The sequence below is a fragment of the Panthera onca genome, chromosome X (genome assembly GCF_046562875.1).
Source record: "Panthera onca isolate mPanOnc1 chromosome X, mPanOnc1 haplotype 2, whole genome shotgun sequence".
Lineage (NCBI taxonomy): Eukaryota > Metazoa > Chordata > Mammalia > Carnivora > Felidae > Panthera > Panthera onca.
Genome location: NC_138357.1, coordinates 55,299,972 through 55,372,060, shown reverse-complemented (window position 1 = coordinate 55,372,060; position 72,089 = coordinate 55,299,972). Strand labels below are relative to the sequence as shown.

The following is a 72,089-nucleotide window of genomic DNA, read 5'->3' as shown; positions in this document are numbered from 1 at the left end:
TTCAGGGCTCTTTTCTCTTCCCAGACATTAGCCTCTCTCATTTTCATTTCTGCCTCCACCCTCTTGTTGTACAAAAGAGAACACCAGACTCATACTCTGCGACACTTCTCCACATGATTATTTTATCACCTTATTATAACTACTTCATTTTTTTAATTTTCAAAATAGATTTGTAACTTCATATGAATGGAAGGCCTTGGTGTTCAAATCATATAGCTTTTTGGAGACTCTAGAATATGTAAAGTGGCCTCTGAAACTTCAGTCATTTGGTACCTAAAAGCTTATATAAGATTATTATAATAACTAGTATTAATTTTAATTTAGTAAGCATACCTATTTAAAAGGATAAAAATATGTTCAAGGACCATGTGACAAGTTGATAGATACTAAGAAAATAAATGAAAACTGGCCTATAATAAAACTCCAAACTTTGAAGGATTTGAACTACTTTGAAGTAGTTTTTTAGAGACTACTCTGAATCATTAATTTGTCATTTTTTTAGATGCGTCAGGTTCTAAAAGCAGACTTGTGTTCATATCTTTTTCTCTGGAATTAAAAATACAATACAGAACAGAATCTGTACGGTATTACGAAGGAAAGAGAGTTAAAAAAAAAAAAAAAAAGATGAGCTATATCAACAAATTTCTGAAAGGCAAAATTCCAGAGAGGTTCCAGGACCTAAAGTAGGTATGACAGGTCTAGAATAAAAAGTGGTGTTGAAAACTTGGGAATTAATTGAAGCTTTACATATGGAACAGTTGAGGCAGTCAAAACCTTTTACACCTTACCCTCAGTTTACAGAGAGCTGTTAGCCTAGTTATACCAGGGTAAAAAACACATAATTTTTCTCTCAAGACGGTGAACCATCTGGAGAAAGTAAATGTTTCTATTATGGGTATTGAAAAACAAATGCAAATTACTCTGGTTTCTGGCTGGCATGAAGAATGTGGGGAGAATTAGAGAGGCCACCATCTAACATCCAGCTCTTCGCTTTGTCATGGTAAATAAAAATCTGATTATTTATATGCTATATTAATTACCCAAATGATCAGATTGATCATACTCATATGAGAAATCAAGCCTACACAGAAAAAATAATAAAAAAAAAACTTATACCAACTAAGTAGACCTTATTCCTAAGAGTATACCAACTAACTGGACCTTTTTACTAAATATGAACAGACAGTTACAGACAACTAGACAAAGGAAACAAACCTTCAGGATGAAAGATAAACAATATGAGCAAAAACTATCCCTAGCGGAAAAAGAAAATTTAAGGAAATTTTAAAGAAAAAAATATATATTCAGAGCATTTTGAGAAGATATCACATTCATGAGACAATAATGCAATGTTGTTTAAAAATATCAGAATTTAGACAAAGTTCTTGGAATTTGAATATATAATTTTCAAAATAAAATTTTATTAGAAAAACTGAAAAAGCAGGGGAATTCCTTTAAAACACAAATCACAAAGACAAAAATGTGAGAAAAAAAGAGACATAAATTACCATTGTACAAAGCCTAACATTTGAATAGTAAGAGCCACAAAAGATACAAGAAGTGGAGGCAATTTAAAGAAAAAAAAAAAAAACAGGAGATAATAAACCATGCAAAAAGATGGAAACTAGTCTTCAAACTGAAAGATGTAAGTACAAAGCTCTTCTTTCTTAATGCAGGTATTTATAGTCATAAATTTCCCTCTGATCACTGTTTTTCCCTACATTTTACAAGCATATTGGGGAAATCATATATATGTATGTATGTATACATATATATATGTGTGTGTATATATACATATGTATATACATATATATGTATATGTGTATATATATGTATATATGTGTGTGTATATGTGTGTGTATAATGGCATGAGCTAATATATATATATATATATATATATATATATATATATATATAAGAGTATCATATATATGAGAGAGTGACAGATAAGGAATTAGCTCATGCCATTATGGAAGCTGGCAAGTCCAAAATCTGCAGTCTGGTCAACAGGTTGGAAATACTTGAGGAGGTGACTTCATGATGTGTGGGAGGGTGCTCCAGATGTATTATGACAACTCTCTTAACAGGAAAAGCAGAATTAGGATGGGTAAAAAGACCTGCCCTTCATTGGCAAGCATACACATATGGCCAGGAAGAAAATTCTGATTGGGCATATAAACCTCATATGGCTTTTAATTGTAAAGCCCAGCCAACTAGGTTCTTTCTCCTTCCCCCATTTCACTAATTCTTACTCCATCCCATACCAACAATATGCAACCCAGCTGGTATATGACAAGATGTAACCATTTATTGAACCTACACCTGTTGTTAGAGTGGCCATTGTGCTGTCTCAGTATTTTCAAAAAGTTCCCCCCAGAAGTAAAGACGACTTGTATTGTGCTCATTGGTGGAAATGTAGGCTTAACCCCCTTGGGTGATGTAGGCTTAAAGGCCAGCTTCTTATCAATCTGGTTCTGTTTAATTTATGCAAAAGAGATGGGATTCAGTATCTCTAGATACTTGGAAATTTTGTTTCCTGCTTACTTTAACTTCTATCTTTCCCTCTTAAACAGCTTTCAAAATCCTAATGGAGAGTGTAGGTGTCAGTAATAGATTTTTTTTTTTACTAAGTAGCAAGAGAAAAACACCCATAGTTTATTGAGACACCTTATCAAAGCCTTTTGCAAACATGTAGCATTTCAGCTAAATTAGAAAACATAAACTTTGCCCAATCACAACCTGTAGGCTCCCATCCCTGATGTGCTAACTAGTAAGCAATGAGATAGAATCCCAATGAATCCATTACTCCATGTCCACTTCGAGCACTTCTGATGAAATCTTACTTTGAATCCACGGTAATGGTTCTGGTAAGTATGGATCATAAGTCCATTCGGGGAAAACTCATTTATAGAGGTTTATCAGTACTGTTTCCTGAGATTTTGGGTTCCCATCAAAACTGCACTTCATGTGGAAATGAGTACTTAAAGGCTCCTTGATGTTTCCTCTCTGGCCCTACTTCGTTCTCATTTCCACTGTTTTAAATCACAACCCAACTTCTCTGTTGAAGAGCATGTAGTGCACTTCTGCCATCGTAGTAAACATTTTGGAAGGATGGACACTCAAAAAAAAAAAAAAACAAAACTCTCTTGATGACCATTCTGTCCCAATCCACTGACAATATATAGCCTGTGGCAATGAGTCTGTGCATTCCATTGCTATTCTGTTTGAAAAGAAGCACAGATGCAGGATCCAATATGTGTCTTTTAAATCACAAGTAAAACCATTTACTTTTAAGTAAATTCTGACAATGGAGGACTTGCTTCTGCTATTATGATAATTTTCCTGTATGTTCCACATACTTTTTGTTCCTCAATTCTGATACAGCCTTATTTTGTGTTTGTTGATGTTTTTCTAGTATATCATTTTGATTCTTTTTCATTTCTTCTTCTGTATATTTTTAGTTATTTTCTCAGTGGCTACCATGGGGATTGAAATTAGCATTAATTTTTTTTAGCAATTCAGTGTTAATTGATACCAATGTAGTATCAATCATATTTAATATGAATTAAATTTATTTCAATTTATCTCTGCCCCCCTCATGTTGTTATTGTCACAAATTACATCTTTATACAATGTGTGTCTATTAACCAATTTTTTTTAATGTTTACTCATTTTTGAGAGAAAGAGAGACAGTGCATGAGTGGGGGAGGGGCAGAGAGAAAGGGAGACACAGAATATGAAGCAGGCTCCAGGCTCCGAGCCGTCAGCACAGAGCCTGATGCAGGGCTCAAACCCACAAACTGTGAGATCATGACCTGAGCTGAAGTCAAACGCTTAACCAACTGAGCCACCCAGGTGCCCTGAGCCAATTTTTATAATTAGACTTTTTATGCATTTTTCTTTCAAACTTATAGAAAACAAAAAGAGTAGTTGCATTCTAAAAAATACATCTAAGATAACTTTTCCATATATCTACATAGCTATATTTACATGTAATCATTATTTCATTAAATTATTTCACATTACTACCTAGTAGTCCCTTTTAGTTTCAGCCTAAAGGACTCCCTTAGCATTTATTGTAGTGCTGTTCTACTAGCAACCAACTCCCTTAGCTGTTGTTTTTCTGAGAATGTCTTAATTTTTCCCTCACTTAATTCAGATAGTTTTGCCTGATGTATAATTCTTGCTTGATGTTTTTTTCATCTCTGACTACACCACCCCACTGATTCTGGTATCCATGGTGTTTAATGAGAAATCTTATTGAGAACCACATATATGTTATGGGATGCTTCTTTCTTATTGTTTTCAAGATTTTTTTTGTCTTTGTTTTTCAATAGTTTGATGATATTGTGTCTCACTGTGGAACTCTGAGTTTATCCTACTTGGTATTCATTAAGGTGCTTGGATATGTAGATTAATGTATTCTGGCAAAATTGAGATCTTCAGCCATTATTTCATGAAGTATTTTATTCCCATTTTCTTTCTAGGATTCCAATGATGCATATGTCAGTATACTTGATGATGTAATGTAGGTCCCTTAGGCTTTTTTTTTTTTTAATTCTTTTTTTTTTTTTGTTTTTCCTACTCCTCAGGCAAGGAAATATCAGCTACTCTGTCTTTGAGTTCTCTGCTTGTTTTTTCTGTCTGCTCAAGTCTTTAGTGTTAAACCCCACTAGTGATTTTTTTTATAATTTCAGCTGTGATATTTTTAGCTCCAGAACTCCTATGTTGGTCCTTGTTTTTATAATTCCTATCTCTTAAAGTTATTATACATTTATTCAGACCATTTTTGCCCTAATAACCTACATTTATTTGTCAATGGTTTCCTTCAAATACCTGACATGTTTAATACCATGAATTTAATTAATATTTTTGCCTAGTAAACTCAATTTGTGTACTTCATCAGGGATGAGTTTAGTCAGTTTCCATTTTTCCTGTGAGCAGGCTATACTTTCCAGTTTCTTTGTATACTTGATTTTTTTGTTGAATATTGGACATTTTGAATTCTGGAAATCAGATTTTGTCCCCTCACCAAGGACTGTTATTTAACTTAATTAAAAGTATAGTCATCTTGGGGCACCCGGGTAGCTTAGTCGGTTAAGCATCTGACTTTTGTTCAGGTAATGATATTGTGGTTCATGATTTTGAGTCCTACATTGGGTTCTGTGCTGACAGCTCAGAAACTGGAGCCTACTTCAGATTCTGTGTCTCCATCTCACTCTGCCCTTCCCCTGCTCATATTCTGTCTCTCTGTCTCCCTTTCTGTCTCTTTCTCTCTGTCTGCCTCTCAAAAATAAACATTAAAAAAAGGATAGTCATTTATTAGCTAAATTCTATGTTGGTGGTCACTATATTCTAAGTTCTATTATTCCCATGTTTAGCCAAGTCACCCACAAAGGTTTCCTTAAATGCCTGGATGCAATAAGAAAAGAAAAAAAAAGTGTGTCTTTAAGTTCGTTCTGACCATCTCCACCAGGATAGCTGCTTCATCCTTTGGGTTTGAAACAGGTTGGCTCCTTTTTCAGCCATCAATGATCAAAATCAGGGATAAAAACCCCAACTATAATTGGGTAGTTCTATTTTGAACTTTTTCGAGAACCTCCATACTGTTTTCCAGACTGAAGGTACCAGTCTGCATTCCCAAGAACAGAAGACGGTCCCCCTTTCTCCACATCCTCACCAATACCTGTTGTTTTCTGTTTTGTTATTTTTAACTGTATGAATGGTGTGAGGCAAAATCTCATTGTAGTTATAATTTGTATTTCCCTGATGATGAGTGACGTTAACTTTCCATGTGTCTCTTAGCCATCTGGTTGTCTTCTTTGGAAAAATGTATATTCATATCTTTTGCCCATTTTTTTAACTGGATTATTTGGTTTTTGTGGTGGTGAGTTTGATAAATTCTTTATAGATTTTGGATACTAACCCTTTATCAGATGTGTCATTTGCAAATACCTTCTCCAATTCTGTAGGTTGTCTTTTAGTTTTGTTGATTGTTTGCTTCACTGTGAGGAAGCTTTTTATCATGGGGTGCCTGGGTGACTCTGTAGGTTAAGCTTCTGACTTTGGTTCAGGTGATAATCTTTGGTTCCTTAGTTTGAGTCCTGTGTCAGACTCTGTGCTGACAGTTCAGAGCCTGGAGTCTATTTCAGATTCTGTGTCTCCCTCTCTCTGTGCCTCCCCTACTCATTCTCTCTCTCTCTCTCTCTCTCTCTCTCTCTCTCTCTCTCTCTTTCTCTCTCTCTCAAAAATAAAAAAAAAAGAATTTTTTATCTTAAGTCCCAATACTTTATTTTTGTTTTTGTTTCCCTTGCCTCAGGAAACATATCTATAAAGAAGTTGTAATGGACGATGTCAATAAGGTTATTGCTTGTGTTCTTCTTTAGGATTTTGATGGTTTCCTGTCTTACATTTAGGTCTTTCATCCATCATCTTCAATGGGGACAAACTGAGAGCTTTTCCTCTATGGTCAGGAACAAGACAGGGATGTCCACTCTCACCACTATTATTTAACATAATACTGGAAGTCTTAGCCTCAGCAATCAGACAACAAACAGAAATAAAAGGCATCCAAATTGGCAAGGAAAAATCCAAACATTCACTATTTGTAGATGACATGATACTCTATGTAGAAAACTCAAAAGACTCCACCAAAATATTGCTAGAACTGATACACAAATTCAGTAAAATCTCAGGACAGAAAATCAACAGACCGAAATCCATTGCATTTCTATATACCAATAATGAAGAATAATAAAGAGAAATCAAGGAAACAACTACATTTATAATTGTAACAAAAACAATTGGAATACCTAGGAATAAACTTAACCACAGAGGTAAAAGACACATATGCTGAAAATTATAGAAAGCTTATGAGAGAAATTGAAGAAAACACAAAGATATGGAAAAAAAACATGCCATGCTCATGGATTAGAAGAACAAATATTGTTAAAATGTCTATACTACCGAAAACAATCTATAAATTTAATGCAATCCCTATCAAAATACCATCAGCATTTTTCACAGATCTAGAAAATTCCTAAAACTTGTATGGAACCACAAAAGACCCTGAATAAACAAAGAAATCTTGAAGAAGAAAAGCAAAGCTGGAGGCATCACAATTCTCGACTTCAAGATATTTTACAAAGTTATAGTCATCAAAACAGTATGGTAGTGGCACAAAAACAGACACATTGATCCATGAAACAGAATAGAAAACCCAGAAATGGTCACAGAGCTATATGGTCAACTAATCATTGACAAATCAGGAAATAATATCTAATGGAAAAAAGCCTCTTCAACAAATGGTATTGGGAATACTTGACAGCAACATGCAGAATCATGAAACTGAACCACTTTCTTATATCATACTCAAAAATAAATTCAAAATGAGAAAATATCTCTTTAAATGTAAAAAAAAAGATTAGCAAATTCCATATCAATATACAGTGAAAATCTCATATATCATATAAAGCAATAAACTGGGACTCAAGAGACCTGTATTTCATAATTCTACTTTGTTACTGAATTTCTGTATGAACCATGCTGTGTCTTCATTCAGGAACTATATAATAGGTAAAACATGATATGTCCTCTACTTTGAAGAAGATAATGCAGAATTTAAATATGAAGACTGTGTGTTTAAATTTCAAACTACTTACTTAGAAGAAGATACTATGTTAATTAAATATTACTCCATTTTTTTATATAATATGCAGAAGTGTTAGATAATTCTTGAAAAATGATCTTGTATGATGGAATTCTAGTGACCATTCTAAGAATATAGTAACAATATTAAATTAAATATGCATAAATTACTGTTTGTTATAAATTTGGGTTAGGAATAGTTAATAACATAATATAAAATATTAATATACTGTATTTCTATGTAATACATAATAAAAGCTTTTGTAGCACAAGGGACATTTTTGTTATTTATATAAAAAAAATTTAATGTTTAATTTTGAGAGAGAGACACACACACACACAGAACGCAAGCAGGGGAGGGGCAGACACAGAAGGAGACACAGAGTCTGAAGCAGGCTCCAGGCTCTGCACTGTCAACACAGAGCCCTACATGGGACTCAAACTCACAAACCATGAGATCATGACCTGAGCTGAAGTTGGGCGCTTAACCAACTGAGCCACCCAGACGCCCCAAATTTTTGTTTATTTTTATAATGAAATCAATCTCTTCAATTTTTTGAAATCAATCTTTTTTTCAGCAAATCACTTCAAAACCGTTCCAATGCCAAATTAAAGCATATTAAGGATATTGATGTTTATTTTCCTCTGACTACTTGCATTTATTTTCTTTTATAAATTGATAAAAAAAGTAATTTTTTGGTTAAAAATAAGTGTTTATTAAGAGGAACTCAAGCTTTGCAAAAATATAAGAGACAAAGAGAGCATCGCTCCAAATCTTATTCACCAGAAGTAACAATCATAAGCCTTCATAATTTAGTGACCATTTGATATTTATCTTTAACAATTATGTGCTAGCAGATACAATAATAATTTAACATGCTTCAAGCTCATCTTCAATCTCATGTTAGCTTAAACTCAGAAGATAGAAAAAAAACACTACAGTATTTCAGAAAGATAGCTGACTCTGTAAAGTATAACATAAATATGGGCTTACTTATTTTTAACAAAACCAGTTGAAATAAACTAATAAATCTTTACATTGGTTAAAGCAGAGGAGTCCAACCTGTTAATGCATTTTCAAATGCAGACTATTCTCATTCTTTTCACTATTAATATAACCATGATCTTATTTTTCTTTAAGTTTTTGCAAAGCTTCTGTGGCAAAGATATAAGAAAAGGTTTGACTTGAATATAGTTAGGACTAGAGCCAAATACCACTAGAAATCTGAATATTTAGTAAGTACTCCAAGTAACTAGTGAAGATGACAAGTGGAACAAACTCTACGTACACTATTCTAAGTTTATTTTTGCTAGTTTCTCTTATAAAGAAACTAGTAAGATCTTTTCTGTGTGAATATTTTTGCTTTGATCTAAAAGGCACACAAAATATATTTCAGACCTTAAGAATTTGTAGAATTTTCCTACACTTAGGTCATAATTACCTCATAACTAAAGCTCCATTTGGGGTTGTGACAGAGTTGAGAAATATTGTAATGTGGTCATTTAATTTGTAATTTTATGATTCAGTCATGCCCTTTATACAGTAAAATTAATTACTTTAAAATAAGAAATACAGTCATTCTTAAAAGTTGATTAAAAACTTATTATTATAAAGAAGTTTATAAAATACTACTTTTAGCCCAAAAGTACTATCATGTTTTAAATTATAAAACATGTGAATGCTGGGCAATCTCTCTTAACTTCTCATTACAACTGTCCAACTTATCTTTATTACTTAGCCCATTGAATTTACTTTTTGTATAATTCTACATTGACTCAATATTCATTTGGTAAATAAAACAAAACTAAAATATTAGTTAATCATCATTCCCACCCTTTTCAGGCCATTCACCTGCCTCCACTGGCTCAGGAATTTCTATTTAAAGTCCCCTTCATATTGTCTTACATCCTACCATTGGTCCCATTACAGTATACACTTCTAAGGGTTGAACGTGGGTTTGATGTTTATAACATGAGTGTCTTCTCATGAATCATAGCTTGTCCAAATATAGTGCTTTGTTCAGGGTAAAGAAAGCCAGGGAGTTGGGCCAGTTCTGAAAGCATCATATAAACACATAGGAAGTGAATCTTAGTAGTTCCAGGCTGTGGCCAACCTGGTCATTTGCATAGAATGTTTTATCATTGCTTTTGTTTTTGTTTTCTGTCTTTACACGTGCAGATCTATTTATTAGTTATCCATTTCTCTAAAGAATGTCAACATCAGAATTGGTACTCATTTCTAATTATTTCATTCACTCCTAAGGCCAAATCAATTCAAGTACTAGAATACTTGCTAATACTTTATCTTGCTTAGTGAAGCAAATTTATCAAGATTAAAATGAAAAAATAAATAAATGTCTGTTTTTCAGTGTAATTTTTTATCTATTTTAGTCATTCAAAAAAGAATTAATACTTTTAGGTTTATTTCTTTTACTATGCTTACCTTCTTTGACCATAGAAGATTTTATGACTGCCTTCACAGTGAGAACATAAAATTTCTCATTCTCAAATACAATTTTATCCTGTGTGTCATACAAGAAGTAATCTATCTGTAGCTCGTCAGGTGAACCAGCAAGTAGTTGGAAAAAACTACCCATACATCACAACTGTTATTTCCCCATTTTTTACCAAAGATTCAGCAATAGTTTTGAAGAAAAGTGTTATGCAATAAAGAAGATAGTTAATATATATCAGGACAAGGTCCTTTAGTTCCTGGAATCTCTAGTATGGAGCATACACAGTGAGAAAAGTGAGAAAGCAGCTGAATCTAGTAGAATTCCAATATATACAAAGTGAACAGAAGAGAAGACACTAATAAGTAGAAAAGAAATATTTTTTTAAAAAGTAAAAGAACCAGCAGAATGACATAGAAGTTAAGTGACCAAAATAAAGAAGAAGAAGAAGAAGAAGAAGAAGAAGAAGAAGAAGAAGAAGAAAAGAGAAAGCTTCAGAAAGAGGGACTGGTCAATGATGCCAAATGCTGCAGAAGTACTCAGTTAGCATAAGATCTAAAAACAAGATATTGCATTTGGCATTAATAGCACTTTAGTGACCTTAGTGAGAGACATTTCTCTTTGTATAGATGGATGAGATTTTTATATATTCCTGAGGATACTAACTCAGAACTTATAAAGGCTGTATAAAAATTCATTTAAATTGGTTATTCTTTTGGGAAAGCCATATGAATTAAAACATAAAATTCCATATTGCATATTAGTAACACATTGAATGTCCAGACAAAAATGAAATCCTCCTCTGATAGAACTTGACAAAAATTGTGAAAAATGTGTATTTTTTAGTTTATTGTTGTGTGTTAATCTTTGCATGCTACTAAAAAATATTTAGAAATATACAGTCTGGACAAATGCTAGGTATTTCGACAACTGAAGTAGAATTGAGCACTATATAGGAAAACCTATTTTCAAAACTTTAGTTTGAGTAAGTTTTCCCAATTTCAATGAAAAAAATGACTTGGTAAACCTAATAAAGAATGTTTAACAGGCTTGTAGAATAGGCAGAAGCTGAATGTATTTCCCCAAGTTATCTTCCAGTTTATCCTTTTATTCAGACACATAGGTCCTTTGTACTGCCTGTGTTAGCAAACTTGGCTACTTTTTTTTATATGTCTCCATGCCCTTGTGTTCAAACCTTAGTTTACCTAGAAATGTCTACTTCTAGTAGACATTATATGATTGCTTAACCTCTAATTGTGTGTGTATGTATGTATGTGTGTGTGTGTGATACAGAAAAAAAAGGAAGTTGGCATTTGTACAAAATATGATAATACTGCTGATCTGGTCTCTTTAGAAATGGTTCAGGACCTCCAGTATTCACATAATTCTTACTGTTTTATGCACTTACTTCAAAGTGGAATTTGGTATGGATAATGCTTTCTTCAATTATTACTAATAGTTTGAAACAATATAGACTCCCTTTCCATTTCTCCTACTTACCCACAAGTCATGTGAACTCTTAGAAATAGGACACTTTTTTAATTTTTATATCATATTTGAATGATTGTCATGCTGCTCAGTGAGACATGAGACTGAAAGGATTACTCAGAGTTCAAATGGCTTGGAACAATGAGAGGCCCAGAAGGACCACACCAAGAAAAACTCCCTTATGCAAGAGAAAGCTGGGTGCGGCTCTGACCTGGGAAGCTCTCTTGTATTTATTGGGGGAGTGAACAATAGTATGTGGAAATGAAAGCAGTAAAAATAAGTTAATAAATTATATAAGACATACCATGACTATAACTATGTGACCGCTTATGTATAGAAAATAACAAACTTGGGAAGAATGCATAGGGCAAATTAAGGGGCAAGGGTGGGATCAACATTCCTTAGTAACCTAAACATTTCATCTTGGAAGGAAAAACACTTCTGTTTTCAGTGTGTGCTGTTTTCAGCATTTCTTGTTTTTTCCTTGGTTGAGCAGCTACTGTGCTCAACGTGTGCTACATTTAACACGGACTGCCCTTGTCTTACTTTCTTCTTCTGTCTTATGTATCCCCAGAATTGTTCATTTTACTCTAATATGACAAGTATAAAAGCAATAATATTCAAAGAAAAATAGTCAATATTTCAAGAAGAAATTATAAGAATAATTCAAAAAATTAATTACAATATGAAATCTCATAAAAGTGACTTTCTCTGTGTTTGAAATTGCTCGTATTGGGGCGCCTGGGTGGCGCAGTCGGTTAAGCGTCCGACTTCAGCCAGGTCACGATCTCGCGGTCCGTGAGTTCGAGCCCCGCGTCAGGCTCTGGGTTGATGGCTCCGAGCCTGGAGCCTGTTTCCGATTCTGTGTCTCCCTCTCTCTCTGCCCCTCCCCCGTTCATGCTCTGTCTCTCTCTGTCCCAAAAATAAATAAAAAACGTTGAAAAAAAAAAAAAAAAAAAAAAAAAAGAAATTGCTCGTACTACAAAAATATATACTCTTTCCTTAAGATCAGTGTGTAATAATGGTGACACAGATTCAGTGTATGATTACTATAGCACAACCATCATTTTTTTGGCATAAAGATTTTGTAGCTCTAAATTACACAGCAAATTCCTTTTATAAGAGTAACTGGGTATTAAACAAGATGGCATGTTAGATAGAATGGGATATAAGTTGTTTAGCTTGCTTTCCAAGACCATTTGTTATCCCAAATGAATGATAACAAGAGTCTGAAAATCTGTTGATATGATAAACTAATAATCTCAAGAATAAGAAATGAAGGTCAAAATATTTATGTTTTTTTTAAAGGTATCAGAGGAGGCTGGGAAGATGGTGGGGTAAGAGGACCCTAAGTTCACCTCACCCCATGGATACAACTAGATAACACTCATATCTGCATAAATAATGCAGAAAATGGCACAAAACTGGCAGAATACACAGCACAACTAAAGGTAGAGAAGAGGCCACAACAGAGAAGATGGGAAAATCAGAGACGAGGTTTGGTAGCAAAACAGACCATGGAATTCTGCAGTCAGGAGGGAGCCAGTGGTTAAGAGAAGATCAAGAAACAAACTATCACACTAGGAAGACAGCATTGGGAAGATGAATGCCCGTAACATTTGACTTTGAACGCAACAGGGGCCAAATTTTGTGAATTCTTACAAACAGCAGGACTTAAAGTCTGGAATTTGAAAAATCATTATTTTTAGCTCTGGGAGAGTCCAGAAGGCCTTAAGAAGCTGAGTTCCTGCCCTTAAGGTGATAACATGACGAACACCCAGCAGACATATAGTGTAGAAGCAGCAGTTTGAAAAACACCTGGGGCATATGGGAGGAGGAATTATTTACTCATATCAGAACCTGACCTGGAGAAGCAGGGAGACCCTTCCAGGGACAAAGGAGCTGTCAGGCACCATTTTCCTCTTCAAACCCGCAAATAAACAAACGGCCACCTGTGGAACAAGCACAACACCAACACTCACTACATAACTGGCTTATACCATCCCTGCCCCATGTGTTTCAGTAGATTTACTTTTTCTAATTATGTTTGCCTCAGTCTTGGTGTTGTGACTACCCTCCCCAGAAGACCAGCATAAACCTTACCAACATCACATTTCCCATTCTGGGGCCTCAGTTCCAGAAGCAGTGAGGGCAGAAGGTCTCATTTTGCTAGCAGACCAGTGCACACCTTTTTAAACACACTCAATCCAGCTGGGGACAAAACACTGCCCACAAAAGTCAAAGAGAGCCTCTGCAGATGATTAGGTTGAAGTAATAAAAATGGCTAAGATAAAACAGGACACACAACACACATAGGAGACATTCCCTGAAGCTCCAGGCCTTGGGGAACAGGGGACACTGTAGTGCAGGACATTGTGGGACAGCTTCATCATAAGGCAATTACCTTGAAGAGCAGGAGATGTAGTTGACTTTCATAAAACACAGAAATAGAAAAGTAGACAAAGTGAGACGGGAATATGTCCCAAGTGAAATAATGGGACAAAACCACAGCAGAGATAAGCAAAATGGATATAAGTACTATACATGATAGGGAATTTAAAGAAATTATCATTGGGGCACATGGGTGGTTCAGTCAGTTAGGCATATGACTCTTGATTTTGTCTTAGGTCATGATCTCTTGGTTCCTGGAACAGAGACCCATGTCAGGCTCTGTGCTGGCAGCATAGAGTCTGGTTGCGATTCTCTGTCTCTCTCTCTCTGCTTCTCCCCTGCCCACCCATGTGCGCTCTCTCTTGCTCTCAAAATGAATAAATAAACCTTCTAAAAATAAATAAAATAATGATAATAAAAATTCGCTGGAATTAAGAAAACAGTGGAAAACATCAGTGAGACCTTCAATGAGGAAATTTTAAAAAAAGCAATAAGAGATGAAGAAAAAAATAAATGAAATTAAAAATACATTTTATGGAATAAATAGCAGGCTAGAGGAAACAGTCAAATGGATGACCTGGAAGAAAGAGTAATGGAAAGTAACCAAGCTGAAAAACTGAAAGAAAAAAATTGCAAAATGATAAAAGATGTAGGGAGCCCAGTGACTCTATCAAGCACAGTAATTTTTGCAATATAGGGATGCCAGAAGAAGAAGAGAGAGAAAAATGGAGAGAATCTTTTTTTTTTTTTGAAGAAACAATAGCTTAAAATTTCCAAAATCTGGGGAAAGAAATGCCCAGAATCAGGAGACACTGCCATCCCACAACAAAATCAACCAGAGGAGGTCCACACCAAGACATATAGTAATTAAAATAACAAGTAGTGATAAAAAAATAATAATAGGAGGAAAAAAGGATACAGTTACAAACAAGGAAAACCCCACAAAACTATCAAGGAATTCTCAAAAGAAACTTTGTAAGCCAAAGGGAGTGACACGATACATGCAACGTGCTGAATGGAAAAAATCTGAGGCAAAGACTACTCTATCCAGCAAAGCTATCATTCGAAACAGCAGGAAAGAGTTTTTCAGATAAACAAAACTGGAAATAGTTCATGACCACTAATCCAACCCTACAAGAATTATGGAAGGGGACTCTTTGAGTGGAAACAGAGACTATAGGTGAAAGAATGAAAAGCGGGAAACAAAAAGAAGTAAAAATAGGTGTTTGTGCAAAAATTAGTCAAGGGATTCACAAAAATAAAAGGATGTAAGTTATGACACCATATACGTAAAATTTAGGGTGGGTGGAGAAAAGAATGGATTCAAACTTAAGCAACCATCAACTTAATGTAGACTGCTATATGCAGAAAATATTATATACAAAACACATGGTAATCACAAATCAAAAATCAGTAATAGATAAGCAAAGAATAAAGAGAAAGGAATCCAAGTATATCACTAAAAAATGCCAACAAAGCATGAGAGAAAGCATGACAGGATCAAAGAAAATCTACAAAAACAAATATAAAACAAGTAGCAAAGTCACAATAAATAAAAATAAATACATACTTAATTACTATAATTATAAATGGACTAAACGCTCAAATCAAAAATTATAAGGTGACAGAGTGAAAAAAAATCAAGACCCTCCTATATTCTGCCTACAAGAGACTCATTTCAGACATAAGGACACCTGAAGACTGAAATTGATGGGATGCAGAAACATTTATCATGCAAACAGGTATTAAAATAAAGCCAGAGAAATATTTATCATGCAAACAGATGTTAAAAGACATCCAGAGTAGCAATATTTATATCACAAAAATAGACTTTAAAACAAAGACTGTAACAAGAGACAAATAAGGACACTATATAATAATAAAGGGGACAATCCAACAAAAAGATAAACAATTGTCAATATTTATGCACCCAATATGAATCACCCAAATATATAAAACAGTAAATAGCAAACATAAAGAAACTAATTTATATAATAATAGAAAAACAGTAGGGGACATTAACTCCCCACTTACATCAATGTACAGATCACCTAAACAGAAACTCAATGAGGAAAGATTGTCTTTGAATGACACACTAGATCAGATAAATTTAACAGATGTATTCATAACATTCCATTCTAAAACAGCAGAATACACATTTTTTCAAGGACACATGTACATTCTCTAGAATAAATCACATATTAAGCCAACAACCAAATCTCAACAAATTAAAAAAGGACCAAAGTCATACATGTATCTTTTTTGACCATTTATGAAACTGGAATCCAACTGCAAGAAAAAATCTGGAGATTAAGTAACATGTTACTACTATACAATGAATGGATAAAACAAGACATCAAAGAAAAAAGGAAAAATACACAGCAAAAAAATAAAAATACAACAATACAAACACTTTGGGATGCAGAAAAGTGGTTCTAAGAGGGAAGTTTATAGCAATACACTCCTATCTCAAGAAGCAAGAAAAAAAATCTCAAATAAATAACCTAACCTTAAACCTAAGTGAGCTCGAAAAAGAACAACAAGCAAGATCTAAAACCAACCAAAAGAAGGAAATAATAAATATTAGAGAAGAAATAAATGATATAGAAACTAAAGAAACAATAGAACAGATCTAAAACCAGGAGCTACCTCTTTGAAAAGAACTACAAAATTGATAAATCTCTAGGTAGACTCATCAAAAAAAAAAAAAAAAAAAAAAAAAAAAGGAGAGAAACAGAGTACTCAAAACAAATCACAAATGAAAGAGGAGAAATAACAACCAGCAACACAGAATTAAACAATTGTAAGGTAATATTATGAAAATTTATATGCCAACAAATGGGTCAATCTAGAAGAAATGGGTGAATTCCTAGAAATATATAACTTACCAAAACTGAAACAGAAAGAAATAGAACATTTGAACAGACTGATTACTAGCAATGATATTGAATTGGTAACCAAAAAACTCCCAACAAACAAAAGACCAGGACCACACGGCTTCACTGGTTAATTCTACCAAACATTTAGGGAAGAGTAAATACTTATTCTTCTCAAACTATTACAAAAAATAGAAAAATAAAGAAAACATCCAAATTCATTCTTTGAGGCCAGAATTACCTCAAAACCAAAATCAGATAAAGACAACACACAAAAAAAGAGAACCACACACCAATATCCCTGGTGAACATAGATGCATAAATACTCAACAAAATATGAGCAAAATGAATACAACAATGCATTTAAAAAAAAATTTACTATCATCAAGTGAGATTTATTCCTGGATGGCAGAGTGGTTCAAAATTTATAAATAAACCAACATGATACATTATATTAATAAAAGAAAGGATAAAAACCATATGACCATTCCAATCGTTGCAAAGAAAGCATTTGACAAAGCACAACATCTCTTCATGATTTAAACCCTCAACAAAGTAGGCATACAGGAAATACATCACAAAATAATGAAGTTCTTATATAAAAATCCGCAATAAACATTATACTCAATGGGAAATTTTGAGATCTTTTCCCCTATGGACAGGAACAAGACAAAGATATCCACTCTCAAAACTTTTATTCAACATAATATTGGAAGTCCTAGCCACAGCAATCAGGCAACAACAATAAAATAAGTAAATACATAATTTAAAGGCATCCAAATATGTAATGAAAAAGTAAAACTTACACTGTTCACAAATGACATGATACTATACATAAAAAAAAATCCACCACAAGAAAAATGCTAGAACTGATAAACAAATTCAGTAACTCATAGGATACAAAATCAATGTACAGAAATGTGTTGCATATCTGTACACCAATAATTAAGCAGCAGAAAGAGAAATTAAGAAAAGTTCATTTACAGTTGCACCAAAATAATAGAAGTACCTAGGAGTAAACTAACCAAAGAGGTGGAAGAACTATACTTTGAAAATTAAAAAAACATTGATGAAAGAAATTGAAGATGACACAAAGAAAAGAAAAGACATTCCATGCTCATGGATAGGAAGAACAAATATTTTGAAAATGTCTCTACTACCCAAAGCAATCTACATATTTAATGCAATCCTTATCAAAATACCAATAAAATTCTTCACAGAACCAGAAGGAACAATCCTAAAATTTGTATGAAACCACAAAAAACAGTGAACAGCTATGACAATCTTGAAAAAGAAAAACAAAAGGGGAGATATCACAATTCCAGTCTACAAGTTATATAACAAAGACGTAGGTGTCAAAACATGTGATATTGGCACAAAAATAGACACATAGATGAAAATAATAGAATAGAAAATAATAAATAATAGAACTGTGGAAATAAACCCACAGTTACATGGTGAATTAATCTTTGGCAAAGGAGGAAAGAATATACAATGGAAAAAAGACTCTTCAAAATGGATTAGAAATTAACGTGAGACCTGAAACCATGAAAATCCTAGAATAGAACACATGTGGTAATTACTCCGACACTGATCATAGCACATTTTTGTAGATATGTCTCCTGAGGCAAGGCAAAGAGAAGGAAAAACAAACAAACAAACAAACCAAAAACAAAAACTACTGGTCCCACATCAAAATAAAAAGCTTCTGCATGGTGAAGGAACCAATCAACAAAAGTAAAAGGCAGCCTATGGAATGGGAGAAGATATTTGCAAATGTCATATCCAATAAAGGGTTAGTATTCAAAATACATAAAGAACTGATACAACTCAACACCAATAATACAAATAATCTAACTAAAAAATGGGCAGAAGACATGAGCAGACATTCCTCTAAAGAAGACATACAGATAGCCAGCAGATACATGAAAAGGTGCTCAACATCACTCATCATTATGGAAATGCAAATTAAAACTACAATGTGATTTCACCTCACACCTGTCAGAATGGCTAAAATCAGTAACAGAAGAAAAAACAGTTGTTGGTAAGGATGTGGAGAAAAAGGAATCCTCTTTGCATGGTTGGTAGAAATGCAAACTAGTGAAGCCACTTTGGAAAACAGTATGTATGTTCCTCAAAAAGTTAAAAATAGAACCATTCTGTGATCCAGTTATTACACTAATGGATATTTACCTCGACCCCCAAAAATACAAAAATGCAAAGTCAAAAGGATACAATCACCCTTATGTTTATTGCAGTATTATTTACAAAAGCCAAATTATGGAAGCATCCCATGTGTCCATTGATAGATGAATGGATAAAGAAGATGTGTATATATATATATATATATATATATATATATATATATATGTGTGTGTGTGTGTGTGTGTGTGTATACACAATAGAATATTGCTGAGCCATAAAAAAAAATGAAATCCTGCCATTTGCAGTAAAATGGATGGAGCTAGAGTATATAGTTCTAAGTGAAATAAGTCAGTCAGAGAAACACAAATACCATATGATTTCATTCATATGTGGAATTTAAGAAACAAAAAAAAAAAAACAAACAAAAGAGAGAAAAAGAAACTGAAACAGAGAGACAGAGAGACAGAGAGAGAGACCAAAAAGATACTCCTAACTATAGAGAACAGAGTGATGGCTACCAGAGGGTAGGTGGGTGGGGGGATGGGTAAAATAGGTAACAGGGATTAAAGAGTACACTTATGATGAGCACTGAGTAATGTATAGACTTGTTTAATCACCATATTATATATCTGAAACTAATATAAAACTGAATGTTAACTATGGGAATTAAGATACAAAATCTTTAAAAAAAGAAAGCATCTATCTATATCTATATCTATATCTATATCTATATCTATATCTATATCTATATCTATCTATCTACCTATCTATAAAGTGGTAGCTCTGAACATAGTAGACAGGAAAAGGGAAAAAATAACTTTAATTATGTGTTCTAGAAATCCATCTTGATTGTATATCAATATGCACATTAGATTTTTGTATGATATTTAATGTTCTCTCCAACTTTTGTGGTATTATAACATGCTATTTCTAAAGGCTTGCCCAAGCTAATCTTTAAGACAATGAAAACAGAGATATTTTTCTAACTAACCTCTTGAATTCGTGCATTTTTCATTTTGCAACATGGATAAACCTGTATAAGGAGAATATTGGGATAAGAAAACTGGTAAGGACTTTTCTTCTACATCCCGCTGTATTTTTCTGTGTCTTGTCTTGATTGGTACCACTGACGTCAAATAATGTGCTGCTTGTTCATTTATTCTGCATCTGTCTCTTTGCATCCACTGTGCAGGAAGTGAGACTTTAAAGTAAAGATATCCAGCTTTCAGAAAGAAAAAAAATATATATAACAGCAACAACAACAAACTGTACACATAGTTTGAAAGAGATTTGAATCTGTCAGAAAGCTATACAAATCCTGTAAGTAATGCAAAAAACGTCAAGGAATCATTTATGACCAAGAGCAAGTCCTTCTAATTTAAGACATACAACTTTAAGAAAATAGTGCATTATAAGAAAAAGTGTGTGGAAAAGATTTACTGTTCTGACTGCATATCAACTATATATTCTCCCTAGTATAAAGGAATCTGAAATTATCATTAAGAATTTTAAAAAATAAATAAATACAATTAATAAAAATACCATATAGAACAAAAAATATTTTAAAAACACAAATGGAGTTTAACATCTAAATGAATCAATTAGTTCATTTCACAAGTAAAATCATTTACACCTAGAGCCAAAAATTACAGAATGTGGTCCAAATCCGGCCCAGTTCTTTTTTTTGTACAGGCTTTCAGTCAAGAATGTTTTTCACAGATCAACAGTGGCAGTTTGTTAATAATAGGGAACATTAATTTGAATTCAATTTAAGGTAACTATATCCACCCTCAGGAAAATTCTGTTACTCTTATTAGACATTCACTACAAAAAATGCACTTGGTTATTGTATTTTTAATTTTATCAATAAAAAATTTGTGGAAACTTATTTTCTCTCTTATTAGCATTGCTTCTTGATCCACAAAGTCTAAACCTATGCTAGCCTACATATATTACTCATAAAGTCAGGCTAGAATAATTATATATGACCAGTTTCTTATTATCATAGAGGCCAATATGGAATAAAATATAATGTTCTGATACTGTTTTAAAATTGTCAATAGTTTTAGGGACTGATGTTTACAAAAAGATATGCTTTTATTAAATGGAAGGGTTTTCCCAACACAACATACGCAATGTGTAAACAATGTATTCTTTTTTCTAATTTTGTTCACACAATAATACATTAGTTTCAGGTATACAACATAGTTATCACAAAAGTTTATACATTATGCTATGTTCACCACAAGTGTAGCCATCATCTGTCCCTATACATTACTATTGCAGTATCATTGATTACATCCCTTATGCTGTGCCTTTTATTCCTGTGACTTAATCATTCCATAACCACAAGACTGTATCTCCCACTGTCCTTCACCCATTTTGCCCAACTCCACACTTCCCTCTTCTCTGATAGCCTATGGAGTGTTAGAGGAGATTATGAGTTGACAGCTCTTACTGTATATCTCACCTATTCAAAGGTATTCATTTCCAAACATAAAAAAACAAAACCAAAACAAAGGCATTCATTTCCTTGGCTGTTATTTAAAACTGGCTGATACATTGCATTGCAATTGTTACTGAACCATTTAATGTACCCATTGTTGTTTCCATAATTACAATATAAAGTCCATGATGGTAAGCATAATACCTCTTATTATATTTTATGTCTCCTCTTCTTCCTACACCTCAGCTTACTTCTTGTACTCTACAAATGTAAGTATTTCATGTGTATTCAGTTAATGATATTCTCTAAATCATGTGTGCAAGAGCCCTCTTTAACCTTTTAAGAACAGAGTCTATGAACACCTCCCCTTCTGAAGAGATAGGCCAAATGTTTTTTTCTGCAGAAAATGCTGTGGTTTATACCATTACCGCCAAATAAAATCAACCCCACTATCTTAGTCATGACAAAGTTGACAAGAAATCAGTCTCTGAGGCAAAGATTATAAAAGTATACAATGAAGATAAAAATCTCCCTCAAGTGGTTGAAAGTATAATTCTGCCTAAATTGTCTGGATGGCAAATGAGTCCCATGAGATCTTTTGTTTTTTTGGGGAGACTTGAATAGGCAGAGTGTATCAATTCCTTTTCAGGCACATTGCCCACCAAATCATGGAACCCAGAATAATCATGTAGCTATAAGATGGTTTCCAGTGTTATTTTATTTTTTTAAATAAATTTGTATAATGAACCTATATCAATATCATTAATTTAAGAAATCTGAACATTCTTCTTCTTTGAAAATTTATAGTAGATTAATTTATATAAACTGCTAGTTTAGTGTACACTGATTATTTGTGTAGTAAACCAAAGACAAACTATGGCCATGGACAAGAAACTAAGGGGCGCCTTGGTGGCTCAGTCGTTAAGCGTCCACCTTCATCCTGATCTCACATTTTGTGAGTTCGAGCCCCGCATAGAGCCCTGTACTGACACCTCAGAGCCTGGAGTTGCTTGGGATTCTATGTCTCCCTCTCTCTGTCCCTCCTCTGCTCACACTCTGTCTGTCTCTCTCTCAAAGATAAATAAACATTAAAAAATCTTAAAGAAACTAACTGCTCTGTGTTTTAGTTTTCGCATCTCTAAAATTAGTTAATAATAGCACCTATCCCATCAGGCTGTTGTGAATATATATATATATATATATATATATATATATATATATAAAGTATATGTGAGTTTTTTTTAATAGCACTTAATAGCACTTACTATCTACCAAACATTATCCCCAGCACTTTTCCAAATGTTAACCCACTTAATGCACACAACAATACTGTGAGGTATGTATGCATTAGTATTCCCATTATGTAGATAAGAGAATTGAGGCCTAGGGAGAAAAAGTGGCTTGCCCTAGACACAGAGCTAGTTAGTGATAGTACCTGTCATATAGCAGGTGCTTAAAAATTATTAAATATTCTTATTCTTATTATTAATCTACTGTTTTTATATGAAATCTAATTATGCTATTTTTTAAACTTTATGTATTTATTTTGAGAGAGAGAGAGTGAGCAGGGGAGGGGCAGAGAAGGAGGGAAAAGGAGAGAATCCCAAGCGGGATCTGTACTGTCAGCACAGAACCTGACGTGGGGCTCAAACTCACAAATCATGAGATCATGACCTGAGACAAAAACAAGAGTCAGACGCTTAACCAACTGAGCCACCCAGGCACCCCTGAAATCTGGTCATGCTTTATATGCTTTTGTACAGTATTCAATTTGCATAAAAAGAATTAGTACTGATATGTTGGATTTAAACATATTTGATTTGTTTCAATCTATTTCAGTAGTTATCCTTATCAATCCTCAATTCTCACATATTTGGTCAGTGGGAACCTCTTCAAATTGGCTTAAGTTCCTTTGGTGCAACTCTAGCAATTCATGGATTTATGTTTATGTCTATACAAAAATCAACTCTAATTTGCCACTTTTGGATGATGCTAATAAGTTAATTATTTTGAAGACTTGTAAATACAGTAAATAATCATAAATTGCTTTTCCTTTATGTTATGAACTATACTCCTGGATAAATAAATACTTAATAAGTGGATATCTTTATATATAAAGATATTTAAAGGTGCTCACAATCAATGTTTAAGTGAAAAAAGTAAATTGTAAAACCATATGTATAATGTTATAACATTTAAAAGTGCTCTCTGTATATAAATAGAAAAATAAGTCTTGAAGGACATATACCAAACTTTTACTGATATTCCTTCTGAAGGGTTAGATGGGGAAGGATCATAACAGTTTTTTTTTTAATTTTTTATAGTGTACACCTAAATTATTTTAACGTTTTTTGTGATAAGCATTGGTTGCTCTTATAATTAAAAAGTAAAGAGGATAAATTCATATAACACTTTGGTTAAAATAAAGGAAAAATGGTAAATATATAATTCAGTGACCACAAGAAGGATTTTTTATATTTTAAGTTACCATGCTTTTTAGTAGACTTGTGTGCTTCCTACTTAGTAGATTCATCCATGTTGTTGAATTCAGGTACTAAATGCTAGGCCAGACATAGTTTAAATTATTTTCTCCACTCAAGATTTGGAAAGTGTGAAAAAAAAAGGTTGAAAATAAATGACTTAGAATGCTTGTATTTCTTCTATCACTGAGATAGCATTAATTTCTTAATAGAAATACTAGAAAAACTGAACACTTCTTTCTTTATTCATCAAATTTCTTAATTTTCTCAGGAAATATAAATTATATGTATAAGTATATAAATATATTTCTCACTTGATTATCAATTCATATTAAATGCAATGTTAACAATGATTATATAACAGAAGTAGAGTCATGTTATTATTTTACATAGTCATTTATTTGGAGAAATGTGTCATGTATATATGAAGATGCATTTGCCTAGATAAATGCAAAGGTGTATTTTTTTATTTTATTTTAGGGAGAGAGTGTGTGAGTCAGGGAGCGGGGCAGAGAGAGAGAATCTTAAGCAGGCACCACACTCAGCCCAGAGCCTGACACAGGGCTTGATATCACAACTCTGGAATCATGATCTGAGCCAAAATCAAGAGTTCAGGCAGTCAACTGACTGAGATACATAGTCACCCCTAAAGGTGGATTTCTAAATAGAGGATTATTATAGACATATTTGCTGATAAATAAAAATAAATAAAACAAAACATAGGTGACTGCCAAAATTATCATGGCACCTCACAAAACAATGCAAGAAAAATATCATCTATCTAATAAAGAATTGAGTCTAAGATGAATTTGGTTTAATTTAAATGTTGCCATTTACTGCTTTATTAAAATGCCACACACAATTTTTTTTAACTGCAGAAGCTTTTAATTATCTACATCTCCTTTTACCTTTTTTATTCTTCTATTTAAAAAAATTTAATTTATTTATTTAAATTCAAGTTAGTTAATATACAGTATAGTACTGGTTTCTGGAGCAGAATTCAGTGATTTATCACTTACACATAACACCCAGTGCTGATCCCAATAAGTTGAGCTCATTAGTACTCATCACCCATTTAGCCCATCCCACCACCCACCTCCCTTCCAGCAGCCCTTAGTTTGTTCTCTGTCTTTAAGAGTCTCTTATGGTTTGCCTCCCTCTGTTTTTACTGTATTTTTCCTTCACTTCCCCTTTGTTCATCTGTTATGTTTCTTAAACTTCAGATATGAGTGAAATCATATGATATTTGTGTTTCTCTGACGGACTTATTTGCTTAGGATAATACATTCTAGTTCCATCAAAGTTGTTGCAAATGACAAGAGGTTGTTTTTTTATGGTCAAGTAGCATTGCAGTGTGTGTGTGTGTGTGTGTGTGTGTGTGTGTGTACCACATCTTTTTAAAAATTTTTTATTTACATTTATTTATTTTTGAGACAGAGAGAGATGGCACAAGTAGGGGAGGGACAAAGAGAGAATGGGACACAGAATCCGAAGCAGACTCCAGGCTCTGAGCTGTTAACACAGAGCCAAACACGGGGCTCAAACTCACAAATCGTGAGATCATGACCAAAGCTGAAGTCGGACACTTAACCAACTGAGCCACCCAGGCGCCCCTACATACTACATCTTTATGCATTCATCAGTTGATGGCCATTTGGGCTCTTTCCATAATTTGGCTATTGTTGATAGCACTGCTCTAAACATTGAGGTGCATGTGTCTCTTCTAATCAGTATTTTTATATCCTTTGGATAAATACCTGGTAGTGCAATTGCTGGGCCATAGGGTAATTATATTTTTAATTGTTTGAGAAACCTCTATACTGTTTTCCAGAGTGGCTACACCCATTTGCATTCCCACAAAAGGACACAAGGTTTCCCCTTGCTCCTGATCCTTATCAGCCAGCATCTGTTGTTTCCTGAGTTGTTTTGTCATTCTGACAATGTGAGATGGTATCTCATTGTTGTTTTTATTTGTATTTCTCTGATAATGGGTGATGTTGAGCATCTTTTCATGTGTCTGTTAGATATCTGGATGTCTTCTTTGGAAAAGTGTCTATTCATGTCTTCTGCCCATTTCTGCACTGGATTATTTGTTTTAGGGGTGTTAATTTTAGTAAGTTCTTTATAGATTTTGGATACTAACCTTTTATCAGATATATCATTTTCAAATATCTTTTCCCATCCAATCAGGTTCTGTTCCATTGATCTATTTGTCTATTTTGGGGCCAGTATCATACCGTCTTGATGATTACAGCTTTGTAATACAGCTTGAAGTCCAGAATTGTGATGCCTCCAGCTTTGGTTTTCTTTTTCAATATTACTTTGGCTATTGAAGTTGTTTTCTGGTTCCATACACATTTTAGGATTGTTTGTTATAGCCTGTGAAGAATGCTGGTGTTGTTATCACCCACAATGGGGAAAAACTGAGAGCTTTCCCCCTAAGTCCAGAAACACAACAGGGATGTCCACCCTCACCACTGTTGTTCAACATGGTAGTGTAAAGTCCTAGACAACAAAAAGAAATAAAAGGCATACAAATTGGCAAAGAAGAAGTTAAACTTTCACTCTTCACAGATGACATAATACTCTATATGACAAATACAAAAGACATCACCAAAAACAGCTAAAACTGATACGTGAATTTATCAGAGTCACAGGATAAAAAATCTACACACATAAATCTTTTGCATTTATGTACACCAATAATGAAGCAGCAGAAAGAGAAATCAAGAAATCGACCCCATTCACCTTTGCACCAAAAACCATAAGATCCCTAAGAACAACCAATGAGGTAAGAGATCTGTATGCTGATAACTACAGAATGCTTATGAAAGAAATTGAAGAAGACACAAATAAATGGAAAATCATTCCATGCCCATGGATTTGAAGAACAAATATTGTTAAAATGTCTATTATATGTAAATATATAATGCAAATTATACATTTTTAGCTAAACAAAATTAGATATTGATTAGTTTACCTATTTTTTTGCTTCGTTGCTACTTTTGTAGATAATATTTATTCAACAGCATAAAATACACTAAAGCATACAAAATTTAAATTAAGAGATTGCACCTGTTGCCTGACTCAGTTTACATTCTAGCTCTGCCACTTACCAGCTGTGTGACTTCATACAAAAAATTCAAACTCTTAATGGTTCAATTATCTTATTTGTAGAAAAGGAATAATAGTAATAAAACCTATCTGATAGAGTAATTATGAGATTTGCATGAGTTAATATATGTAAATTATTATAACTGTCAGATATATGTTCTACATGTATTTGTTTTAATTTGGTCTTTAAAAAATCATTCATACATGGACTTTGGGTAACTAGCAGCAGCAGACAGATTAACTAAGTCCTAGTGCAAACAAAAAGACAAGAAGGCAAGAGACAAAGAAAAGTAGAATCTATTAAAAGTGATCAAACCTCTTCAGAATTCAGAAGACAGCAGTATCAATAAAGAAATGACCACATTGGGTTTTGGAACTCTCCTGTGAGAGGAGCAACAAAGTTGGGGAATTAAATGGCTAATACTACAGAGATGTTACCTAGAATATTTGTTCTGTAATTTAAGGAGCAATAACTATTAGTATTTTTAGGGAATTACTGATCTTGCACCAATGGTTTAACAAGGTTTAGAACTAAAGCGTCCAAGATTAGGTAAACAGGGTGAAAGCGCCCCCAGCATAGGACAAAAGCAGAAAGCTACTTTCATAGGACAGAAGTGTCCAGAATAGATAAACAGGGTTATAGACCACTACAGCAGGGTGAAATTGCCCTGAGAGGAGCTAATTAGCAAAAGACAGGTGCCTTCTAGACTCTGAGGTAGCATGCTCTACCTGTCTTATACCCTAGGCAAGTTAAGATAAACAGATGCAGTGCCTGATGCCTGTTGTAACAGCTATCTGCTCTGTGGAGGGATTGTGTTTTGTAAATCTCCTTTCTCTCACACAGATGAATTAATGTTCACTGTGTCATTGTCTCTTCCTGCACATCTATCACATCTGTAAGCCTTCTGATCCTAATAAAACCAGAGCAAGGGTCCTTATTCAGGGCTCTTGTAGTCTCCTGGACATTAGCCTCTCTTGAATTTAATTCTGCATCTGCTCTCTTGCTGGACAAGAGAGAGCTCCACATTCAAAGTCTGTGACAAGTATTCACTAATATCACATGAGCCTATCAGTTATTGAACATTAAAGTCCCTATGTCAGAGAAGGGAAAACTGAGAAATAAATATTTTTTTCTAAATGTAATTTTATAACCATATTGTAGCACTGGTTAAATAGTTGAAAGCTATTTATTTATTTATTTATTTATTTATTTATGTTTATTTACTTTGTTTTTTTTTTTTTTTTTTTTTTTTAATGTTTATTTATTTTTGAGACAGAGAGAGACAGAGCATGAGCAGGGGAGGGGCAGAGAGAGAGAGGGAGACACAGAATCTGAAACAGGCTCCAGGCTCTGAGCTATCAGCACAGAGCCCGACGCGGGGCTCGAACTCACGAACTATGAGATCATGACCTGGGCCGAAGTCAGATGCTTAACCGACTGAGCCACCCAGGTGCCCCCTGAACAAATTCTTTTAAATACAGCATTTCTGATTACTAAGAGCAATTAAGACAGTTTCATGGAAAGCTCTAAGCAGAAGACACTTTTGGAAGGGCAGCTTTTGATATTTAAAAAGTTCAGCATTTCTACGTCATTTCCCAGGGCCCAAATGTATCAGTGTTATTACTGATAGACATAAGCCCAAGAAAAAGGGAAGAAGTGAAGGTAACTACATTTTCACAGAAATGTGGATGGCTGGTGTCATCCTTTTCCATTATCAAAGTATATGTAAGAGATGAAGGGACTTATCTGAAAACCCCAAGAGTCTGATTCCAAATAAGTTGCTGAAAATTCATGTCTGGACTTTAGCAAAAAGGCTGCAAATAAAGACACAGATTTGAGAATTCTTAACACAGAGGTGGATAGTAGAAACTCTAAGAATGAACAAACCTATGAAGGGGTGTTCATTAAAAACTCCATGATGGTAGGAATTGGTATCTTACAAATCCAGGCCTACATACGTTTCTTTTTTTTTTTTTTTTTTTTTTTTTTTAACCTATTTTTTTAAAGATGTTTATTGTGGCGCTGTTTATTTATTTTTTTTTTTTATTTTTTAATATATGAAATTTACTGTCAAATTGGTTTCCATACAACACCCAGTGCTCATCCCAAAAAGTGCCCTCCTCAATACCCATCACCCACCCTGCCCTCCCTCCCACCCTGCCCTCCCTCCCACCCCCCATCAACCCTCAGTTTGTTCTCAGTTTTTAACAGTCTCTAATGCTTTGGCTCTCTCCCACTCTAACCTCTTTTTTTTTTTTTTTTTTTTTTTTCCTTCCCCTCCCCCATGGGTTTCTGTTATGTTTCTCAGGATCCACATAAGAGTGAAACCATATGGTATCTGTCTTTCTCTGTATGGCTTATTTCACTTAGCATCACACTCTCCAGTTCCATCCATGTTGCTACAAAAGGCCATATTTCATTTTTTCTCATTGCCACGTAGTATTCCATTGTGTATATAAACCACAATTTCTTTATCCATTCATCAGTTGATGGACATTTAGGCTCTTTCCATAATTTGGCTATTGTTGAGAGTGCCGCTATAAACATTGGGGTACAGGTGCCCCTATGCATCAGTACTCCTGTATCCCTTGGATAAATTCCTAGCAGTGCTATTGCTGGGTCATAGGGTAGGTCTATTTTTAATTTTCTGAGGAACCTCCACACTGCTTTCCAGAGCGGCTGCACCAATTTGCATTCCCACCAACAGTGCAAGAGGGTTCCTGTTTCTCCACATCCTCTCCAGCATCTATAGTCTCCTGATTTCTTCATTTTGGCCACTCTGACTGGCGTGAGGTGGTATCTGAGTGTGGTTTTGATTTGTATTTCCCTGATAAGGAGCGACGTTGAACATCTTTTCATGTGCCTGTTGGCCATCCGGATGTCTTCTTTAGAGAAGTGTCTATTCATGTTTTCTGCCCATTTCTTCACTGGGTTATTTGTTTTTCGGGTGTGGAGTTTGATGAGCTCTTTATAGATTTTGGATACTAGCCCTTTGTCCGATGTGTCATTTGCAAATATCTTTTCCCATTCCGTTGGTTGCCTTTTAGTTTTGTTGGTTGTTTCCTTTGCTGTGCAGAAGCTTTTTATCTTCATAAGGTCCCAGTAATTCACTTTTGCTTTTAATTCCCTTGCCTTTGGGGATGTGCCGAGTAAGAGATTGCTACGGCTGAGGTCAGAGAGGTCTTTTCCTGCTTTCTCCTCTAAGGTTTTGATGGTTTCCTGTCTCACATTCAGGTCCTTTATCCATTTTGAGTTTATTTTTGTGAATGGTGTGAGAAAGTGGTCTAGTTTCAACCTTCTGCATGTTGCTGTCCAGTTCTCCCAGCACCATTTGTTAAAGAGACTGTCTTTTTTCCATTGGATGTTCTTTCCTGCTTTGTCAAAGATGAGTTGGCCATACGTTTGTGGGTCTAGTTCTGGGGTTTCTATTCTATTCCATTGGTCTATGTGTCTGTTTTTGTGCCAATACCATGCTGTCTTGATGATGACAGCTTTGTAGTAGAGGCTAAAGTCTGGGATTGTGATGCCTCCTGCTTTGGTCTTCTTCTTCAAAATTACTTTGGCTATTCGGGGCCTTTTGTGGTTCCATATGAATTTTAGGATTGCTTGTTCTAGTTTCGAGAAGAATGCTGGTGCAATTTTGATTGGGATTGCATTGAATGTGTAGATAGCTTTGGGTAGTATTGACATTTTGACAATATTTATTCTTCCAATCCATGAGCAGGGAATGTCTTTCCATTTCTTTATATCTTCTTCAATTACCTGCATAAGCTTTCTATAGTTTTCAGCATACAGATCTTTTACATCTTTGGTTAGATTTATTCCTAGGTATTTTATGCTTCTTGGTGCAATTGTGAATGGGATCAGTTTCTTCATTTGTCTTTCTGTTGCTTCATTGTTAGTGTATAAGAATGCAACTGATTTCTGCACATTGATTTTGTATCCTGCAACTTTGCTGAATTCATGTATCAGTTCTAGCAGACTTTTGGTGGAGTCTATCGGATTTTCCATGTATAATATCATGTCATCTGCAAAAAGCGAAAGCTTGACTTCATCTTTGCCAATTTTGATGCCTTTGATTTCCTTTTGTTGTCTGATTGCTGATGCTAGAACTTCCAGCACTATATTAAACTGCAGCGGTGACAGTGGGCATCCCTGTCGTGTTCCTGATCTCAGGGAAAAGTTCTCAGTTTTTCCCCGTTGAGGATGATGTTAGCTGTGGGCTTTTCATAAATGGCCTTTATGATCTTTAAGTATGTTCCTTCTATCCCGACTTTCTCAAGGGTTTTTATTAAGAAAGGGTGCTGGATTTTGTCAAAGGCCTTTTCTGCATCGATTGACAGGATCATATGGTTCTTCTCTTTTTTTTTGTTAATGTGATGTATCACGTTGATCGATTTGCGAATGTTGAACCAGCCCTGCATCCCAGGAATGAATCCCACTTGATCATGGTGAATAATTCTTTTTATATGCTGTTGAATTCGATTTGCTAGTATCTTATTAAGAATTTTTGCATCCATATTCATCAGGGATATTGGCCTGTAGTTCTCTTTTTTTACTGGGTCTCTGTCTGGTTTAGGAATCAAAGTAATACTGGCTTCATAGAATGAGTCTGGAAGTTTTCCTTCCCTTTCTATTTCTTGGAATAGCTTGAGAAGGATAGGTATTATCTCTGCTTTAAATGTCTGGTAGAACTCCCCTGGGAAGCCATCTGGTCCTGGACTCTTATTTGTTGGGAGATTTTTGATAACCGATTCAATTTCTTCGCTGGTTATGGGTCTGTTCAAGCTTTCTATTTCCTCCTGATTGAGTTTTGGAAGAGTGTGGGTGTTTAGAAATTTGTCCATTTCTTCCAGGTTGTCCAATTTGCTGGCATATAATTTTTCATAGTATTCCCTGATAATTGTTTGTATCTCTGAGGGATTGGTTGTAATCATTCCATTTTCATTCATGATTTTATCTATTTGGGTCATCTCCCTTTTCTTTTTGAGAAGCCTGGCTAGAGGTTTGTCAATTTTGTTTATTTTTTCAAAAAACCAACTCTTGGTTTCATTGATCTGCTCTACAGTTTTTTTAGATTCTATATTGTTTATTTCTGCTCTGATCTTTATTATTTCTCTTCTTCTGCTGGGTTTAGGCTGCCTTTGCTGTTCTGCTTCTATTTCCTTTAGGTGTGCTGTTAGGTTTTGTATTTGGGATTTTTCTTGTTTCTTGAGATAGGCCTGGATTGCAATGTATTTTCCTCTCAGGACTGCCTTCGCTGCATCCCAGAGCATTTGGATTGTTGTATTTTCATTTTCGTTTGTTTCCATATATGTTTTAATTTCTTCTCTAATTGCCTGGTTGACCCACTCATTCGTTAGTAGGGTGTTCTTTAACCTCCATGCTTTTGGAGGTTTTCCAGACTTTTTCCTGTGGTTGATTTCAAGCTTCATAGCATTGTGGTCTGAAAGTATGCATGGTATAATTTCAATTCTTGTAAACTTATGAAGGGCTGTTTTGTGACCCAGTATATGATCTATCTTGGAGAATGTTCCATGTGCCCTCGAGAAGAAAGTATATTCTGTTGCTTTGGGATGCAGAGTTCTAAATAGATCTGTCAAGTCCATCTGATCCAATGTATCATTCAGGGCCCTTGTTTCTTTATTGACTGTGTGTCTAGATGATCTATCCATTTCTGTAAGTGGGGTGTTAAAGTCCCCTGCAATGACCACATTCTTATCAATAAGGTTGCTTATGTTTATGAGTAATTGTTTTATATATCTGGGGGCTCGGGTATTTGGCGCATAGACATTTATAATAGTTAGCTCTTCCTGGTGGATAGACCCTGTGATTATTATATAATGCCCTTCTTCATCTCTTGTTACAGCCTTTAATTTAAAGTCTAGTTTGTCTGATATAAGTATGGCTACTCCAGCTTTCTTTTGGCTTCCAGGAGCATGATAAATAGTTCTCCATCCCCTCACTCTCAATCTAAAGGTGTCCTCAGATCTAAAATGAGTCTCTTGTAGACAGCAAATAGATGGGTCTTGTTTTTTTATCCATTCTGATACCCTATGTCTTTTAGTTGGCGCATTTAATCCATTTACATTCAGTGTTATTATAGAAAGATATGGGTTTAGAGTCATTGTGATGTCTGTATGTTTTATGCTTGTAGTGATGTCTTTTGTACTTTGTCTCGCAGGATCCCCCTTAGGATCTCTTGTAGGGCTGGTTTCGTGGTGACAAATTCCTTCAGTTTTTGTTTGTTTGGGAAGACCTTTATCTCTCCTTCTATTCTAAATGACAGACTTGCTGGATAAAGGATTCTTGGCTGCATATTTTTTCTGTTTAGCACACTGTAGATATCGTGCCAAGCCTTTCTGGCCTGCCAAGTTTCAAAGGAGAGATCAGTCACGAGTCTTATAGGTCTCCCTTTATATGTGAGGGCACGTTTATCCCTTGCTGCTTTCAGAATTTTCTCTTTATCCTTGTATTTTGCCAGTTTCACTATGATATGTCGTGCAGAAGATCGATTCAAGTTACGTCTGAAGGGAGTTCTCTGTGCCTCTTGGATTTCAATGCCTTTTTCCTTCCCCAGTTCAGGGAAGTTCTCAGCTATAATTTGTTCAAGTACCCCTTCAGCACCCTTCCCTCTCTCTTCCTCCTCTGGGATACCAATTATGCGTATATTATTTCTTTTTAGTGTATCACTTAGTTCTCTAATTTTCCCCTCATACTCCTGGATTTTTTTATCTCTCTTTCTTTCAGCTTCCTCTTTCTCCATAACTTTATCTTCTAGTTCACCTATTCTCTCCTCTGCCTCTTCAAGCCGAGCCATTGTGGATTCCATTTTGTTTTGCAATTCGTTTAAAGCGTTTTTCAACTCCTCGTGACTGTTCCTTAGTCCCTCGATCTTTGTGGCAAGAGATTCTCTGCTGTCCTGTATACTGTTTTCAAGCCCAGCGATTAATTTTATGACTATTATTCTAAATTCACTTTCTGTTATATTATTTAAATCCTTTTTGATCAGTTCATTAGCTGTTGTTATTTCCTGGAGATTCTTCTGAGGGGAATTCTTCCGTTTGGTCATTTTGGAGAGTCCCTGGCGTGGTGAGGACCTGCAGTGCACTTCCCCTGTGCTGTGGTGTATAACTGGCGTTAGTGGGCGGGGCCGCAGTCCAACCCGATGTCTGCCCCCAGCCCACTGCTGGGGCCACGGTCAGACTGGTGTGTGCCTTCTCTTCCCCTCTCCTAGGGGCGGGATTCACTGTGGGGTGGCGTGTCCCGTCTGGGCTACTTGCACACTGCCAGGCTTGTGTTGCTGGGGATCTGGCGTATTAGCTGGGGTGGGTAGGCAAGGTGCACGGGGGCTGGAGGGGCAGGCTTAGCTCGCTTCCCCTTAGGTGATCCACTTCAGGGGGAGCCCTGTGGCAGCGGGAGGGAGTCAGATCCGCTGCTGGAGGTTTGGCTCCGCAGAAGCACAGAGTTGGGTGTTTGCGCTGCGCGAGCAAGTTCCCTGGCAGGAACTGGTTCCCTTTGGGATTTTGGCTGGGGGATGGGCGGGGGAGATGGCGCTGGCGCCTTTGTTCCCCGCCAAGCTGAGCTCTGCCGTCCGGGGGCTCAGCAGCTCTCCCTCCCTTTGTCCTCCAGCCTTCCCGCTTTCCGAGCAGAGCTGTTAACTTCTGACCTCCCAGACGCTAAGTCGCGCTTGCTGTCGGAACACAGTCTGTCCGGCCCCTCCGCTTTTGCCAGCCAGACTCGGGGGCTCTGCTTGGCCGGCGAGCCGCCCCTCCGCCCCGGCTCCCTCCCGCCAGTCCGTGGAGCGCGCACCGCCTCGCCGCCCTTCCTACCCTCTTCCGTGGGCCTCTCGTCTGCGCTTGACTCCGGAGACTCCCTTCTGCTAATCCTCTGGCGGTTTTCTGGGTTCTTTAGGCAGGTGTAGGTGGAATCTAAGTGATCAGCAGGACGCGCTGTGAGCCCCGCGTCCTCCTACGCCGCCATCTTCCCTCTCCTTCTACATACGTTTCTATATCCGTCTATGTTTATTTACTTTGAAAGAGAGAGAGAGACAGAGCATGAAAGAAACAGAGACACAAAATCCGAATCAGGCTCCAGGCCCTGAGCTGTCAGCACAGAGCTCAACACAGGGCTCAAACTCACAAGTTGTGAGATCATAGCATCAGCTGAATTTGTTCACTCAACCGACTGAGCCACTCAATGCCCCTAGTTGAAAGCTGTTTTTAAATCCTCATATTTTTTAAGGCAGAATGTCATGATTATAATCTTTCACAGTAAGAGTAATTGAAAAATAAATGTTCCAGTTAGATGCCGGAAGAATTCCTTGGGTACTTAAATGAGTCTTGTCTAATGACAAAAAACATATGAGGAAAAAAAATGACCAAATTGGCATTTTAACCATATATATTTCAATAGGGGATATATATGCCTAAAAGTCCTAAGGGCCTTTAATTGGCTACACAATAAACTCCAAATTCCTTAGAATGGAATTCGGTGCTTCCAATCTAATAAAAAAAATCTTTCTACTTCCATAGTCTATTAATTTCACTTTCTTGGTTTCTTCACCTCATCTGCTCACTTCTTCACACACACCTTTACTTTATCTAACAAATATATGCTGCCTCACCAAGCAGCTCTGCTGCTAGAACATGCAACGCTCTTTTGACACTTCAAGCCTTAGCACAAGAAGTTCTTGAAATTTTGAAAGCTTGTTCCACACTTCTCAACTTGGTGAGCTTTGTTTTTAAAACAGTTTAACAGTCATGTCTTCCAAGAACTTTTCCTGACTTCCAAAATTTCACATCCTTTCTCTCACAACCTTCATTGAATTCACTGCTTCTAACAATGCTCTTTTCTTTTTTTTATTATTTTTTTAATTTTTTTTAAAATTTACATCCAATTTAGTTAGCAAATATACAACGATGATTACAGGAGTAGATTCCTTAGTGTCCCTTACTCATTTAGCCCATCCCCCCTCCCACAACCCCTCCCATAACCCTCAGTTTGTTCTACATATTTATGAGTCTCTTCTGTTTTGTCCCCCTCCCTGTTTTTATATTCGTTTTCCTTCCTTTATGTTCATCTGTTTTGTCTCTTAAAGTCCTCATATGAGTGAAGTCATATGATTTCTGTCTTTCTCTGATTGACTAATTTCACTTAGCTTAATACCCTCCGGTTCCATCCATGTAGTTGCAAATGGCAAGATTTTATTCTTTTTTGATTGCCAAGGAATACTCCATTGTGTGTGTGTGTGTGTGTGTGTGTGTGTGTATATATATATATATATATATATATATATATATATATATATATATCACATCTTCTTTATCAATTTATCCATTGAGGGACATTTGGGCTCTTTCCATACTTTGGCTATTGTTGATAGTGATGCTATAAACATGGGGGGGCATGTGTCCCTTTGAAACAGCACACCTGTATCCCTTGGATAAATGCCTAGTAGTGCCATTGCTGGGTCATACGGTAGTTCTATTTTTAGTTTTTTGAAGAACCTCTTATCAATGTTCTTTTCTAACATTGATCACACTGTATTGAAGCCCAATATTTACATAAGTCTCTCCCACAATAAACTGTTTAATTCTTGAGGGCAGGGACCAAATTCCAATACTCTAATGTCTAAATTTTAGAGAGCTGCTATAAATCCCCCTTGAAGTCTCTTGGAAGACAGTACATAGGTAATTCTCCTAGGTTCAGCCAAACGAATATTTTCCTTCCTGAGTTTGAATCTTGAGAGGGAGTAAAACAAAAAAAAAAAAAAAGAAAAAAAAAGAAAAAAAAAGAAAAGAAAATTATTTGAAGCTGCTATGATAGTTCAGCCTCAAAGAGTCTGCTGGTAGCAGCAGCAGCAAGGGTTCTTGGGTGGAAAACACCAGTAGTAATGTTTCCCTTAAACATTATTTCTTAATAATGAATTTAGTTGCACTCCATGTTACTTAAGCCTTTTCTGGTTTCTTCCATTTTCTTTTGGCTTGGTTACCTGAAGTTTCTATTGATTTTGAGTCACCCAATATACTTTCAACACATTCGTCTCCTACTTAGGAAAACCAGAGTCAATTTATATTTTCTATAAACAAGAACGTTGGCTAATGCAGTGCCTGGCACACAATTGATAATTAAGGTTTGTAGGAAAAGAGATAAAGAAAGCAAGTCTTTTACTTTTTCTATAGTTATTTCTGTATCATGTCCCTTACTAGATTTTGAGATTATGAATAAATGTACATGTCCTCTACAATTTCTTGTAAATACATTAGTTAAATTTAACTGTATTAGTCAAATGTGGGGCGCCTGGGTGGCTCAGTCGGTTAAGCATCCAACTTCAGCTCAGGTCATGATCTCACAATCTGTGAGTTCGAGCCCCACATTGGGCTCTGTGCTGACAGCTCAGAGCCTGGAGCCTGCTTCAGATTCTGTGTCTCCCTCTCTCTCTGACCCTCCCCTGCTCATGCTCTGTCTCTCTCTGTCTCAAAAATACATTTAAAAAATTAAAAAATTAAAAAAACTGTATTAGTCAAATGATGGATATGCAAATATTATTTAAAATGACCAAATTAAACAGTACTTGAATGAAAAGACAATTTGCTGCCAGTCATTATGGCTAACTCAAATCAAATAAACTTTATTTCTAGAGTAGTTTTAGATTTACAGCAAAATTGAGGTGAGATTACAGAGAATTTCCATATACCTTTTGTCCCCACAAATTCATCCCCCCACACACACTGTCAACATCTTATACCACAGTGGTGCTTTTGTTACAATCAATGAACCTACATTGACACATCATAATCACACAAGTCCATAGTTTACATTAGGTTTTATTCTTGGTGCTGCATATTCTATGAGTTTGGACAAATGTATAGTGACATTCATTCATTGTAGTACCAAACAGAATGATTTTTGCTGCCTTTAAACCCTGTGTTTTTCGTATTCATCCCTCCCTTTCTCAATCACTGCCAATCACTGATGTTTTTACTGTTTCAATAGCTTTGCCCTTTTCAGAAAGTCATATAGTTGAAATCATATAGTGTGTAGTATTTTCAAGTTGACCTTATTCACCTAGTAATATGCATTTAAGGTTTTTCCAATCTTTTTAAAAAAAATTTTTAATGTTAATTTATTCTTGAGAGAGAGAGAGAGAGAGAGAGAGAGAGACGGTGTGATCAGGGGAAAAGCAGAGAGACAGGGAGACACAGAATCTGAAACAGGCTCCAGGCTCTGAGCTGTCAGCACAGAGCCTGATGGGGGGCTAGAACTCAGGAACTGCAAGATCATGACCTGAGCCGAAGTCAGACGCTTAACCGACTGGGCCACCCCATTGCCCCTGTTTTTCCAATCTTTTTATGACTTGTGAGCTCATTTCTGTTTAGCATTGAATAATACTCCATTGTCTGGATATAACAGTTTATTTATTCATTCACCTACTGAAAGACATCTTGGTTGTACCAAGTTGTGGCAATAATGAATGAAGCTGCTATAAACATCCATGTATAGGATTTTGCATGTAAATAAGTTTTTAATTCATTTGGGTAAATACTAATGAGTGTGACTGTTGTGTCATATAGTAAGAGTACATGTAGTTTTGGAAGAACCTGCGAAACTGTGTTCCAAAGTGGCTGCACCATTTTGCATTCTCACTGATAATATATGAGTGTTCTTACTGCTCCACATCCTTGCTAACACTTGGGCCATCAATGCTGTGGATTCTGGCCATTCTAATAAGTGCATAGTGGGGGTATAAAGCTCTTTTGGAATCAATGCTTATTTTAAAGAGTAATTTTTCTGGTAGAAATTTAGGCCTCTGGGCTCGTTTTTGAGGGAAATCTGGACTTTGTGGTGCCACTCAAGCCTTACAACTTAACACAACCTTTACTTCACATTATTTGTTATTTTATTTTTTCCTGTATGTTCTCATCTTTATAATGTTAAAATTACATTATGAAACATTTGAGAACATGTACCGTTGGCTTAAAGTTTTGTGTATGACCAAATAACCTAGCACAATGTCTTGTACATACAGAGTAATTTAATACAGACTGAGACACACTTAAAACAGACTATAATGATAAATGATGGCTGCACTGATTTGTGTTTAAAAGCATACATGTATGTATTTTTATTTAGAATTAATATATATTAAGAAATAATTGAGACAATGAAATGTTGGGGGTTTTGAGGTAAACATTTATAACTTTATTTTTTTTTTAATTTTCAATATATGACATTTATTGTCAAATCGGTTTCCATACAACACCCAGTGCTCATCCCAAAAGGTGCCCTCCTCAATATCCATCACCCACTCTCTCCTCCCTCCCACCCCCCATCAACCCTCAGTTTGTTCTCAGTTTTTAAGAGTCTCTTATGCTTTGGCTCTCTCCCACTCTAACCTCTTTTTTTTTTTTTTCTTCCCCTCCCCCATGGGTTTCTGTTACGTTTCTCAGGATCCACATAAGAATGAAAACATATGGTATCTGTCTTTCTCTGTATGGCTTATTTCACTTAGCATCACACTCTCCAGTTCCATCCACGTTGCTACAAAGGGTCAAATTTCGTTCTTTCTCATTGCCATGTAGTACTCCATTGTGTATATAAACCACAATTTCTTTATCCATTCATCAGTTGATGGACATTTAGGCTCTTTCCATAATTTGGTTATTGTTGAGAGTGCTGCTATCAGCATTGGGGTACAAGTGCCCCTATGCATCAGTACTCCTGTATCCCTTGGGTAAATTCCTAGCAGTGCTATTGCTAGGTCATAGGGTAGGTCTATTTTAATTTTCTGAGGAACCTCCACACTGCTTTCCAGAGTGGCTGCACCAATTTGCATTCGAACCAACAGTGCAAGAGGGTTCCCATTTCTCCACATCCTCTCCAGCATCTATAGTCTCCTGATTTGTTCATTTTGGCCACTCTGACTGGCGTGAGGTGATATCTGAGTGTGGTTTTGATTAGTATTTCCCTGATGAGGAGAGACGTTGAGCATCTTTTCATGTGCCTGTTGGCCATCTGGATGTCTTCTTTAGAGAAGTGTCTATTCATGTTTTCTGCCCATTTCTTCACTGGGTTATCTGTTTTTCAGGTGTGGAGTTTGGTGAGCTCTTTATAGATTTTGGATACTAGACCTTTGTCCTATATGTCATTTGCAAATATCTTTTCCCATTCCGTTGGTTGCCTTTTAGTTTTGTTGGTTGTTTCCTTTGCTGTGCAGAAGCATTTTTTTTTCTTCATAAGGTCCCAGTAATTCATTTTTGCTTTTAATTCCCTTGCCTTTGGGGATGTGTCGAGTAAGAGATTGCTACGGCTGAGGTCAGAGAGGTCTTTTCCTGCTTTCTCCTCTAGGGTTTTGATGGCTTCCTGTCTCACATTCAGGTCCTTTATCCGTTTTGAGTTTGTTTTTGTGAATGGTGTGAGAAAGTGGTCTAGTTTCAACCTTCTGCATGTTGCTGTCCAGTTCTCCCAGCACCATTTGTTAAAGAGACTGTCTTTTTTTCCATTGGATGTTCTTTCCTGCTTTGTCAAAGATTAGTTGGCCATACGTTTGTGGGTCTATTTCTGGGGTTTCTATTCTATTCCATTGGTCTATGTGTCTGTTTTTGTGCCATTACAATGCTATCTTGATGATTACAGCTTTGTAGTAGAGGCTAAAGTCTGGGATTGTGATGCCTCCTGCTTTGGTCTTCTTCTTCAAAATTACTTTGGCTATTCAGGGCCTTTTGTGGTTCCATATGAATTTTAGAATTGCTTGTTCTAGTTTCGAGAAGAATGCTGGTGCAATTTTGATTGGGATTGCATCGAATGTGTAGTAACTTTGGGTAGTATTGACATTTTGACAATATTTTTTCTTCCAATCCATGAGCAGGGAATGTCTTTCCATTTCTTTATATCTTCTTCAATTGCCTTAATAAGCTTTCTATAGTTTCAGCATACAGATCTGTTACATCTTTGGTTAGGTTTATTCTTAGGTATTTTATGCTTCTTGGTGCAATTGTGAATGGGATCAGTTTCTTTATTTGTCTTTCTGTTGCTTCATTGTTAGTGTATAAGAATGCAACTGATTTCTGTACATTAATTTTGTATCCTGCAACTTTGCTGAATTCATGTATCAGTTCTAGCAGACTTTGGTGGAGACTATCGGATTTTCCATGTATAATATCATGTCATCTGCAAAAAGTGAAAGCTTGACTTCATCTTTGCCAATTTGGATGCCTTTGATTTCCTTTTGTTGTCTGATTGCTGATGCTAGAACGTCCAACACTATGTGAAACAACAACGGTGAGAGTGGGCATCCCTGTCATGTTCCTGATCTCAGGGAGAAACTCTGTTTCTCCCCATTGAGGATGATGTTAGCTGTGGGCTTTTCATACATGGCTTTGATGATGTTTAAGTATGTTCCTTCTATCCTGACTTTCTCAAGCGTTTTTATTAAGAAAGGGTGCTGGATTTTGTCAAAGGCCTTTTCTGCATCGATTGACAGGATCATATGGTTCTTATCATTCTTTTATTCATGTGATGTATCATGTTGATTGATTTGCGAATGTTGACCCAGCCCTGCATCCCAGGAATGAATCCCACTTGATCATGGTGAATCATTCTTTTTGTTTTTTAGTTTTTTTTAACCTTTATTTATTTTTGAGACAGAGAGAGACAGAGCATGAATGGGGGAGGGTCAGAGAGAGAGGGAGACACAGAATCGGAAGCAGGATCCAGGCTCTGAGCTGTCAGCACAGAGCCCGATGTGGGGCTCGAACTCATGGACCGTGAGATCATTACCTGAGCCGAAGTCGGACGCTCAACCGACCAAGCCACCCAGGCGCCCCTCCTTCCCTTTCTTTTTCTTGGAATAGTTTGAGAAGGATAGGTATTATCTCTGCTTTAAACGTCTGGTAGAACTCCCCTGGGAAGCCATCTGGTCCTGGACTCTTATTTGTTGGGAGATTTTTGATAACAGATTCAATTTCTTCGCTGGTTATGGGTCTGTTCAAGCTTTCTATTTCCTCCTGATTGAGTTTTGGAAGAGTGTGGGTGTTTAGGAATTTGTCCATTTCTTCCAGGTTGTCCAATTTGTTGGCATATAATTTTTCATAGTATTCCCTGATAATTGTTTGTATCTCTAAGGGATTGGTTGTAATAATCCCATTTTCATTCATGATTTTATCTATTTGGGTCATCTCCCCCTTTTTTTTTTTTTTTTGAGAAGCCTAGCTAGAGGTTTGTCATTTTTGTTTATTTTTTTCAAAAAACCAACTCTTGGTTTCGTTGATCTGCTCTACCGTTTTTTTAGATTCTATATTGTTTATTTCTGCTCTGATCTTTATTATTTCTCTTCTTCTGCTGGGTTTAGGCTTCATTTGCTGTTCTGCTTCTATTTCCTTTAGGTGTGCTGTTAGATTTTGTATTTGGGATTTTTCTTGTTTCTTGAGATAGGCCTGGATTGCAATGTATTTTCCTCTCAGGACTGCCTTCGCTGCATCCCAAAGCATTTGGATTGTTGTGTTTTCGTTTTCGTTTGTTTCCATATATTTTTAAATTTCTTCTCTAATGGCCTGGTTGACCCACTCATTCTTTAGTAGGGTGTTCTTTAACCTCCATGCTTTTGGAGGTTTTCCAGACTTTTTCCTGGGGTTGATTTCAAGCTTCATAGCATTGTGGTCTGAAAGTATGCATGGCATAATTTCAATTCTTGTATACTTATGAAGGGCTGTTTTGTGAACCAGTATATGATCTATCTTGGAGAATTTTCCATGTGCCCTCGAGAAGAAAGTATATTCTGTTGCTTTGGGATGCAGAGTTCTAAATATATCTGTCAAGTCCATCTGACCCGATGTATCATTCAGGGCCCTTGTTTCTTTATTGACCCTGTGTCTAGATGATCTATTCATTTCTGTAAGTGGAGTGTTAAAGTCCCCTGCAATGACCACATTCTTATCAATAAGGTTGCTTATGTTTATGAGTAATTGTTTTATATATTTGGGGGCTCCAGTATTCGGTGCATAGACATTTATAATTGTTAGCTCTTCCTGATGGATAGACCCTGTGATTATTATATAATGCCCTTCTTCATCTCTTGTTACAGCCTTTAATTTAAAGTCTAGTTTGTCTGAGATAAGTATGGCTACTCCAGCTTTCTTTTGGCTTCCAGTAGCATGATAAATAATTCTCCATCCCCTCATTCTCAATCTAAAGGTGTCCTCAGGTCTAAAATGAGTCTCTTGTAGACAGCAAATAGATGGGTCTTGTTTTTTTATCCATTCTGATAGCCTATGTCTTTTGGTTGGCGCATTTAATCCATTTACATTCAGTGTTATTATAGAAAGATACGGGTTTAGAGTCATTGTGATGTCTGTATGTTTTATGCTTGTAGCGATGTCTCTGGTACTTTGTCTCACAGGATCCCCCTTAGGATCTCTTGTAGGGCTGGTTTAGTGGTGACAAATTCCTTCAGTTTTTGTTTGTTTGGGAAGACCTTTATCTCTCCTATTCTAAATGACAGACTTGCTGGATAATGGATTCTCGGTTGCATTTTTTTTTCCTGTTCAATACATTGAAGATCTCGTGCCAATCCTTTCTGGCCTGCCACGTTTCAAAAGAGAGATCAGTCACGAGTCTTATAGGTCTTCCTTTCATATGTGAGGGCACGTTTATCCCTTGCTGCTTTCAGAATTTTCTCTTTATCCTTGTATTTTGCCAGTTTCACTATGATATGTCGTGCAGAAGATCGATTCAAGTTACGTCTGAAGGGAGTTCTTTGTGCCTCTTGGATTTCAATGCCTTTTCCCTTCCCCAGTTCAGGGAAGTTCTCAGCTATGATTTCTTCAAGTACCCCTTCAGTACCTTTCCCTCTCTCTCCTCCTGTGGGATACCAATTATACGTAGATTATTTATTTTCAGTGTATCACTTAGTTCTCTAATTTTCCCCTCATACTCCTGGATTTTTTTATCTCTCTTTTTCTCAGCTTCCTCTTTTTCCATAATTTTATCTTCTAGTTCACCTATTCTCTCCTCTGCCTCTTCAATCCGAGCCGTCGTCGTTTCCATTTTATTTTGCATCTGTTAAAAGCGTTTTTCAGCTCCTCCTGACTGTTCCTTAGTCCCTTGATCTCTGTAGCAAGAGATTCTCTGCTGTCCTCTATATTGTAAAAACATTTATAACTTTAAATTGTTATCTCTGATATTAATCTGAACATTTCTTAATGAACACTTATTTGATGGAATATATTCATGTAATTACCATATATAGTTTTCTATTATTCTGAAACTGAAATGTATTTCTGTGCTTAGGACAATGTAGCCAGAGTAAATATTATAACTGACTCACCATTATTTCATTTGTATGTTTATACTGCATTTGCATCTGGAGGTTTAATTGCTTTGAACTCACTGCAAGAATTTACTGGATACGTTTAATAAGAACAACCTAGCTAAGATGAGCTTAAATTTTGGTCAGAAGCAGATGGATTAGAATGTGTGGCCCATCTATAAATTCAAGTCCCACAACTTCACCCTCCCTTTTATTTTATCAGAACATTAGGGAGAAAGATCAAAAGCCACAGAAATTTTGCAACATGCTAAATAGTCTATAAGACTGAAGAAGAAAGCAATTCTATTTACTAGGGTGATATGTCCTTAAGTGTTATACATGTGCCTGAAACAAGCTGGAAGCAAACATTCCTAACTAGCTTTATAGACTCTCCTTTTCTTTCCTTCTATTCTCTCTTTTATATGATTTATTTTCTTTCTACCCATCCACAAAGAGATACTTTCACCGGTCTGTTTATAAAAGTATTTCCTGTTTTGGGGTGCCTGTGTGGCTGTCAGTTATGTGTCTGACTCTTGATTTTAACTCAGGTTATGATCTCATTTTTCATGAGATCAAGCCCCACATTGGGCTTGGTACTGGCAACATGAAGCCTGCTTGGGATTCTCTGTCTCCCTTTCTCTCCACCTCTCTCTCTAAAAAATAAAAATATAAACATTTTTTTTAAATCTTCCCTTTTTAACCCCAGAAATGTCAATTGATTGTCCTATTGTCTATTGCTTTTGTTCTAATTATCAAACAAGAACATATACTATAATTTTGAAGTCTGCAGGACTTCAAGCTAACTCACTCTCTTAGAAGGGGCACAGACCCTGGCCTGGGCACCTTGCTTATCAGCAAGATATGCAAAGGATATCTCAACCACATTATAAACATTTTCAGTGTGGTACCCTCACCAAAAGTGTCAACACTGTAGTTGAGCCCCACAACACCACTCCTTTGGTCCATCAATTGGTAGAGTACACAGATGAGACCTACTGCATTGACAGCGAGACCATTTATGACATCTGCGTCTGCACCCTCAAGCTGACCAAGGCGGACCTGTGGGGACCTGAGTCACCTCCTCTCACCCACCATAAGGGGCATTGCCACCTTCCTCTGCTTCCCTGACCAGTTTAGTGCTGATCCTCACAAGCTGGCAGTCAATATGGTTCCTTTCTTGTGTCTCCACTTCTTCATACCTGGCTTTGCCACTCTAACCAGTCATACAAGCCAGCAGTATTGGATTATCACTGTGCCTGAATTGAACCAGCAGATCTTCAATGTCAAGAACATGATGGCTGCCTGTGACCCCCACCATGGTTGGTATCTCACCAAGGCTGCTGTCTTCCATTGATGTGTGTCCATGAAGGAGGTGGATGAGTTGATGTTCAACATGCAAAACAAAAATAGCAGCTACTTTGTGAAATTAATCCCCAACAACACCAATTTGGCTGTCTGTGACATCCTGCTCAGTGGATTCAAGATAGCAAACACCTTCACTAACAATAGAATGGCCATCCAGGAGATCTTCAAGCCTATCTCAGAGCAGTTCATGACCATGTTCTGCTTCAGAGCCTTCTCCCACTGGTACAGAGATAAGGGCATGGATAAGATGGAGTTCACCAAGGCTGAGAGCAAAATGAACAGCTTTGTCTCTGTCTACCAATAGTACTAGGATGCCAAAGAGAGAAGGAGGATTTTGGTGAGAAGGCCAAAGAAGAGGCCTAAGGCAGAAACCCATCACCTGAGGCCTCTTAGTTCCCTCAGTCTTTCTTCCCCAACTGCCCCTTTTCTTTCCCTTAGAATTTGCATTATCTGGCTTTATCTTGTTTTTTTTTTTTAAGGGTGGGGGGGGTGGGGGCCACGCATATCCAGAACAGTACATGGCACATAATAAATGATCAATAAATATTTGTTGTTTTTTTGAAAGAAAAACTTAAAGTTTACATTAGAATTTCATCTCCACAGTGTGTAGTTCTATGAGTCTTGGCAAATGCATAATGTCATGTATCTATCATTACAGTATCATATTGAATAGTATCACTGTCTAAAATTACAGTGCTCCACCTATTCATTTTTCCACTCTTTTAGTCCCAGAAACCCACTGATCTTTTTATTATCTAGATGTTTTTGTCTTTTCTAGAATATCATACAGTTGGAATAATGTATTAATGCCCCTGGTTTGATTTTAATTCAATGGAGTGCTGGTTTCAACTACCTCCCAGTGGATTTACCACAGCCAGAAGTGGCTAGATCAAAGATGTGGAGGGGATCACATTAGACCAATAAGGGAAACCTCGCATGGGAGTCTTAAGATTGGTAGCCGAGCTAGTCCTTCAGGTGGCTGTCCCTTGTCTAAGATAGACAACTTTGTATAAGGACAGGAATAAAGAGAGGGCATTAAATTTCTGGGTATTATTACCATTCCAGCCAAGGTGCTAACTTTCAGCCAAAAGGCAAGCTTTCTTCTCCCCACAGAGTAAACATGGGCTAGAGGATTACAGTCTGAGCAATCAACATGAAAGTGTTCCGATAAGGCTATACTCCTTGTAAAGCCCCTGAAATGAGATTAATGGAAGAAAAGAGAAAATACTCACCAAGTATGCACCAAGGCTCCAAGTCCAGATGAAAAGTTTCAAAGCTCCATGTTGGTCATGAAAATGATGAAATTTGGAGTAGGGTCCATGAGCAAATGTCTAAGAAATAATTCTTGAGACATCTTTGGTGTAAAGAGGTGATTTTATTAAAGCATGGGGATAGGACCCATGGGCACTGGGATTGTGATGAACTACTGATTATATACTTTTAAGTTTGTGAAGGAAGGGGAGATAAAGATAGAGTTTCCAAGGAATTTCTGGACGCTGAAAACAGGGTGTCACAGGAACCTGAAAATTTAGCTATTGTCAAGATAAGGTTGCTTTTAGTTTTTAAGGACATGTAGATTAAGGCATTAAGGCAGTCATAAACTTCTTGAGGAGTCACATGCAGGTCTCTGTTATCTATCAGTGGGCTGCAGGCTGTAGGGGATTTAATTTAAACTACATTTTTCTTGCCTTTGTTTCCCTCATCAGTCACTAATTCCAATGTGTGTGTCAGACAGTGCTTCTCCACATAGTCAAGCAATGTTCCAACACCAGCTGGATATCCTATGATTAAACTAAATTCTGACACTACCTATCCAGAGATAGCATCAGATTACACAAGCTATAGGCTCAGTCCTAAACAACTGCCCTCCATTTCAGATGCCAGTAGCAAATCCAGTTTGTTCCTTGTGCTTCTGACAAAATCACTGTAAATCAAAGATTCCCATGACCCCCTCTGTGGGGAATAAACTTATAAAGGCCCCAGAATAGGGAGGTGCAAAGGCACTAGTAAAGAACACAGGTATAAGAAATAAACAAGACTAGGAATTCAGGGCGGAAGGTCCCCCCCCCCCAATTTAGTACTATAGCAGAAAGCTGCCTTCACAGGAGGAAAAGATCAAGTTAGGCAAACAGGCAAATTGAACTATAACAGGTAAATTGACCATTGTGCTACAGGTGAAGCAGCCCAGAGATGAGAGGGTTAACAAAAGAAAAGGTGCCTTGTTAACCCTGAAGTTATTTCCCCTATCTGTCTTATCCCCTAGGCTAGCTAAAATAAACAGACAGGTGCCTTCTGTCTACCATTAACAACCATCTGCCCATCTGCCTGGAGCCAGGATTTTGTTTTATATTGACCCAAACCTCAAACACCATATATCTTCAAAACCCCCTTTTCCTTCACGTCCCCAAGTTAATATTCCCAGTTTCTTTGCCTCTTTGTGCACACCCATGATGTTTGTAAGCTTTCTGATCTGAATAAATATGGGCAAGGACCCTTATTCGGGGCTCTTGTCTTTTCCTGGATATTAGCCATATCTCAGTTTTCATCCTGTGTCCTGCTCTCTTGCGAAGCAAGAGAGAACTTTAGACCCAGAGTCTACGGCACCCCTCATTGGGTTCAATTAATTTACTAGAGTGGCTCACAGGAAATTTCAAGGCATTTAGGTGCTCTGTGCTAGAAGCAGGGCAAAGACTAAATATATATTTCTTCATAGTATTATTTATTTCTAGCATTTCTTTCTGGTTCTTTAATTTGGTTTCCATTTCTTTGCTTGTATATCCTATTTATTCTTGCATACTATGTACTTTATTCATTAAAGTACTTAGTATATTAATCATAGTTGTTTTAAATTCCTAGTCTGGTCACTGAACATCGCTGACATGTTTGGTTCTGATGCTTGATCTGTTTCTTCAAATTGTGTCTTTACCTCCTGGCATGCGTTGTAATTTTTTTTTTTTCTTGAGATCAGGAGATAATGTACCAGGTAAAGAGAACTTCTATAAACACGTATTTATAAATATGATGGTGAGGTGTGAGAAAGAGGATGTATTCTATAGTCCTTTATTTAGGTCTCAGTCTTTTAGTGAGCCTGTCTCTCGACTGTGAACTTCATAAGTATTCTCACATTCCATCCCCCCCCCCCCCACCACACACACACACACCTTAGGTGGTAAAGGATGGCTATTGTGAGCTGGAATTGAGTATTTTTCTTCCCTCAGTTCTGTTCGAATGTGATATTACCCCAGCAGTATAGGCTTTGTTTAAATAGTTCCCCTTGAGGCAGGCCCTTTTAAGAAAAGGGTGCTTTGGCATATTTTCTAATGGGTCCTTTTTTCTTCCCCCTGTCAGAAGACTGAGGGAGTTTTTCTCTTATATTTACTGTTGTAAGGAACCTGTTTAAGTTCTTGGAGATAAACATCAGAATATTGTGTGGGTCCCCTATGACTGTTCCCCCCTGGGATTTTTAACTCTTGGTCTTTTTCACAGTGAGCCTCCAATAACTCAAAAATTACCGTTCAGGTTTTCCCACCATTGTAGTAGTTCCTGAAGAGGTTTCCACTTGTGAATCTGTTCCAGTAAGGCATGACTACCTGAATTTGCCTGTCTCTCCAATCTTAGAGTGACTTGCTCTGTGTCCTAATATACTTTATAGATTCATGAGGAGTTTTTAATATTTCAGTGTGTTCAGCATTTTATATGTTGTTAGGTCAGAGTGGTGACTCCCAAGCTCCTTACATATAGAACTAGGAACCAGCTAGACTTAAAGCAGGCTATTTACTATTCACAAAAATAATCTTGGGCATCATTATTTCTTTTACTTATAATGCCCTTTTGTCTTTTGACTTTTTATTTCTTAGTATTGTTACAAGGGACTAAGGCATAAGAATGCCCATCTCTGGGAGTCCCAACAGACCAGGTTCAACCACTTGCTACTGACAAAATCCATAGGCAGAGAGCTGAGTAGTGACACAAGAAAGGAATTTATTTCAGTAAGGCCAACACGAGGAAGACAGTGGGCTAATTTCTCAAGAAGTGTCTCCAAGGTGTTGATAATACTTCTGAGTTTATATAAGGAAAGCACAGAACAAAGATCGAAGGGTGTACATCTGAGCAGCAATGTCTGGTTGATCATTGTCTTGGGGTGAATCATGTGGGTCTTAATGGCATCAGGGCAGTTGTTATTGCTTGAAAGAGTAGTTTTTGTCCCAAGAATAAGATGTTTTGCCCATCAGGTCCCTTGTTTGAATTAACAGATTATTATGGAGGGGAGAAAGGCAATTAAGAGGAAGAAGATCAGTCAGCACAGTGATTCGGTCCTCCTTCCAACCCCCACTGTCAAGTCATCATTCTATTTCAATGGAAGAAGGGATGACAGTTATTTCTTCTGTGACTACTTACTGCTGACCAGGGACAATGTAGCAATTTTGGAATGAATGACTCCGATGGGGTAGGAGAACTTTGTTTCTTGAGTTCCTCTTGGGATGAATAGCAAGGACATCTGCAAGCTAGTGTGAATAGCACAGGCTCCCATTTGACATATACAAAAGGTCAAACAAAAAACAAAAGAAAGGACAAGAAGTATAGCAATGCTCAATAAGCCATACTTCCATTTAGAAAGAATCAAACTTAGCCAACTGCTAAAAAAGGTCTAAGGCTAGGACATCTATAGCAGTGATGTGCTTGTTTAAATCTTTTATGGCTTCAGTTATATATTTTTAATAATTTGGAATATAGACACATTATATTTTAATGAACACAGGCCCTTCCTTTGGCTGCAGTCAATATATCAGGACTACTGATATGGAAGACTACTTTTCAAATTTTTGTGGTTTCATCATTTAGGAAGGTGAATGCTTGCTGGGTTTGATGAAACATAGCTACTGCATGTTTGGCCAGGACCTCTTCTTATAATTCTACATTGATAGAGATGGGTCCTTGGATAAATATAGCTAAAGGATAAAACCAGCAAGTAGCGCTCTTCATCCACTGTCTACCTTTAACAATATCCCAATTATTAAGAATCACTGGTAAGTAAGAAACCACTCAACTTGGGGGATATAGGTATCCTAAATTACACTGTCCAGTCCAATAATAAAGAAGATAGGACTATTCATTATTTCCACAAGTCCACAGCCATCCTCATGGGGTGGGGTATGCTCCAGCTTTTAAAGAATGATTTTGCCATCCCAACCTCATACAATCAGTCAAGGTGATGGCTGAATTACACATTTGTTGGAGAGGAGGGTCCATCTCATTGTGGATCTCGGAGTACTATTTAACCTTTCAATACTTAAGGGGGCTACTTCACGAAATTGGACTTGCAAAGCATTTAGACACCCAATTACATCATATATTGCAAATCCTACACCTGGGATGTCATTTACCTTTTCTTCCACTAGGGCAAATACATGTTTCATTATTTCGGTTTTTGTTACAAACACTTAAATAGTTTTTTTTGTTCATAGAAAGGGAGAAAACATTTCTTGTTAAAAGAAAGGAAAATTCATTTTTACAGTTTACTGTACCAATTATAAAAACTTTGCTGTACAGTTTGATTAGCTGTCTGAATTTTCCAGGGGGGTATGCTGATGGTGGAGAGCAGGGATTTCTCCACATACCCAGCTATTACTTTGGTGATGGACTTCTGAGACCTTAAGGGCCCAATCTGCAAATAGATTGGAGTGAATATGATTCAGCATTATAAAATAGTAGAAGAAATAGAGTAATAGTAAAAAGATTCATGACTATTTTTGTTTTGTAAATAATACTTAAGATTTTCTATGGGAGTTGCCATCCACTCAGAAGGCTGTGAGTCTGGAAAAAAGTCATCTGGAAGTGCCTTCTTAACATAGGTGTTATGAATCCATAGTTTGATACCTGCAAGTTTTAGAGAAGTGTGCCGGGTCAACAGCACATCATAAGGACCTGTCCATTTTTCAGTTAACTGATCTTCTGGTCATTGGCTCTTTCAAGTTTTTAGTAGGACCTGGTCTCCTCACTGGAAAAAAAATGCAGTGGCTCCTCAGGGAATGGCTTCTTCCTGGAAAAGGTAAACTCATGTATAGATGTCAAAATTTTACTAAGCTGTTGTACATATTGTTTTGTATGATTTTCATGTAGATACAGGGGAAATACCCCTTTACTAAAGTCTGAGAGTTCTCCAATACATAATTTCATAAGGGCTCAATTTCAGGCTGCTTCTAAGGGCCTGCTTATACAGAGGGCAACAGGCAGGGTCTTTTCCCATGTTGGACCAGTCTATTGACATACTTTAGCTAAGGTTTTCTTTAAAGTATAGTTCTTTTTTTCTGTCTCACCTGTTGACTGGAGCCTCCAGGCAGCATATGGTTTACATTATATTTGTAAGGCTTTACTCACAGATTATATTATCTATGAAACAAAGGCCTGGCCATTATCACTATATGAAATCAGGTAACCCAAATCAGGAATGACACATTTTAGTAAGTCCCACGCCTCTTCTGAGGTCTTCTTAGTTCTAGTTGGATATGCTTCAAACCAAGTGGAAAAGGTATATGCAAATACTAACAAGTATTTTATATTTCTAGCAGCCCTAGGCATTTGAGTGAAGTGTACCTGCCAATTTTCAAAGCAATATGACCTCTGATACTGAATCCCATGTAGTTTTGCAAGTTTTTCCATTTTTGGATCATTTATGGTACAAAGGGGACATCTCTGATTTACCTCCCTTATTGTTTATTATAATCCTGGTCCTCTGAGTTACAGCTTAACAAATTCAATCAGTGCATCCCACCCATAACATGAGTCTTGGTAAATATAGACAATTATAGTACATACAACTAATTTTGGCAGTAAAATCATATCATGAGCATTTATTTTTCATTGTAAGGAAGTATATAATTCTTTAAAATGCCAGTCTTGAGGTTTCTATTCATCTTCCTCAGAATATTCAGGGATAAAAGTAGTTAAATCATTATTTGGCATTAGTGAAACTGAAGTTATGATCCTGCTTGTGGTTTGTTTGGCAGCCTGGTCAGTCAGATTATTGCCTTGAGCTCTATTCCTTCTGGATACCCTATGCAGTGTATAACAGCTATTTTCCCAGGTTTGAGAATGGCTCTAAAAGTTTGTGAATTTATAATGGGGTTTCAAGTCTTTGTTGTCAGATGTAAGAAGCTCCCTTTATTTCCATATCACCCCTGAGCATGGACAATCAGGAATGTATACTTTTGAGCCCATGTAAATATTAATTATTCTCTTCTGAAGGTTCAAGGGCTTCGATGAGACCTATTAACTCAGTTTTTAGAGCAGATGTACCTGCTGGAAAGGATTTGACTCAATGACTTCTCATTGAATCACTATATCATATCCAGCACAGTGTTTTCCATGGTCCATGAAGCTATTTCCACCTGTGAATAGTTCCTAGTCTGCATGATTAATTGGCTGATTGACTAGATGTGGTTGGCTGGAAAAAACAGTATCAAGATCTTCCACACAGTCATGTGTAAGCTTTGAGATACAAGATCTACAGGCAACAGGGTGGCAGGGTGTAGACTAGAGGAGGCTAGGAGTGTCACATTAGGGTCATCTGAGAGGATAATTTACCCATCCTCCTAGGAGTTAACCAATATCTACCTTTTTGTTCCAGGAAAGTTACAACTGGATGTGTCACGCATACAGTGACCAGGTTCCTGAGCACAGACTTTTTGGATTCCTTTAGCATATTGAGTAGCTGTTACTGCTTGGAGAGATGTGGGAGGGGGGGATGCATTCCTTGTTTATGTGTTCTATCTGCTTTGCAAAATAAACTGCTGACTGAGGATCTTCTCCCAACAATTGAATTAGGACTCCTAAGCTGACTCCCTGTCACTTGTGCACATAAAGTTTGATTTTTTTTTTTCTTAAGTTTGGTAATCCTAGGGATGAGGCAGTTACAAGTCAGGTCTTGAGAATGTCAAATGCAATTTGGCCTTTCATTGTTCATGGTAGAGTCTCAAGACTTGTTCCTATTAGGGTCTCATATAAGGGTTTATCAATGAGCCCAAAGTTAGAGATTCATATTCTGCAATAGCCTGCCATTCCCAAAAACCCATATAGCTGCTTACATGTTTTAGGAAATTGGAGGCTCAAACTGGCCTTTTTCCAATCAGTCATTAAGCTCTCTTGACCTTGATGTAGCTGGAACCCTAAATAAACAACTTGCTTTTTACAGATTTGTGCTTTGTTAAATAATACATTGTGACCACATTTAGCCAAATGCTTAAGGGTTTGGATAGTATTTCTTAAGCGGAGTTTATAGGTTAGGCTGGCAATCAGCAAATCATCTATATACTGTAATAAGACCCCTTGAGTTAACTATAGCACCCATAAGACTTTAGCTAATATTTCCCCCAAAATTGTGGGAAAGTTTTTTCAATCCTTTTGGAAGTGCAGTCTAATAATATTAAAGGGTAGCTTTTGACTGAGAATCAGTCCATTCAAAGACAAAAAGTAATTGAGATTTTATTGATTGATTGATCGATTGACTAAATAAGACATTTCTTCAAGTGGGACACACACACAAAAACATCTTTTAGATCCAAAACAACAACCATTTGCATTCAGCTGGTAAGGTGTTCAAGAGGATGTAGGAGTTATGCACAATAGGGTGAATGTTTTGGACAATCTCATGAATAGCATGCAAATCCTGAATGAAATTGTGTTCCTTCGATCAAGGCATTTTTACTGGCCAGATGGGGTATTTTAAGGTGACTAGTGAGGCTGGGTTAGTTTATATTGTAGGAAATTTTGGAGCACAGGTTGGATTCCCTCAAGTGCTTCTCGCCACAAGGGGTATTTTTTAAGGGCAGGAACTGGGCTTTTTCCTTTTGAAGAATATTGACTAATAGAGCATTTTTGGTGCCCTCTTAACCCATAAAACTGAGTCTATGAATGTGAGTACCTCGGTGGGCACTGACTCGCCCTTAGGCAAATTCTGTCTGATCAGCATTATCTGGAAGTGAAGTGCTTGTTCCGGTGGGACCTGTACTTGCATCTGCTGTTTTTTCTGGAAAGAAGGTCACTTGATCATTTAGCTTGCATAACAAGTCTCCCCCTAAGAGTGGGATTGGGGATATTCTGGCACATAAAGAAGACTGGGTCAAATGTAGATCACCCAAAAAACATTCCAGGGGCTTCAATAAAGCCTGTTCTTAGGGTTTTCCATTTATCCCTTATAATGGGTTTAGTTTGACTGCATTTCTTTGCAAGGGGGATTATCAGGACTGAGCGTGTTGTCTCAGTATCAAAAAGTCAATCAATTTATCTCCCTCTGTCAATTGTTCCGGGGGCTGTGGTGGGGAAAGGTAATCAGAGCTGAAAAGGCTATGGGAGCCCCTGAGGCTCCTCAGTCTTCCTCAGAGGCATTGCCAATTTCTGGAATTTTTAGTTCCAACTTGCTGTTTAGCCAGTCTTTCTTGTTTAAGAATTTGGGGCAATCTTTCTTCCAGAGTCCTCCTTCATTACAATATGATCATTGATACTTTTTAGGGAGTCTCCTTTCACTTTTTCCCCCTTGGCTTTAGATACCTTGAACAAAGCTGGTAGTTTGTATAGCCTTTTTTTTTAACCTACTGGTCATTGTACACCTTATAAGTTATATGTACTAGCTAGGAGGGGTTCATTCACACAGCTTCTTCTATCTTTTGTAATTTGTGCCTGATATTGTGGTTCTCTGTCCCATAAATGTCATGATGACCATGACACACCATTTGTGTGTCTAAGCCCATGATTTTCTATAAGTTTATATATTCTCTCTAGCCAAGATGAGGGGTTTTCAATTTCCCCTTGCTGTAATACCTGTATTTTGTTTAAATTTTTTGGCTTAGGCACACCATTTCTGAGTCCACAGAGGACACACTTAAGATGATGATCCAGTCAAAATCTGTCTGTGGTTTCATTTGAGTTCCAATTAGGTTCCATTAGTGAGACCACCTCAGTAGGGTCCATAGTACTCTGGGGTTCAGCCTGGTGAAGAATCTAAGACTATTCATTAGCATTTTCTAAAATAAGACCTTTCCATAACAGTTAACACTGTATTAAGTAGTGTTTGTATATCAACTCAAATAGAGTGATGGGTGGCAACAATAGTAGTAGAGTTCCATATATTTGATGAGATCATTGAAGAAGGGATTGAGTTTTTACCATTCAATAAATCCAAGGTTGAAAACGGAGTATAAGTTTAGAAGTATCCAACTGGCTGATCTTGAGCATTTAATCCTCCTGAAAGTTACTGGCTCAATAGAAATTGCCCCACCCCACTAAATTGTGTCTCCCTGACCAAAATGGGTGCCCTGACAAGTCTTAAAAGGAGATACTCTTTTAGACACACCTTCATATTGAGGCAGTGATGAGCAATCTAATGTCCTGGCCACTCCATCAACAGTTGAAGGTACCCATTGGGGTATAGTTAGTGTTGGAGGTACAGCTAGAGGTGGGAATCCTGTTAGAAATAGAGAGGCTTTGGGATTTAAAGTAGTTAATAATATGCTTTCTCCCCTCTCAACGTCTTTATCAGTATCTGGCAGAAGTTCTTCCTTTGACTTAGGTTTTTTGTTTTTGTTTTTTTTCCTTTGCACCATAAGCTTAACTCCCTCTTTGGAGAAATCTTGATTGTGTAATAACATAAAAAGTCATACATAGGGTATTTCATCCCAATTTCTGGGTCTTTGACAAAAAAATTCTAATTGCAAAATGGTATAATAATTGCGTGACCCATTCAAAGTTCACCTCTCTTCTGAGTCTAATACATACATGGGCCATGCTATATTACAAATAATATTAACAATAATAAACAACAATCTTCTTCTTAGTCATAGGTTCATAACAAAAAGTAGACAAGTCAACCAATATCCTCCTTAGAGGCCTCTGAGAGGATATGGAAATAGCACTTCCCATTTTTACACAAACACTCGCACACAAATTACACAAATTTCAACAGAAATCATCCAAAAATGTATCCTGGTTTTCCTACTTGCAACACGTCTCCTCCTAATGGTTCCTTTAATTGTGAATTATAATATCCCTGTTACAAATTATACAAATAAGCTACACAAATTTAGAGGAACTAGAGAAGGACGGGGTCTGACATGCACTGTCAGAAGAACTTAACAGAAACCAAATCTTTCAGGGTACACTTTTTCCTCAATTTGTTTCTCTGTTTAACCAAATGTGTTTAAAGCAGTCAATGTCTGCCTGGGTTGAGTGAAAAAGGTGTGTCCCAAAAATGAAATGTGTTTTGGTAGCTGCAAGGAACTGTCCTCACTATCCCTGCCTGGGTCAACTAGCCACCAATAACTGGTTCTGACCTATCACAGCCACCAGCTCAGGAAACAAATGGAGAAGTTCTGATTCATCGCCATGATCAACAATTCCATCTTGGAAAGCTAGAGGAGGCTGGACAAACTGGAAACACAATTCCTCATTGGCCCCCCAGCAATTTGTCCCCAGGGACCAAGGTATGAGAGTGCCTGGCTCTTGGGCTCCCAATAGGCCAGATTTGGCCAATCACCACTGACAAAATCCAAAGGCAGAGAGGTGAGTGGGTGTGAAACAAGAAAGGAATTTATTTCAGCGAGGCCACACCAGGAAGATGGCACACTAATACCCTAAGAAGTGTCTCCAAGGTATTGAGAATATTTCTAAGTTTATATAAAGAAAACAGAAAAAAAGTTCAATGGGTATGTATGCAGCTGATCAGCAACAGAAAGGTCAGTCATTGTCTTGGGATCAAAAACACAGTCACTTGCTGTTATCAGGGTAGTTGCCATTGCTTAAGAGAATTTTATTGGTTCCCATTATGGTATGTTTTGCCTGCCAGGTCCCTTGCATGGAGTTAACATTCTAGTTAAGCTGGAAAATAAAACAAAGCAATTAAGAAAAAGTAGGTGGAGGCAAAATGAAGTCAGTCAGGGCAATTACTGTGTCCTCCTTAAGTATTAACAATGCCAGTCATCACCTTATACATTCTCTGCCTCACCTAACTCTGAACCTTTGCCACTATTTCTACCACAGTGCTGGAGAAAAAATTTCCTCCGACGTCCAAGGTCCTTCTAAGCTAGACTAAGAATCAAATTGACATGAGGCAGATTAACAGGAGAAAATTAAGTACTTCACATGCATATGTGCAAGGAATATCCAGACAGAAATTCCAAAGAGAGTGAGGCAGCATGCACCTTATATGAGCTAGCAAGAAGGGGTAGGGTCTGAAGATACAAAGGGGAGGAAGACCATTAGCAGAAAGTTCAAAAGGGATGTTTGAAAAGTAAAGGGTGCACATTATGTAGATAAGTTTCTTAGGAAAAGAGTCATCACTGTTAATAGTTATCTTACTGGTACAAACAGGCAATTGAAGGGGAAGTAAAGACCTTATTTTTTTTTCTGAATATGATAGGGTTTGATTGCTTTTAGCTCAAAATAATATTAATTTCAAAGTGGTCCATCTTGGGGTGGCCTTCTCTTGGCCCCTAAAACAGCAACCTCTTGGGAGAACTAGTCTGCATGGATTTTGAAATTTGAGTGGATACAAATTCATAATGCCTTGCCTCATGTCTACAACACTCATCTATTGCCTTCTTATGCAGAATTTATTTATTAGTGATGAGTGTATGATATTTAAGGAGGTACAGGGGAAAAATATATCATGGGGTGAATCTTTTGTTACTGAGAGACAGAGAGTGAAGGATAAATTATTCTTGTTTCATTCTCAGATTATCCTCATATGCAAAAGTTCATTAGGCCCCTCAGAAGATGGTCTTAGAAGATTGATTGATATGTGTTGCACAGATCTGTAACACTGAAAGGACTCAAACTACCTCTATTTGACCTTAGTTTATACTTTCTAATTGACTAAATTCTTCTTTACAACGTGTCTCTCAACTCAGTCAAAAGACTCAATCAGTGAAGCATCCTGTGATGGGAACCAAAACCACCCCCTCAAGCAATAGGGACTGCCCTCAGCCAGCAAGACTCTACGGGATTGACCCAGGACAATGATCAACCTGACTTTTACTACCAACCTGCATGTGCCCACTGACTTTTGCCCCATATTTACCTTATATAAACTTAGAAGTATTTTCAGCACATTTTGGAGACCATCTTGGAGATGTCAGTTCACTGTCTTTGTGGGCCTTACTGAAATAAATCCCTTTCTTGTTTCACCACCACTTCTATCTCTGCCTTTGGATTTTGTCAGTGGTGAGTGGCCAAACCTGATCTGATTGGGACCTCAGAGCCAGTTATTCTTGCACCCCTGTGCCCCAGTTACAATTTTAGCAAGTCAGCGAGAAACTGTGCTTTCAATTTGTCTAGCTCCCTCAGTATTCTCTGAGATGGAGCAGCTGGCCAAGGCAGTGTGCCAAAGCTTATCCATTTATTTCTTGAGTCACTTGCTGTGATAGGTTAAATCCAGCTACTTGTGCTAGTCAAATCCAGACAGGACAGGAAGAAAGTCCCTTGCAGCTGCTGAAACCTATTTTGGTTCAAGAACTTTCTTGCTTGCTTGGCCTGAACTGGCATCAAGTGCCTTTATCCAGATTTGGTGAAATAGAGAAACAATTAGAAGTAGTGGGCCCGAGAAATTTTTCCAGGTAATTTCTTCAAATAAGTGCATACTGGACCTTGTTCTTCCTTGATTCCCTGCTGCTGGGTTCTTTTGAACCATTTGTGCAACCCATTTGTTCAGGCTCGCATAGATTGAATTGTGTCAGGGGCTGTTGTAATTTGTAATTTGTAATTTTTTGGTTGGAAAAAAGAATGAACATGAAGTAAATGAGAAAACAGGGTGTGCATTCAGGAATATCTCTGTTGCAATTTGTGTGTGTGTGTGTGTGTGTGTGTACAAAATGGGGAATACTAACTCTATATGCTTTCAAACCCCCTTAGGGATAATATTAGTCTACTGGGCTACTTTTAGTGATAAACCTTTGAATAAAAGATTATTCATTTTTTAACACTGTCTGTCCTGTGTATATGTTAAGTGCAGAGGAAAGATTACCACTGAATGGCTCTCTTGGATTCTTTCCTCTTATTCAGCTGACTCCAAACAAGGGGTGTTGATTTGACTCTCTTAGTTTGCCTAGGAAGCAGTTTAGTTCAAGTGGCAAAGCTCTGACTTTTGAGGAGGAACCAGAAACTAGGAAGTTGTTTGATTCAGCTGGTGAAGCCTTAAACTTTTGGGAAAGAACAAATTCTAGCAAAAGTACTCAGAGCATCTGTTATACTATTGTTTCATCTGTGTTCTTTTTGAACTTTTCCCTAGGAAGTTGGGGGATACTCCTCTTCCCAAAGTCCAATAGGACATATTTTGAATAAGTGGTGCAAAGGGTTGAAAAGCAACCAGAGAAAAAGACTGTTTTGCAGGAGGGAGAGACAGGAGAAGGAGACAAAAAATGTTATTCCAGACTTTGAATATTCCTTTAGCTTTGCCCACAGCACCCCTAATGCCTTTGCCTCCATCCCCTGTCTCCTGTTCCTGCAACACCAATGGCATGGCTCAAAGAGTCAGCTCCTATACCATCTCTGGTGTCTCTGGCACCATGGGCATCTGTTTCTCCTACCTTCACTATTGAGGAACAAAAAGTTCCACAAGCTGTTGGGCTACCTCCTTATGAGGTTCAAACAGAAGCTTCTCCCAAATCAACATTAAAGGGCCCAGGGGCTTCCCGGGACTTAAACTGCCCATTGCAGATTTATCTGTAGGAACCAAAGGTAAAATTTACAGTGTAGAACAAACTGACTGACTTTTAGTGGACACAGGTATAACATATTCAGTATTAGGGCTAATTTAAATTTGCTAGTTTAATTAAAATAGATATGTATTTAGAGTTGTCAGCATTAAATATAAAACTTTTATTCTACCAAGCTTTACTAAAGGTCAAATAGGCTCATGTTATCTCTGTTGCAATCTAACAGCAGATGTATGATTTAAAATTATGGTTACATTGTCTCATCAAGTTTTCATATATAATTGTTAAGAAAAGGTAGGTTGAGTAAATAAGGAGATTTATAGTTTTCAAAGTCTTTTTAGTAACATGAAACTTCAAATTTTGCTAAGTTAAATGATATATTGAGTTAAATTCAATGGGTATCTAAGTGTTTTCCAAATATGGTAGAATACTAAAGCATTGATTACTGAACAGAGAATTGCCTGCTTTTGGCTTTTTGTTTTTGAAGTTTACATATTTATTTTGAGAGGGGAGGTGGGTAGAGAGAGAGGGAGAGAATCCCAAGCTGTCTCTGCACTGTCAGCACAGAGCCCCATGTGGGCTATAACCTACAAACTGCAAGATCATGACTTGAGCCAAAATTAAGAGTTGGATGCTAAAATGACTGAGCCATCCAGGCGCTTAAGCCTGCTTTTGGTTTCTTGTTGCAAAAAAGCTGAGGATATTTGGGTATGTTGATAAACATGCTTTGTGCTTTATTGAAAACTATACTATGGGGGCATCTGGGTGGTTCAGTCAGTTTTGTTTCTGACTCTTGATTTCAGCTCAGGTCATGATCTCATGTTTTGTGAGTTTGAGCCCCGAGTTGGGCTCCACACTGACAGCATAGAGCCTTCTTGGGATTCTTTCTCTCCCTCTCTCTCTGTCTCTACCTTCTCTCACTCGTTCAAAAATAAATAAAATGAACTTTAAAAAGAATGTTATACTATGAAAAAAACATAGTTTAATATTTGAGAATTTATTTATAAATTTGTGAATCTAAAAATTTATGTTATAACAATTCAAAATTAGTTATTACTTACTTTTCACTGGAGACTAAAGATTAAAGAAGTAAAAGCTCTGATAAATGTAACTAAGACTGCCAGAAGATGATAAAGAAGCAACTCTGTATGCAAGAAAATATGTTTTTGATAAGAAAGGTATGAGGAGTAGGAATACATTTCTGTTGAGGGAAAATAGTAATTTTGTCCTAAAATGAGACTGTTTATATAGAGAAAGAATGCTTAGGAGATAATCTGAATTAAAAAAAAAGTTATAGATATTTTTAAAGGGAATCTTTGGAAAATAATTTTACATATAGTCAAGACTAAGATTAAAATAAATGAATTTTTAACATATACTGGAATAGGATTTAGTTGTCTTTTCTATCTGCAAAATTAAGCAAATTTTATTTGATTTTTCTTTGACTTTTGATAAAAAACTGCAAATAAAGTTATTTTATTTTTCATTACCTGTCTAGAAAACCAAAGTTTTTATGTTTTGTCTTTTATCAGTTCTTTGATTACTTAAGATAACTGAAATTCTCAACCTTAAAGAAGCTATGTTTTGCTAACAATTATATAACCTTTTGTAGAATTTTTTATTGCCACCTTGGTTAAATAGATAATTGAATATTAAGTATGTAATTATCTGTAATTCTATTTAGGCATGTGTTTTAAAACTTTCTAAAGTTGTTCACTTTTAGTTTCATAGCCTTGTAGTCAGAAAAGGTGCATGGTATGATTTCAATTGTATTTGTTGAGTCCTCTTTTGTGACCTAATATGTGATCTGTTCTGGAGACCATTCCATGTACACTTGAAAAGAATATGTATTCTGCTGTTTTAGGATGGAATGTTCTGAATATATCTGTTAAGTCCATCTGGTCCAGAGTGTCATTCAAAGCGATTATTTCCTTGTTGATTTCTGTTTAGATGATATGTCTATTGAGGTAAGTGGGTTGTTAAAGTACCCTACTACTATCGTGCTATCAATCAGTTTCTTTATGTTTGCTATTAATTGTGTTATATATTTTGGTGTTCCATGTTTGTCACATAAATATTTACAAATCTTATAGCTTCTTGCTGAATCCCCTCTTTATATGATATCATGCCTTTTTTTTTTTTTTATCTCTTTTTACAGTCTTTTTGGGAAGACAGATCAGGTTCACAGAAGATCTGTTCACAGAAACTTGGTAGGCCAGAAAGGAGTGGCAGGATATATTCAATGTGTTGAATGGAAAAAAAAATGCAGCCAAGAATACCCTATCCGGAAAGGATGTCATTCAAAATAGACGTAGAGATAAAGAGTTGCCCAAACAAAAATTAAGCAGTTCATGACCATTAAACCATCCCTACAAGAAACTTTAAGGGGGACTTTTTGAGTGGGGAAAATACGAGACAAAACAAAAAAAAGACCAAAAACAACAAAGAATAGAAAAAAAAAAAAAAAACAAAACAAAACAGAGGACATCATCAGAAACACAAATTCTACAGGCAAGAAAATGAAACTAAATTATTTTCACACTCTTTGTTTTACAGTCTGTGTTGTGGCAATAAAATATTGCTACTCTGCCTTGCTTTATTGTCAATTTGCATAATAAATGCTTCTCAAACCCACACATTCAATCTGCATGTGTCTTTACTTGTGAAATGAGTCTCTTGCAGCCACCATATAGAGGGGTCTTTTTAAAAATCTATTCTGTCACCTTATGTCTTTTGAATAGAGAATTTAGCCCATTTACATTCAAAATAATTATTGATAGATATATTTATTGCTATTTTGTTACTTGTTTTGCCATTGTTTCTGGAGACTTTTTTCTGATTCTTTCTTGTCTTTGTCACTTTTGGTCTCTTTTATGTACTCAAAGAGTTCCCTTTAATATTTCTTGCAGGCCTGGTTTAATTGGTCATGAATTCCTTTAGCTTTGTTTGTTTGTGAAACTCTTTATCTCTCCTTCTATTCTGAATGACAGCCTTGCTGGATAGAGTATCTTTGTCTGCATATTTTCCCATTCAGCACTTTGAATATATCATGCCACTCCTTTATGTATTGCCAAGTTTCTGTTGAGAAATCTCCAGCTACCCTTTTGGATGGTAACTTGTAATTTAAGGACCTCTCTTTCCTTCCCCAGATTAGGGAAATTTTCAGCTTTATTTCCTCAAATAAACTTTCCACCCCCCTTTCTCTGCATTCTTCTGGGAATCCTATAATATGAATGTTATTACATTTAATGGACTCACTGAGTTACCTAAGTATATTTTTTTGCTGCTTAATTCTTCTTTATCTCTTTTGTTCAGCTTCATTATTTTCCATTATTTTGTCTTGTAGGTCATTAATTCATTATGCTTCTTCCTGCCTGGTCTTCATTGCATCCAGCCTGCCTCCAATCTGTTTTATTATATTCTTTATCTCTGAATGATGCATTTATTTATTTATTTATTTATTTATTTATTTATTTAATTTTAGAGAGAGTGAGGAGAGCATGAGCTGGGGATGGAGCAGAGGAAGATAGAGAGTGAATCTTAAGCAGGCTCCATGATCAGTGCAGAGCATGACATGGGGCTCAATATCATGACTGTGAGATGATGACCTGAATCAAAATCAAGAGTTGGATGCTCAACTAACTGAGCCACTCAGGTATCCCATGATTGATTTTTTATTAACCCTTTTCTTCTGTGGTAGGGGAGTCACTGATCTATTATTTTCTCAAGCTCAGTAAGTACCCTTATCATAGTTGCTTTAAATTCTCCATCAGATATGTTATTAAAATATGTAAAACTTAGATCTCTGTCTATGGCTTTATCTTGTTCTTTCATTTTGGAATAAATCCTTCCATATTTGCATTTTATCTAACTCTCTGCCTTCTTCTCTTTGTTAGAAAAGTCAATTATGTCTCTTTCTCCTAAAAGTAATGGCTTTATGAAGAAGAGGTCATGTAGTGTCAAGGGCTTTATGCTTCAGGGATTGTCTCTGATGTGTGCTTTGAGCAATCTGCTGGTGCATTTTGGCTGCTCTATCCTTCAGGCCAGTCTTCTACAGAGGCTCTCCTTGCCTGCTGTGGGAAGTGCTTGATCTCTGGTCTGAATGAAGTGAATTTTTAACTAGGTGTGTTTTGCTTGTGAAATGAGACCTGATACCACCTCCCCCCAGAACTGAGGCCCTGCAGAACTCTCCGGTTGGGAGATGTGGTGTGGGAAGGGAATTGTGCTGTTCTTTGGGGGACTGCTGCACAGGAACTGAGGCCAGCTTAACTGAGAAAGGCATTCAAGACAGAGAACAGGCAGGTGGGTCTTGGTATAAGCAAGTTAGGCAGCCAGTGTTTGTGCTGAGTTGCTTCCTGCAGGTGGCTTTGTGTTTATGCTGAAGAGCAGAGGAGGGAAATGGTGCTTGCTAGTTCCTTTGTCCCCAGAGAGGCATCTCTATGAACACTACATCTCAGGGATTTTTTCTGAGAAGAGTGAAAAATCTCTTTACTCTGTGCCTCAGACATTCTTTAGGTCATTGCTTCCATGCTATCTGCTCCTAGATCGTTTGCCAGCCATCTCTTTAGGAGCAGTACAGTGCACTTTGGACTCTATCCCAGCCAAGCCCACTGGCCTTTTAAACTCCAGGTTTTAAGCCCCACTGATTGCATAACTAACAAAATTCAGTCCCACTTGTTTTCTAAGCAAATGGTTTTGGGGAAACTTTCACCGTGTCTTCTTTCCTATGTGCTCCTCTCTTTCTTTCACCCTACTTTCAAACCATGGCTCCTTTCCATCTGCAGGACTCACAATGCTTCTCCCTTAGACCATGTTTTTTCATTTCCTACCTTCCTCAATGTGACCTCTTATCTCCCTTTAGTTGTGGAGCTTGTTCTGTCAGTCTTTGGGTCAATTGCTAAGGTATTTAGGATGATTTGATAGTTAAATAGTTGTGTTCATGGGACAAGACTAGTCAACCACAAGATAATATTTAGAAAGACCACAAATACATGGCACATGGAGGTCAAACAAATAATATTAAACAGTGAATGGATCAATCAGGAAATCAAAGAAAAAAAATTTTTAAAAAACCCTGAAAACAAATGCAAATGAAAACACAATTGTACGAAACCTTTGGGATGTAACTAAAGTGATCCTATGAGGGAAGTATAGAGCAACACAGGACTAACTCAAGAAGCAAGAAAAATCTCAATTAAACAACCTAACATTATACCTACAGAAACTAGAAAAAGAACAACAACTGAAGCCTAAACCAACAGAAGGAAGGAAATAATAAATATTGGAACAGAAATAAAAGATATAGAAACTTAAAAAAAGGAACAATAGGAGAAAAATATAAAACCAAGAGCTGGTTGTTTTAAAGAAATAATAATTGATAAATGTTTACCAGACTTATCAAAAAGAAAAAAAAATAAAGGACACGAATCAATAAAATCACACATGAGGGAAGAGAAATAAAAACCAACACAGAAATACAATTATCAGAGAATATTATGAAAAACTATTAGCCAATGAATTGGACAACCTGGAAGAGATTGAAAAACTTCTAAAAACATATGAACTACCCAAAATGAAATAGGATGAAATAGAAAACTTGTACAGAGCAATAACCAACAAAGAAATTATATCAATAATCAAAATCTACAAAGAAAAGTCCAGGGTCTGAGGGTTTCACAGGTAAATTCTACCAAATACTTAAAGAAGAGTCAATACCTATTTTCAAACTATTCCTAAAAATATAAAAGGAAAGAAAATTTCCAAATTAATTCTCTGAGACCAGCTTTACCCTGATACCAAGATCATATAAAGACTCCACTAAAAAAAAAGAACTACAGGCCAATATCCCTGATAAACCTGGATGCAAAAATTCTCAATAAAATACCGACAAACTAATTACCAACACTATATTTTTTTAAAAAACGCATGTGGTTTATCACATTGATTGTTTTGTGAATATTGAACCAGTCTGGCAGGCCAGGAATAAAACTCACTTGATCATGTTGAAGAATTATTTTAATGTACTGTTGAATTCGATTTTCTAGTACCTAATTGAGATTTTTTGCATTCATCTTCATCAGGGATACTGGCTTAGAATTCTTCTTTTTAGTGGGGTCTTTGCTTGGTCTTGGAATCAAGGTAATGCTGGCTTTGTAGAATGAGTTTGGAGGTTTTCCTTCCATTTGTATGTTTTTGAAGAGTTCTCAAAGAATAGGTATTAGCTGTCCTTTAAATATCTGGTAGAGGAGGAGAGGAAAGATGGCGGCGTAGGAGGACGCTGGGCTCACTGCGCGTCCGGCTGATCACTTAGATTCCACCTACACCTGCCTAAATAACCCAGAAAACCGCCAGAGGATTAGCAGAATGGAGTCTCCGGAGCCAACCACAGACGAGAGGCCCACGGAAGAGGGTAGGAAGGGTGGCGAGGCGGTGCACGCTCCACGGACTGCCGGGAGGGAGCCGGGGCAGAGGGGTGGCTCCCCAGCCAAGCAGAGCCCCCGAGTCTGGCTGGCAAAAGCAGAGGGGCCTGACGGACTGTGTTCTGACAGCAAGCGAAACTTAGCGTCTGGGAGGTCATAAGTTAACAGCTCTGCTCAGAAAGCGGGAAGGCTGGAGGACAAAGGGAGGGAGAGCTGCTGAGCCCCCCCGATGACAGAGCTCAGTTTGGTGGGGAACAAAGGCGCTCGCCAGTGCCATCTCCCCCGCCCATCCCCCAGCCAAAATCCCAAAGGGAACCAGTTCCTGCCAGGGAGCTTGCTCGCTCCGCAAAAACACCCAACTCTGTGCTCCTGCAGAGCCAAACCTCCGGCAGCGGATCTGACTCCCTCCCTGCCACAGGGCCCCTCCTGAAGTGGATCACCTAAGGAGAAGCGAGCTAAGCCTGCCCCTCCAGCCCCCCTGCACCTTGCCTACCCACCCCAGCTAATACCCCAGATCCCCAGCAACACAAGCCTGGCAGTGTGCAAGTAGCCCAGACGGGCCACGCCACCCCACAGTGAATCCTGCCCCTAGGAGAGGGGAAGAGAAGGCACACACCAGTCTGACTGTGGCCCCAGCGGTGGGCTGGGGGCAGACATCAGGGCTGACTGCGGCCCCGCCCACCAACTCCAGTTATACACCACAGCACAGGGGAAGTGCCCTGCAGGTCCTCACCACTCCAGGGACTATCCAAAATGACCAAACAGAAGAATTCCCCTCAGAAGAATCTCCAGGAAATAACAACAGCTAATGAACTGATCAAAAAGGATTTAAATAATATAACAGAAAGTGAATTTAGAATAATAGTCATAAAATTAATTGCTGGGCTTGAAAACAGTATAGAGGACAGCAGAGAATCTCTTGCTACAGAGATCAAGGGACTAAGGAACAGTCAGGAGGAGCTGAAAAATGCTTGAAACGAAATGCAAAACAAAATGGAAACGACGACAGCTCGGATTCAAGAGGCAGAGGAGAGAATAGGTGAACTAGAAGATAAAGTTATGGAAAAAGAGGAAGCTGAGAAAAAGAGAGATAAAAAAATCCAGGAGTATGAGGGGAAAATTAGAGAACTAAGTGATACACTAAAAAGAAATAATATACGCATAATTGGTATCCCAGAGGAGGAAGAGAGAGGGAAAGGTGCTGAAGGGGTACTTGAAGAAATTATAGCTGAGAACTTCCCTGAAATGGGGAAGGGAAAAGGCATTGAAATCCAAGAGGCACAAAGAACTCCCTTCAGACGTAACTTGAATCGATCTTCTGCACGACATATCATAGTGAAACTGGCAAAATACAAGGATAAAGAGAAAATTCTGAAAGCAGCAAGGGATAAACGTGCCCTCACATATAAAGGGAGATCTATAAGACTCGTGACTGATCTCTCCTTTGAAACTTGGCAGGCCAGAAAGGCTTGGCACGATATCCTCAGTGTGCTAAACAGAAAAAGTATGCAGCCGAGAATCCTTTATCCAGCAAATCTGTCATTTAGAATAGAAGGACAGATAAAGGTCTTCCCAAACAAACAAAAACTGAAGGAATTTGTCACCACGAAACCAGCCCTACAAGAGATCCTAAAGGGGATCCTGTGAGACAAAGTACCAGAGACATCTCTACAAGCATAAAACATACAGACATCACAATGACTCTAAACCCGTATCTTTCTATAATAACACTGAATGTAAATGGGTTAAATGCGCCAACTAAAAGACATAGGGTATCAGAATGGATAAAAAAACAAGATCTATCTATTTGCTGTCTACAAGAGACTCATTTTAGATCTGAGGACACCTTTAGATTGAGAGTGAGGGGATGGAGAACTATTTATCATGCTACTGGAAGCCAAAAGAAAGCTGGAGTATCCATACTTATCTCAGACAAACTAGACTTTAAATTAAAGGCTGTAACAAGAGATGAATAAGGGCATTATATAATAATTACAGGGTCTATCCATCAGGAAGAGCTAACAATTATAAATGTCTACGCGCAGAATACCGGAGCCCCCAAATATATAAAACAATTACTCATAAACATAAGCAACCTTATTGATACGAATGTGGTAATTGCAGGGGACTTTAACACCCCACTTACAGAAATGGATAGATCATCTAGAAACACGGTCAATAAAGAAACAAGGTCCCTGAATGATACATTGGATCAGATGGACTTGACAGATATATTTAGAACTCTGCATCCCAAAGCAACAGAATATACTTTCTTCTCGAGTGCACATGGAACATTCTCCAAGATAGATCATATACTGGGTCACGAAACAGCCCTTCATAGGTTTATAAGAATTGAAATTATACCATGCATACTTTCAGACCACAATGCTATGAAGCTTGAAATCAACCACAGGAAAAAGTCTGGAAAACCTCCAAAAGCATGCAGGTTAAAGAACACCCTACTAACGAATGAGTGGGTCAACCAGGCAATTAGAAAAGAAATTAAAAAATATATGGAAACAAACGAAAATGAAAATACAGCAACCCAAATGCTTTGGGATGCAGCGAAGGCAGTCCTGAGAGGAAAATACATTGCAATACAGGCCTATCTCAAGAAACAAGAAAAATCCCAAATACAAAATCTAACAGCACACCTAAAGAAATAGAAGCAGAACAGCAAATGAAGCCTAAACCCAGCAGAAGAAGAGAAATAATAAAGATCAGAGCAGAAATAAACAATATAGAATCTAAAAAAACGGTAGAGCAGATCAACGAAACCAAGAGTTGGTTTTTTGAAAAAATAAACAAAATTGACAAACCTCTAGCCAGGCTTCTCAAAAAGAAAAGGGAGATGACCCAAATAGATAAAATCATGAATGCAAATGGGATTATTACAACCAATCCCTCAGAGATACAAACAATTATCAGGGAATACTATGAAAAATTATATGCCAACAAATTGGACAACCTGGAAGAAATGGACAAATTCCTAAACACCCACACTCTTCCAAAATTCAATCAGGAGGAAATAGAAAGCTTGAACAGACCCATAACCGGCGAAGAAATTGAATCGGTTATCAAAAATCTCCCAACCAATAAGATTCTAGGATCAGATGGCTTCCCAGGGGAGTTCTACCAGACGTTTAAAGCAGAGATAATACCTATCCTTCTCAAGCTATTCCAAGAAATAGAAAGGGAAGGAAAACTTCCAGACTCATTCTATGAAGCCAGTGTTACTTTCATTCCTAAACCAGACAGAGACCCAGTAAAAAAAGAGAACTACAGGCCAATATCCCTGATGAATATGGATGCAAAAATTCTCAATAAGATACTAGCAAATCGAATTCAACGGCATATAAAAAGAATTATTCACCATGATCAAGTGGGATTCATTCCTGGGATGCAGGGCTGGTGCAACATTCGCAAATCGATCAACGTGATACATCACATTAACAAAAAAAAAAAGAGAAGAACCATATGATCCTGTCAATCGATGCAGAAAAGGCCTTTGACAAAATCCAGCACCCTTTCTTAATAAAAACCCTTGAGAAAGTCAGGATAGAAGGAACATACTTAAAGATCATAAAGGCCATGTATGAAAAGCCCACAGCTAACATCATCCTCAACGGGGAAAAACTGAGAGCTATTTCCCTGAGATCAGGAACACGACAGGGATGCCCACTCTCACCGCTGTTGTTTAACATAGTGCTGGAAGTTGTAGCATCAACAATCAGATAACAAAAGGAAATCAAAGGCATCCAAATTGGCAAAGATGAAGTCAAGCTTTCGCTTTTTGCAGATGACATGATATTATACATGGAAAATCCGATAGACTCCACCAAAAGTCTGCTAGAACTGATACATGAATTCAGCAATGTTGCAGGATACAAAATCAATGTACAGAAATCAGTTGCATTCTTATACACTAACAATGAAGCAACAGAAAGACAAATAAAGAAACTGATCCCATTCACAATTGCACCAAGAAGCATAAAATACCTAGGAATAAATCTAACCAAAGATATAAAAGATCTGTATGCTGAAAACTATAGAAAGCTTATGCAGGTAATTGAAGAAGATATAAAGAAATGGAAAGACATTCCCTGCTCATGGATTGGAAGAATAAATATTGTCAAAATGTCAATACTACCCAAAGCTATCTACACATTCAATGCAATCCCAATCAAAATGGCACCAGCATTCTTCTCGAAACTAGAACAAGCAATCCTAAAATTCATATGGAACCACAAAAGGCCCCGAATAGCCAAAGTAATTTTGAAGAAGAAGACCAAAGCAGGAGGCATCACAATCCCAGACTTTAGCCTCTACTACAAAGCTGTCATCATCAAGACAGCATGGTATTGGCACAAATACAGACACATAGACCAATGGAATAGAATAGAAACCCCAGAACTAGACCCACAAACGTACGGCCAACTCATCTTTGACAAAGCAGGAAAGAACATCCAATGGAAAAAAGACAGTCTCTTTAACAAATGGTGCTGGGAGAACTGGACAGCAACATGCAGAAGGTTGAAACTAGACCACTTTCTCACACCATTCACAAAAACAAACTCAAAATGGAGAAAGGACCTGAATGTGAGACAGGAAACCATCAAAACCTTAGAGGAGAAAGCAGGAAAAGACCTCTCTGACCTCAGCCGTAGCAATCTCTTACTCGACACATCCCCAAAGGCAAGGGAATTAAAAGCAAAAGTGAATTACTGGGACCTTATGAAGATAAAAAGCTTCTGCACAGCAAAGGAAACAACCAACAAAAATAAAAGGCAACCAACGGAATGGGAAAAGATATTTGCAAATGACATATCGGACAAAGGTCTAGCATCCAAAATCTATAAAGAGCTCACCAAACTCCACACCCGAAAAACAGATAACCCAGTGAAGAAATGGGCAGAAAACATGAATAGACCCTTCTCTAAAGAAGACATCCAGATGGCCATCAGGCACATGAAAAGATGTTCAACGTCGCTCCTTATCAGGGAAATACAAATCAAAACCACACTCAGATATCACCTCACGCCAGTCAGAGTGGCCAAAATGAACAAATCAGGAGACTATGGATGCTGGAGAGGATGTGGAGAAACGGGAACCCTCTTGCACTGTTGGTGGGAATGCAAATTGGTGCAGCCACTCTGGAAAGCAGTGTGGAGGTTCCTCAGAAAATTAAAAATAGACCTACCCTATGACCCAGCAATAGCACTGCTAGGAATTTATCCAAGGGATACAGGAGTAC

General features: G+C 37.0%; 1 pseudogene; it reads left to right on the top strand.

Annotated features, from left to right (window-relative positions):
* Positions 1-26,618: 26,618 nt before the first annotated feature.
* LOC145713756 (tubulin beta chain pseudogene) lies at positions 26,619-46,077 on the top strand (annotated as a pseudogene).
* The last annotated feature ends 26,012 nt before the right edge of the window (positions 46,078-72,089 follow it).